Source organism: Ambystoma mexicanum, chromosome 4q (assembly GCF_040938575.1).
Source record: "Ambystoma mexicanum isolate Mex_15411 chromosome 4q, UKY_AmexF1_1, whole genome shotgun sequence".
Taxonomy (NCBI): Eukaryota; Metazoa; Chordata; class Amphibia; order Caudata; family Ambystomatidae; genus Ambystoma; species Ambystoma mexicanum.
Window position 1 is genome coordinate 477,398,057 of NC_090928.1, and position 72,089 is coordinate 477,470,145.

Here is a 72,089-nt window from a genome sequence, read left to right on the forward strand (position 1 = left end):
GCAAACGAAATTTTAGCAGTTCAGGCAAAAGCTGCTGATTTTTACAGGTGGCTGAAATCAGGCCAAATCGCAAATCGCGGTAAAATTCTTGAGTGCGTGAATCGTGATCACGGTGGCACTATATGGAGTAGCAAATCGGTTCCAGGTTCTTTGGAAAGCCTAGATTCTAAGCTTTTAGAGGGAAGTTAAATCAAGTTCCTAGCACAAACGGTTACTGAGTTATGAACGATTTTGTGAAGGTTGTTTTTCAGATTTGAAATTTTAAAAGTTCAAAGCGACAGGTTACAGCTTGCAGCTAGAAAATGACAGGTGACAGTTCTACATAGGTTAAATACATTGAATTATATTATATTAAACTAAGGGATATGTTCTGAGTTTTGCTGAGTACTCACAAGAGATTTTGGACAGGAAGGCGACTTTGTCACGGATCCGGTCACTGCGCACAGCACTTCACAGCGATCTGGTCTCCGGTTCCGAGTACAGCTCTGCTTTCTGGGTCACCGGCACTGCTCCTGGATCTTGGGTTCTGCTGGTCTGGTCTAGCACCGGTCTGCACGGCTCCTGGTCCCGCTTTCTCCGGACACAGCGCTGATCTGCACGGCTCCTGGACACTGCTACCGGTCCCGGCAATGTTCTAGGCAGGGAATTCAAACAGCTCGCCCGGCTGTTGATCGTTGGTTAGGTTTGCTGGATGCTGAGGCCTGCTGAGAAGAGTTCTCAGTCTGTGGGTTTATGCCCTTACTTTGAGTTCTGGATCAAGTTCTTTGGAGTTTTAAAGTCTAAGTGTTGGATCTGGTGCCTTCTGGATGTTGTGTGGTCCGGCAGAGCGCGTTGCAGCAAATGGATTTCAATCTCTCCACCTGGGTTTCAATGTTCCTTTTATATGTTTTGAAAGTGGGTGTGTGCGCAGCATCACTAATCCAGCCCCTCTCTCAATTTATCATTGGTCAAGCTTTCCTTTCTCTCTTGATTGGGGGAAAGAAGTGGAGTGTCAGAGCGATGTCATTATATGGCCTGCAGAAAGGACACTCCCCTGTCAAATTGCACACAAATCTATATTTGATCAAAATACACATTTCTCAAATACATAGTGGCTTGTCATTGCATGTACATATTACCTATCACATGAGGTTGTCTCTGTCCCAAATCTGCTCTTCCTGAGGGCTTGCATTCAAAAATGGCAACTTATTTTCGATTTTAGTCTGTTATGCAACCTTGGTTCTTCATTAAAAGTTATACACATATACACAGGCTGTCCATACCTACTCCAGTAAATTCCCATATCTCTAGCTTAAACACAGAGTATGTGGTGTCAATAAATAGCGGGGTTTTGCCCCAGAACATCACACAAATTGGAGTTTGGGCTTGAATCGAAGGTACATTTTTTAAATTAAGGCTCTCAAAGTTATACATTCCTGTCATTTGATTACAAAGAGTTATCAGTATTTTTATAAACTGTATTTTTAGTGCGATTCAGCTCTCAGAGCATTAGTCTCCTCCTCCTAGAAACTTGGGTGGGTCAGAAACCATGCCTCTGCTGGCAGGCAGGCCTTTGTTGACAGGAAACAGTCATAATCAACATATTCTATTCAAGTGCAAGAGCCTATTGTGTGGTCTCTGGGAGGCTGAGGTCAGCAGACCAGGGGGTCACTTTGCATTTGGTTATTATGATCATGTGATATCCTAGGCTGTGGTGTGAATCTCTTGAGGTGAGAGGGTTTCCCAGGCTTCTGGTCTCTGGGAACAGCAGGTGGCTAATTTTTGATTAAAATGCAGCCTTTGAAGTCAGCTGAGTCAAATTCCTTTGTCAGCAACTGCACTCAGTTCTCCTGTCAGAGTTTAGACCGCTAGCGCCGCCTTGGGGATTTTGTTGGTACTGCATCCATTTTTGGGATCTTTCTTGGATTAATGCATTCCAAACAGGAATGGTTCTTACATGGTAGTAAATAATCCTTGCTTAACATTGTTTTGATGGGGCTCCTTACAGTAAAATGGTTATGTGGAACCCCACAAAAGGGTTGAATCTTTAAAGTGGTCCGATGAGCCACGATTTCAGCAACTTTTTGACATCAGTAACAGTGGTTTTTTTTTAACAAAGATCTTTCTTTACACTGGTGGGTGGCAAGTTAGGTAACCATTTTGGTGTGCGCACAAACTGCGTGGTTCTCCTGGATTCTGGCGCACATGTGGGCTTTTTGGCCATCTTGGATTTTCTAAGCCCACAGCACCAAATGTTGCAGCATGATAGCTCAAACGTGGGTCAGGACACCCAACAAGGCCCCCCCACCCGACTGCACTTTAAATCTGAGTCGATGGGGAGTCGGGTGCAAAGAGTGTTTTGACCCACGTACTGGTATGTCCGCATAATCTTCTCCCAATTCTGCAAATGGCACAGTTCAGCATCTTTTCCTCCGTCCGGTACTGATCGATCGTTTCTCCTCGCCGGTCCTGATGGGAATATTGGGCGGTACCCCGGGCCCCTTGGGTCTCTGCTCCCGGTCTCCGGATCGTCCACCTTGGCCAGTCTCCAGGTTTTCTTTCTCCTAGGACGACAAAGGAAAAGCGGCAATACCTGTTTATGGACATTTCTCCCACACCATTGATACAGTGGGATGGCATATATATTTTAGAACTCAACAGATATGAACATGCACATTTTTTTAAATTAAGCGACAGGAACACATAAACCTGAGAAACACAGAATTTGATAGGCTATATGTAGGATATTTTAGGGTTGGAATTGAATTACTCTGGAGCGGTACCCTCTGGGATTGCAGAGGACTCCTCCAGTTGCTGCAAAGTGTGCCTGGGATGGCAACACTTCAACTGGTTTATGTGGACCCACTTGTCTTCCCCCTCTGCCAAACCGCCTTTGGGGATGCGGATCTTGTAGGCCACAGGGGAGATCTTGTCTATAATTTCAAACGGTCCCTTCCATGTAGGCAAACATTTTCTCTGTTTGGCCTGGTTTCTTTGGAAATTGTATAGATAGACCCTATCACCCACCTTATATTCCTTTCGGGTAGTTTTTAAATCATAGTGGGTGTTCATGCTCTCGGCTGATCTTTCTAGATTCCGCTGAGCATAGGCAAAAGCATGCTGAAGGTGTTTCCTTAAATTCTCCACATACTCATGAGTTGTGGAGGCATTTATCAACGTTTGCTCTTGGGTTCTGTAGAGCAAATGCTGGGGAAGCACCATCTTGCGTCCAGTCATCAACTCAAATGGTGACATTTTGGTTGCAGATGAAGGGGTAGATCTGATGGCCATTAGGACCAGAGGTAATCGGATATCCCAACTTGGCCCAGAATCTGCCACAAACTTTTTTAAGATGCTCACAATGGTTCGGTTATATCTCTCCACTGCTCCACAAGAAGTTGGCCTGTAAGCAAAGTGTAGCTTCCTTTTAACCCCCAGTATCTCCCACATCTTTGTCATCACTTCACTGGTGAAGTGGCTACCTCTGTCTGACTCAATCCTTTAAGGTAGACCAAAACGGGAAAAGATGTGGTTAATCATCAAGGCAGCTGCCGTTTCTGCCTTGCAGTTTGGGGCTGGGAGACATTCCACCCACTTGGTAAACAAGCATGTCACAGTGAACATGTACTTATTCCCCCTAGCGGAGCGAATCACGGGGCCTACAAAGTTGATTTGTAAATCTGACCATGGGAGTGTCATTCCCCTATTTTGGAGAGGCGCCCGGTGTGTGAGGGATGTTGGCTGAAATTGTGCACACACAAGACAACCCTTCAAATATTGGTTGAGGTCCTGGCCCATGTGTGGCCAGTAGGCAACCTCTCTTAAGATCTCAAGTGTTGTATGAAACCCCCTATGACCGGCGGTAGCCGCATCATGGACGTGACTTAACATCAGGCTTCGGAAGGAGGTAGGAACCACCCACTGATCATGGCCAGCTTGGGATTTCCTTACCAACAAACCGTCTTGGATCCGGAACATTTTTGGACATTTCATCAACACTCTAAGGTCCTCTTTCCTGTTGTAATCGGTATCCGTCAGGGGAAAGTTCTCAGGGTCCTCAATGTGTTGGTAAAATTTACCAATTATTGGATCCCCCTTCTGAGCGGTAATCAAATCAGCATCAGTGGTCTCCTTACTCCATTGTGCAATTGAAAGATCATTGTGAGCATTTGTCTGGGACCTAGTGATAGCAGTGACCTGGATTTCCCCCAACAGGGACTCAATCTCAATTAGATCCCCTTGGATGGCCCGGTTTTGGCCAGCTGATCAGCTAAGTCATTTCCAGTTTTGTCTGGTCCCTCTACTTTGGAATGACCCTTGATCTTCTTCCAGTAGATGGTCATCCCATTCGAGGTGACCAGATCATCAATGTTTTGGATTAACTTCCCATGTTTCAGGGGTTTGTTATTAGCGCATAACATGCCTCTGGTTTTCCAGTTGACCAGGTGCTCCACAAACCCGTTCCGTACACAATCAGAATCTGTGATTATGACCGGTTCGTGGAGTTGATGCTGGACAGCAGTGAGGATGGCCTGATGCACAGCCATCAATTCTGCCACCTGACTACTTCGGGGACCAATTTTGTATCCAGCGGAGGGTTCTGGGAACTCCTTCACCCATGCATTCCCTACGCCAGCCACCAGTTCTTTCTCCCCGTCGTTGTCAACATGGTAAGAGCATCCATCCACATAGACAGTGGGCATTCCCTCTCACTTGTCTTCTTCAAAGACTTTGTGTGGGGAATTAAGGTATGCCTCCGTGTTGTCCTTGATTTTTAGACTTTCGTCCTCGAGACAGTTTTCTCTGGCACAATCATGCAAGTCAGCCAGACCTTGCGCGAGGGGACTCTTCTTGTTTTGACCATATGTGACCTCCACAGGAAAGCCTTGCATTGACAGAATCCAGGAAGTAATTCGGGAATTACTCACATTTCCGGCCCGGATTCTGTCACTTTGGAGATATTGCAGAGGCTGGTGTGGAGTCTCCACTATGATGTGTTCCCCATGGATAAACGGGCAGTAATTCTTCAATGCCCACACCATTGCCAGGAGTGCCTTCTCACAATCGTTGAATTTTTCCTCCACAGAGGATAAAGTGTTGCTCGCATAGGAGATTACTTTATTGACCTTGTCATGCTTTTGGTATAATACTGCCGTCAAGCACGTATTAGAGAACCCTGTCTCCAGGAAGAACTCCTTGTTTCTGACAGGGTAAGCTAGGCAGGGCGCTTGTGAGAGGCTTCTTTTGAGTTGTCTTACTGCCTCGGCTTGTTCTGGACCCCATTCTCACTTGACCCCCCTTCAGGAGATGAATCAGGGGTCTGGTGATCTCTGCGTAGCCCTCAATGAACTTTCTGCTGTAATTAGTCAGTCCAAGGAGGCTCCTTAGTTCCCGCAGAGTTGTGGGGTCTTTCAGTTTCTGAAGTGCTTCCACTTTCATTTCCTGGGGACAGAGACCCTGAGGAGTAATCTCATGCCCCAAGAAATTAACACGGGTTCTACACCACTGTGCTTTCTGAAAGGAAAGTTTTGCTCCGGCGGCCCTCAACTGGGACAGAACATAACGGATCTCGGCTATGTGTTCCTCCACAGATGAACTTTTGATGAGGACATCATCTACATAAGCCAGGTTACCCCTTGCACCCAGGTCGGGCATGGCCTTGTGTAGGAAAATGTTGAATTCATTGCCGGAGTTGAGGTATCCGAAGGGAGTCCGGGTCCATGTGTACTGCTGGCCCCCAAAGGTAAAAGCCAGTTTGTATTGGTCCTCCCTACTGACAGGCACGGTCCAGTATCCATTGGTCAGGTCTATTGCTGTGAATACCTGTGACCCCTGAATCTGGGCCAGCCCTTGGTCAATGTAGGGCAGAGGCCATCGGGAAGTATGGACCCGTTTGTTGAGCTCCCTGTGGTCCCCACTGGCCGTTCGGCTTCAATATTCCCAGCACCGGATTATTGAAGGTGCTGTGTATTGGACGAATTATTCCCCGGGACTCAAGGTTCTTAATTATTTCAGTAAGGGACTCCATGGATGCGAGAGGCAAACGATATTGCTACACAAACACTGGAGTCATTCCAGGGTCCGTGGGAATTGTTGTGGTGTGGATGTCGGTGCGACCACAGTCATATGAGTCTACCGCAAAGAGATCTTGGAAATCCAAGAAAACTTGTTTCAACTTTTGCTTTTGTTCCAGAGTCACACAGGCATCAGCTAGGTTGACTCTCTCTTCCACCATCTGCCTGAAGCCTGGAAAGACTTCTGGTTTGGCTATCTCAGCGGCCTCCTCCAGCTGGGTGGAGAAGTCCCTGGTCAGAGTGCTGATTTGGACTGGAGGCCTCAGGTGGGAAAGGCAGCCCTCATGGACCTGGGAAATCACCTCATCCCTCCTGAAGTCACAAGTCACATATTCCTTACCATAGGGGCAAGAAGTGTACACCAGGCAGTTCCCCCCATGCCGGGTGAAAATCCTGTATGGTGTTGTGTTGTCATCACTGTCACCGTCAAAACAGTCCTTGGGGATTGGTCCTAACAGTTCATTTCCTAGATCAATGGAAAAATGTCGGTCATCAACCGCCATTACAATAATGGTGCCTGCGGCTAGAGTAATACTCTTTAAATCGCTGTTATCCACCTCTATTGGAATGGTGTCATGTTCTATGTTGACTAATGGTGTTGGGTTTACCCCTAACCTCTGCTGTTGGAGAGAAGCATTTAGATGAATATAAGCATCAGGGCTTTGCAATTTTTGTCCTCTTTTAACTTTCACTTCCAGGGAGAATTGTCTGGTCCTTTCTGGGATGGTGACTTCCTCTTTGATCTGAATTTCAACTGCATAAGGTAGCAATTGAGCTGACCTAAATGCTTTTTCTGGATCATCAAAGCCCATGGGATTATCCGCTAATCGGGACCAAGCTTTGAAGTTTATTAGGTCCAAACTAATGGCAAAGCGATTGAGAATATCACTGCCTAAGTAAAAGGCGGCAGTGACGTCTCGCACGACCCAACAATTATGGACTATGCTCTTGTTGCCAATGGAGATTTTGAGCATACACCTGCTTGGCAGGAGATGTTTGGAATTAGGTGCTTCCAGGTCCATTTCCCATTTGTCTATCAGTTTGAATGTGGGAATGGCTGGATCTTTTGGGAGTTGGCGGAACATGGCTTCGCTGATGAAGCTCTTACCGTTGTTCACACACACTCGAGCGAGAACAGAGTCCTTCCCATCATTTAACTGGACAGGGATGAACAACTGCTCTCCAATTTGCTGAATATCAGCCAGGCTCTGAGCTGATTTCACATCTTTCTGGACGATAGGAGTGGGAGTTTCTGATTGTGGATTAGTAAAGAATTTCAGGGTGTTTCCTTCCAGTGTGGAATAACACCTTAAACTGGAAGGAAGGTTGATTTTCAGAAATAGAGAGGACCCCCCATCACCAGTCTGTTGTCCTACTGCTATTACTGTCACGTCTGGAGTTTGGTTGTTCCGGAAGTGAAATTCTACTTGGTCAGATTTTTGTTCAACCATGTGGCATGTGCCGTTTAAACTAACATGGTCGACACTCTGTTTTAATTTTATTGGTCGGCTAGTCTGGGTCCAGAGGACCTTGTTTACACAATCTATTAGGGGTGACAACCTTCTCAGGAGGTCATTCCCTAGTAAACAAGGGGTGCCCTCTGGAGTCACTACTATGACCGGGTGTTTCACCTTGTGTCGCCCAATTTTAATGTCCAAGTCTGCAGTCCCCTCAACGGGAATTTCCTTCCCGTCAAAGTTCTGCAGTTGTCCAGGAAGAGAGGTGAGAGGAATTCGGTAATTCTCCCCCCTTCCTGCATTTAGTTCCTCAAAGGCCCTTTTGGACAGAAGTGTAGCTTGGGATCCAGTGTCCACCAGTGCCAAAATTGTACCCTGCCCCTGTACTTGTACCGGGGCATAGTATCTTCCCTCCTTCTCCTCAAGGGGGCACAGATAATGCACATTTTTGGACAACTGGTGGGCTAATTTTCTGGTTTTGGACATGGCGAGAGAAGAGATTTGGGCAGAATTCTGTGGAGAGTCTTGGGAATCTGAAAGACAAAGTTGGCAACTGGAGATCAGAGCCATTGTGGATTCCCCTGGTTCCGGTTCTGGGCCGCCCCCCCCCTTTTTGGAGGCAGTCACCAGGATGGGTTTGAACCAGGGGATTTCGGTGTTGTGGGTTCTGGGATGAGATGATGGGCGGCGGTAGCTCAGTCTCAATATCTCCCCAGTCTGGATTGGAATCCCTTGGGACCCATTTTTCTTTGGGAGGAGTTCCCCCATCTCTGAAGGAGAAGATCCTTTTCCCAGGATCTTCTGAGGATCCCTCTCCCTCAAATTGGAAGACCTGAACCTCCTCCACAAAGTGGGTCTGTTTGGGTCCTTTGTTTCTCCTACCTCCTCTCTGCTCCGTGGGTGGCAGACTTTCAGGGGTAGGAGATTTTGTTTCTGGTTCCTGGTTTTCCAGGGGCTGTTTACAAGTTGGGAAGGAAGCTTCCTCCAAGGCTTTACACCCCCTTCCCCTTGTGCCTCCTCCCTGGGAACTGGTGTGTTATCGGGGTGCTGCCCCGTCATTGTTCTGGAGCACCAGGTCCAGAGTTTGGGGCATTCTGCGGTGGCATGCTCATTTGAGGGTTCTGTTGAGCCCTCAGTATGTGACCCAGATCCCGTGCCATATTTTGGACCTGGCGCTCAAGTTGTGAAACCCGCTCAGGCTGATACGGGGCTCTATTTTCTCCCCTGGGCTGATCCCGGGAAGGGTAGCTATCCCTTCTCTGGTAGTACCCCTGGTTGGGAAGATTTTGGTACACCTCCACCCTTGGCCTCCCCTCTCCCGGATTAGGTTGTCTGGGCTCAGGGAATTGGGGAAAGAAGGATGGATGATTTTGGGGCGGGAAATTGGGTGGATACCTGGGGAACAAGTTCTGCCCAGGATTTGGAGAATTTCTGCCCTCCTGTGGGAAGTTGGGAGGGAAGTTCCCTGGGTTAGGTGTTTGGCTGGACCCCCCCTTGGGCTGGAGGAGTCCACACATAACCCAGGATTGGTCGTTTTCCCTTGTAGTGGGGACTTACATAGTCAGGGGAGCGGGGGACCCCATTTGTGGGACTACCTCCTCGACTCCCTGTCTGTGACTGGCCCGAGGGCCTTCTGGGCTGTGAATTATTTGGTGCAGGCAGGTTTTTAGGCCCCCCATCTCCAAATCTAAAACAGGGGCAACCTTTACCTCTGCCACCTTGGCAGCAGCAGGGGTGCTGTTGGTTTTGGGGTTTTTCGGCGCGTTATTTTTATTTTCGATAGGCTTCTGCACCTCATAGATCCGGGTAGCCTGTTCAATGACCCAGTCTAAAGATCTTTTCTCATGAAAATCTCTCACGAGCTGGGTCATTATGTATTTGGGTAAGGCATGGAAAAAGGTATTGATACATTCTCTGCTATCCGTGCGCACTCTTCTGGTGGTCTGCGCAAAAGCACGTTTTAATTCTTGCACAAACTCTTGTGGGGCCTGATCCTCCCCACATTGCAAATTGTAGGCTGCCTTGCGAGCCTCTTGAGGATTTCTGTGAACAGAAAAATGTTTCAAGATGGCCGCCTTATAGGTGGACCATCTTAAATGATTTTGGTCCTCCAGCCCCGCAAAGAAACTGGAGTATTCTGGGGAGAATGTCCATTTGACGTACTGGATGCAGCTACTGCTGTCCTTCAAATGGAAAGTCTCCATCATTTGCTCATAGAGCTCCAAGTGTTCCCAAACGGAATACTTGGCGTTCTTATGATAAGGCGTGATGACACTCCTTATTGCCTTTATCTGCATCAATGGGTCCTTAAGCAAGGCCCTTTTTGCCTTATTGGCCTTTTTGGTTCGGGTAACCCTGGTCCATTCATCCTCTGACTCAGAGGCACTGCTCCCAGAGGTTCCTGTCTGATCTTCCAGGTTTTCCCGGATTCTGCGAGCCTGGGAATGGCTGGCAGAATGTGGGGACCTGGTCTCCTGTGTCCTGCGCCATTCAGAGGAGTCTTCAGATTCCTCCTTGCTGCCAGGATTTGATGGGTACCCCCCCACTGACCTAACTGGGCAGGAATTCTTTTAGCTGGATAGTAATCTGCCATCCCTGTGGCCCCGTGCTCATGTGCGCGAGGGGACATGGGGGTGGCAGAGTCCAGGGACTGAGAGATATGAAGGCCTCTGGTACTAGGGCTCCTGAGGTTATGCTCAGGAGTCTCCCTCTCCCAGCGAACCTGGTCTCTATCCGCCCCTGCTCCCTGTTGCAATGCAAGAGCCTGCGCTTTCAGTTCCTCAGTTAAGGCCTTACTAGACTCTATCAGTCTCTCCTGCATCGCTACCTGTTGTTGGAGCCTATCATTGTGCTGACAGAGAGCCTCATTTTCTCTCTGTGCCTCCTGATTGGTCCTGGAGTACTGGGCCAGTCTTTGCTGCAGGAGGGTTACCTCCTGAGTCCCTTCCCTACTGGCCTGCTCCTTTCTTGCCAGAGCCTCCTCCACCCTCCTGCTGTGCTCTAACAAGCTCTGGTGTTCTTTTTGGAGGTCACCCAGTCCCTGGAGGGCCAGGTGATTTTCTTCCATTTTCCTTTTTGAATGGCAGACTTCCTGGCCTAAGGTGTCCCTTTCCTGACTAAGAGTCTGCATCTGTGCCGCGAGATCGTCCCTTTGCCTTTGGAAGGCACCAGCTCTCTGGTGCTCCTGATCAAACTCTGCCTGGGTATCCAGGTCTTTCAGAATCAATTTATTGCTTTCTGCCTTTTCCCTATCTAGTTGGCTTTGCAGGGTGACTACCTGCTCAGCACATACCCTATTGAAATCTAATTGTTGCTCCAGCTTTTTCTGGCTCTATAGTAGGGAGTCCAGACCTTCTTGGTACTCCTTTTGCAAGGCCAGAAATCTGGTATCCTGGTCAGCCTTTTCCTGTTGCAGGATGTCCATATCCTCATTTATTTTAATGATATACTGCCTACTATCATTTTCTAACTCCCGGCTCCTCTGCAGCCTCTGCTCAGAAGAGCCCAGCTCAGATTGGACCTTCTCTAACGCCATCTGTCGCTTATTTGCCAGATCTTGGCTTTCAGTACATTTATCCTGCATGTCTCCCATATATAGGTACAGGTATGCCGCTATCCTGGCAATCTTATTGTGTTCATCTTTGGCTTTAGGAGCCATATATAGTTCACTCAGGGCCACATGTAATGGACCCTGATCTCTCCATATGTCTGACCCTGTTTCAGTGACCTGTTACGCGATGGCCTGCAACCAGACCGTTTGGTCCTGGTGAGTCCACTCACCTCTCACAAATAGCTTATGTAAGAGGTGCTACCTCGCTATTTTCATGTCTACCAAGGTCGTCATTCTAGAGATTGATCTCTGTCCTGACTTACAGAAATTAGTATTTTATTTTTGCAAAACAGACCTTTTCCTTAGAGTGTCCCTTTTGAAGAGTGCTTTACAGAGTAAAACAGCGTGGTGATCCGACCGGATGTATGTATCCCGTCAGTTAGCACACTGTATTAAGCTGCACAAGTGATAGATCTAACCCAGACGTCCGGCTCGAGCCCCCAATTTGTAAGAAGATTCAATCCAGCACTACAGCCAAGTCAATGCCTAGCCTGGGATACTGAATGAAAAACCCTTATTGATATATTTTATGTCCAGGTTCATATTCTGGATGACAACCCCTGTATAACACCCCTCTCTTAGAATCCCCCTGACCCCACTGAGCCAAGAAGTAGATCTGTTTTGCAAGTTTAAAAGGTTTATTTGAAAAAACATTAAACAGTATATATATATATATCACACTTTTATAATGAATTAATAATTGAATATCACACTTAATCTGAGCAGTAATCAATAATGGATAGTCTGGCACTAGCACACTTCTTTATAATCAATGATGAGTGGGTATAAGATGGATAAGATAGCAACAATACTTTTATGGTTTCAAATAGATGCAATGTGGAATGAAAATGCAGTACAGAAAATAACTTGATAGGATTTCAGCAAAAGACAATGTAATCACTTTCTTGGACAATTCACCTCCCCCGCCCCCCCCCCTTATGCAATGTAAGGAGATGAAGATGAGAGCACACAGCAGTTTATACAACAGATAGGAGTTTTGAAACACAGGCAAAATGCTTTGAATATGGTGACAATGAAGTGAGAAATATGCTGGAAATGCTTTTAATTCCCTTCAGGAGGTTCAGGGTGAGTGGTATCTAGTTAATATTAGTTCAGGCTCACTCTAGCAATGATTCAGGGATGGTTCTTAGGAGGCAAACGAAATTTTAGCAGTTCAGGCAAAAGCTGCTGATTAAGGTAAGGAGTAGCAAGTCGGTTCCAGGTTCTTTGGAAAGCCTAGATTCTAACTTCTAAGGGAAAATAAATCAAGTTCCTAGCACAAACGGTTACGGAGTTATGAACGATTTTGTGAAGGTTGTTTTTCGGATTTGAAATTTTAAAAGTTCAAAGCGACAGGTTACAGCTTGCAGCTAGAAAATGACAGGTGACAGTTCTACTTAGGTTAAATACATTGAATTATATTACATTAAACTAAGGGATATGTTCTGAGTTTTGCTGAGTACTCACAAGAGATTTTGGACAGGAAGGCGACTTTGTCACGGATCCGGTCACTGCGCACAGCACTTCACAGCGATCTGGTCTCCGGTTCTGAGTACAGCTCTGCTTTCTGGGTCACCGGCACTGCTCCTGGATCTTGGGTTCTGCTGGTCTGGTCTAGCACCGGTCTGCACGGCTCCTGGTCCCGCTTTCTCCGGACACAGCGCTGATCTGCACGGCTCCTGGACACTGCTACCGGTCCCGGAAATGTTCTAGGCATGGAATTCAAACAGCGCGCCCGGCTGTTGATAGTTGGTTAGGTTTGCTGGATGCTGAAGCCTGCTGAGAAGAGTTCTCAGTCTGTGGGTTTAGGCCCTTACTTTGAGTTCTGTATCAAGTTCTTTTGCGTTTTAAAGTCTAAGTGTTGGATCTGGTGCCTTCTGGATGTTGTGTGGTCTGGCAGAGCATGTTGCAGCAAATGGATTTCAATCTCTCCACCAGGGTTTCAATGTTCCTTTTATATGTTTTGAAAGTGGGTGTGTGCGCAGCATCACTAATCCAGCCCCTCTCTCAATTTATCATTGGTCAAGCTTTCCTTTCTCTCTTGATTGGGGGAAAGAAGTGGAGTGTCAGAGCGATGTCATTATATGGCCTGCAGAAAGGACACTCCCCTGTCAAATTGCACACAAATCTATATTTGATCAAAATACACATTTCTCAAATACATAGTGGTTTGTCATTGCATGTACATATTACCTATCACATGAGGTAGTCTCTGTCCCAAATCTGCTCTTCCTGAGGGCTTGCATTCAAAAATGGCAACTTATTTTCGATTTTAGTCTGTTATGCAACCTTGGTTCTTCATTAAAAGTTATACACATATACACAGGCTGTCCATACCTACTCCAGTAAATTCCCATATCTCTAGCTTAAACACAGAGTATGTGGTGTCAATAAATAGCAGGGTTTTGCCCCAGAACATCACACAAATTGGAGTTTGGGCTTGAATCGAAGGTACATTTTTTAAATTAAGGCTCTCAAAGTTATACATTCCTGTCATTTGATTACAAAGAGTTATCAGTATTTTTATAAACTGTATTTTTACTGCAATTCAGCTCTCAGAGCGTTAGTCTCCTCCTCCTAGAAACTTGGGTGGGTCAGAAACCATGCCTCTGCTGGCAGGCAGGCCTTTGTTGACAGGAAACAGTCAAAATGAACATATTCTATTCAAGTGCAAGAGCCTATTGTGTGGTCTCTGGGAGGCTGAGGTCAGCAGACCAGGGGGTCACTTTGCATTTGGTTATTATGACCATGTGATATCCTGGGCTGTGGTGTGAATCTCTTGAGGTGAGAGGGTTTCTCAGGCTTCTGGCCTCTGGGAACAGCAGGTGGCTAATTTTTGATTGAAATGCAGCCTTTGAAGTCAGCTGAGTCAAATTCCTTTGTCAGCAACTGCACTCAGTTCTCCTGTCAGAGTTTAGACCGCTAGCACCGCCTTGGGGATTTTGTTGGCACTGCATCCATTTTTGGGCTCTTTCTTGGATTAATGCATTCCAAACAGGAATGGTTCTTACATGGTAGTAAATAATCCTTGCTTAACATTGTTTTGATGGGGCTCCTTACAGTAAAATGGTTATGTGGAACCCCACAAAAGGGTCGAATCTTTAAAGTGGTCCGATGAGCCACGATTTCAGCAACTTTTTGACATCAGTAACAGTGGATTTTTTTTTTAACAAAGATCTTTCTTTACACTGGTGGGTGGCAAGTTAGGTAACCATTTTGGTGTGCGCACAAACTGCGTGGTTCTCCTGGATTCTGGCGCACATGTGGGCTTTTTGGCCATCTTGGATTTTCTAAGCCCACAGCACCAAATGTTGCAGCATGATAGCTCAAACGTGGGTCAGGACACCCAACATCCTCCACCGTGGATCTGCAACAGTGTTCTTGCGACCACTGGAGATCTTCTCCTGTCACTGGCTTGGGGGTTGGTCCATGCGCTGAAGCCCGCCAGGTTCTCCATACTAGATTAAGCACAGGGTTCCTCCTAGTAGTGCCAGTAGCAGTCCGTTACCAACTGGCTTCCCCTGTCTGTCAGTGTTTAATAACAATCATAAGTGGGTTTCGTTCAGCTTGCTTGACGGCCGGTAGGCCTGCTTTTGTAGGCCCTGATGGAGGACGGGGCAACATGTCCTCACACATTGGCGGCCATCGTGGAATATTGGATGAGTTTTTAAATACAGTTCCATCAAACACCAAGACAGTGAGTGCCCACTTTCCATAGCGGCTACTGTGTAGTTGTAACGCTTACCTGGACTCCTCTGGAACGTAATGCCTTCTCAGCCTGTGAACCTGTACTTGGGCACTTTTCGGATTCCTTTTCTGTACAAATGATAACAACAACAATAGAATGGCTATTGCATCTAATTACTGAGAAGGTAATGCCTTAATATATATCATTTGGTATTCTTCCCCTCTCACCTGTGTTTATTATGTGTGGAGCTCTCCATCCTGGTTCCTAAAGAGGTGCATTGAAAATGGAATACAATGGAGTCTTGGAATGCTGAGGATTCAATAGTTGTTTGCCTTGAAAATGTCTATATCTTTCCAGGAAATGTCTTTGAGTAAAGTATCTTGGGAGAAAACACTGTATTCTTCATATCATGTAATTATTCCTACGTTGGAGAGATCACTCTTTCTAATAATTAACTTTTCTTTTGCAGGTTCTCAGAATTCGGAAAGGTTTATGGCTGCGGATGGTTATGTAAGCTGAGGAAAAGCTAAACAACGTAAATTCAACTATATGGAATAACTGCAGTCATCAGGAAAAGTGCAGAAATGACTGTGCTGATAGAAGCTTGCAGTACTTCAGGTACTAAGCTTATTCAACTTTCTTTTGTATTTTTCTATTCAGTTTGTTAGTTAATTAAATGCCTCTGCAGATTTTCGTAAAGCTGAGGAAAATCCTTTCGGAATGGTGCGGAGACGGCGGAAGAAACTTCTGACTGAAGATACTGCGGCTTCGGACTAAAACTGCTGTCGGATGATGCTGAGGCTGTGAAAGAAATGTCTGACTGAGATGCTGCGGCTTCGGATGAAAACTGCTGTTGGATGATGCTGCGGCACTGCGGCTTCGGACAAAAACTGCTGTTGGATAATGCTGCGGCTGTGAGAAAAACTTCTTACTGAGATGCTGCAGCTTCGGATGAAAACTGCTGTCGGATGATGCGGCTGTGAGAAAAACATCTGACTGAGATGCTGCGGCTTCGTACGAAAACTGCGTCGGATGATGCTGCGGCTGTGAGAGACACTTCTGACAGGAGCTGCTGCGGTAATAAACAAACACTGCTAACTGTGATACTGCTTCGAAGAAAACTACAGTTCAGTAAGTTTTTCTATGAGCTATGAAATTCTGTTGTCTTTTTTCTATAAAGCTAATATCTTGTATTTCTCTCCTTTGACAGGTTCTGTGATGAGAAAGCAAGGGTAGCGTTACCCGCCTGTCAGCGGAGAAGACGCGAAGCGAGCGCTTCAGCTGAGGAAGGCTTAAGTGTATCCCTCTGCAATATCAATGGAACGCGCTGTCAGATCTGAATGGATCTTGCGGCAGCCATGTTAGGAGTATAAGGGCAATGTTAACTCTATGAAAGTCTATGGAAACTGATGCTGGGAGTGGTGCAAATGCCATGTATGCCAGGCTAACACCCACTTTTGACCCACTGACTGAGGTAATATTTTAGATTTTTTCAATATTGAAATAAAATCCAAAATGCCCAAATCTCACAAAGCCAAAAAACACCCTGTTTTTAGAGGAGCTGGTTCTGCTTCACAGAGATAAAAGAGCCCTTGAACATACTGTAAAGACTGGAGGGGGGTTTCTGTACTCCTGCCCTCTATATGGCAGAGTAGAAGCACAGAGCACCCCAGCCAAGGTACCCTATTGTTAGTATCAATGGCTGAGCAACCAAGGCTTAAGCAGGCTGGTTCTTAAGTACAGTGTAGTCCCCAATCCCCCACAAAGGAATGTCCACACACTATGTTATGTGATAACACAGTTCTTTATATAAATAAGGTTCAGAATATATACGCAATCAATAAGATACTTTGTGCTTTGGCAATACTAATATGATAAATATGTTCAATGTCTATGTGGTACCACAGTTAACTCTTGACACCTTTAACATGCACCAACTGCTGACAGTTTCAATGACATACAAGTCCAATAGCAATGTGAATCAACATCAGACATAGGAAGGAAGACAAGTTAGGTTAAACAATGACAGAAAAGTTTGACCCACTACCATGAAACAGTTCTGTGTGAGGATCCCCCATCTGGGCAACCGGTAAATAAACTGTATCCACAAGCCGAGTCCATATATGTTTAAAATAGTCTAGTTTCCTGCTAAAATGTTCTACATCCCCCTATGTTCCTGGTTTAGCCAAGTTTCTTTGACGGTTCATTGACGGATCCCTCGTGGGTGAACTCCCTTTAAAGCAAGAGCCACAGGGTGTTGAGTTTCCTCAAAGAAAATGTGAACAATGTCATCGAGAGAGCAGCTTCGACCTTCACGGTGCTAGTCGACAATCGGTCGTGGACGTCTTTTGAAGATGAGGCGTACAGTGCACCTTGATGACAAGAGTTTGTTGCCACAAAGTAGATCGATGAAAAACATAGGCCTAGCCGCGGGCGTCGGGTGTTGGCGTTGGCGTCGACGGTTGGGACTCGACCACGGCTGGCTTTCGGATCTTCATTGGTCTGTGTCTTTGTGGACTTTGGATGGCCGGAAACCCACTGGCGGATTCTCCTTGGCTCATCGACGACCTCGGCTTTCTCCAGTGGGACAAAACGGTCGACGGTGATGGCAAGGGAGTCCTTTGGTTTCAAACCCTGGTCAACGACGATGGACTTCAATGTCCGGGTGCTTCACTTCAGGATTCCTCAGCGGTCCCGTCTCCGGTCGACAGTCTTTCGGAACTGGCTTCCAGGGTGCATTGGTGAACAACTTTTGCGTGATGTTCCCTCGTAGCTCGGGAAGAGGTCTCCTAGCCAGGTGCTCTCTTGGATCAGTCGTTGACAGACTTTCAGATCTATTAAAAAAAATACCCTTGACCCCCTCAACCCTGCTAACTACCGCCCTATAACCACTGTCCCTTTCCTTTTCAAAATACTAGACCACCTAGCTTATACCCAAGTCCAGCAATTTTTGGAGACCAATCAGCTGCTTGGCAAAAGGCAATCTGGGTTCCGCCCCAAGCATAGCACGGAAACAGCCCTACTGGACTTAAAAAGCCAAATGGACGGCATCTGGACTATGGCAACTAGTGATCCTGCTCTTATTAGATCTCTCAGCGGCCTTCCGACCTGGTCGATCATCAGATCCTATGCCAACACCTCTTCCAACACTTCCATTTCCTCCAGGAAGCCACCTGTGAAACAGGCATGATATCAAGAGAGACACAGACTCAAATGTTATAGTTTCAAAAACTTTATTTACTGTAATGCTGGGGTTGGTGTAATACCTAACTGGCCCAAACTCTAAAGGGATGGTTCCTGCAACTGATGTTTATAAGGGCTGTCTGTCTGTGTTTAAACCAATGCATGCCTCACTCTCTGATAAAATGTGGTAGGAGGTCTCTTTAAAGAAAGAAATAGTGATTCAAAAGGAAATATATACCAAGGCTGGTTTCATGCGGTCTTCTCACCAGGTGTGGCTTGGCCAGTATCATTAAAGTTCAGCACAATCAAAAATAAGTTGTTCATTAGTTCTTCTCCACAAAGTTCTTACACTCTGTTCCAACAATTCCTAATGTCTTTAGTTCTTGGGGATTCCCTTCTCCAAGCTTCAATCCTTCAAAGTTTCAAACAAATCAAAAATATAACACTGTTTCTTTCAGGCTTCCCTACCCCAAGCTTACGCCTCCTTGTTTCACCAAATAAGAATTCACCTTTGTTCGGACTCTTAGGGTTCACTTCCCCAAGCTCAGGCCCCTTCAGTTCCAAACACAACTTGTCAAGATGTGCCCTTCTTTTATTTACAGTTCCTTTCACACACAACCTTTTCATGAGGTCATATCATAGACTTTCGAAAACGCTAGGTTCTTGGCTCCCCCTAAGCGCGACCATTCTGATCTTTGGCCCTTCTCTGTATTTCCTGTACTAGCTTTTCTTCTGTCCTCTCCTCCTACAAGCGGTTCCCGCACCCCTTTGTTATCTTCAACTTTTCTCTAAACACTTGCACCGTCTTTGTCTTTCTCTTCTCTCACCTTGCTGTGCCCCCAGCATCTTCCTTTGGGTTCACCTTCTCTTCACTGTGCCTCTTACACATTCAGTTCTTTGCTTTCTTCCACCCTTGTACCAGTCTTTTTCCTTTCCGTGCCTCATGCACACTTGTTTCGCTCTCCAATGCTCACTTGCACTTTTCCTTCACTTTCGGGTCACAAACACCCTTCTTGTTTACTTTCAAGCCTTTGTGCTTCTTTCTGCTCTCATTACCGCTTTGGTGCCCACTGGCACATTTCCTTTACTTTTGGGTCACTCGCAGCTTTCTTATCTACTTTCGAGTGGTTTCCTTCCTTTCCGCTCTCTCAGCACCTTTCTTTCGTCCATTCACTAGCCACACGCTCCCGAGTTTCTCTCGCTTTCAGGCTTCAAACTCACTGGGTAAAGTTGCGATGGTGATCTGTCCTCTCTAGGCATATGGGATCGAGGTCAGGATCTCACCATCTGCCCCTCACACCCCCTTGGGACCATCACACGTCCAAGGGAACAATCACTTCTGCACACGCCACCAGCAGGACACGGGCTGCCTCAACCCGGCTCCATAGCCATGCTGCAGACCCTCACAAGCACCAGGCCAGTATATTGGCACAACGCTGTCCTTTGGATCCTCCAGGCTGTTCTCTCTTCAGCTCCCTGCTCCTTGGCTTCTGGGCTTCTTTGCAGATACACAGCTCGCTCTCCTGATTGTCTAAAACCACACCTTTTATACTTAAAACAAGAGTCAATCAGAGTCAGGTATGAGTAGCCAGTGTGAAATTCCTGACCCTATTCTTTCTCTCTTATTGTCCCGTGGGTATACTGCACCTCACCTGGGGAACCCCCATGAATATAAACCTGGACTCCCTCCCTTGTCCATTCCCAGTATTGGGATCCAAAAGCGATAGCCCTCCCCCAGCCACCTGAATAGAGGGTTCTCTGGGTTTACATGTGTGAATACCCTTAGGTTTCTCACACACCCTATGGATCAACTCATTCCTTAGAGGTCGTACTACACAAGTCTTCTACCCTATATAGCACCTATACTAAATGCTTTTTTGATCTCCTTGATGCCAGAGAGATCATCTCCACTAATTTTGCTGATGATACACAAATCCTTCTCCCCCTCTCGGGTGACCATATTTCAGACCGTTTAGCTATCAATGAGGTCTACAACACCATCCAGAACCGGATGGCCATGTACAAATGGTCTCATCCCTTCGTATTGATGTGACGCCCATCTTGATTCTGAATAATATCAAAACACTAGGACTGCACCTTGGAGCTGACCTCTCTATGTTTAGACATATTAATGCCCTAACCTCGTCCACGGCCTACAGAGCGAGACTTATCACACTTAGCAGACAGTTCCTCACCTCCAGCAACTGTCTCACTCTTGCTTGTGCACTAATCCTATCCAAACGGGACTACTGCAACATTCTGCTGATGGGTGCCTCTACTGCAAATCAAACTAAATTACAACTGCTTCTAACAAGCCAGCGGCAGCGCACTCTTGGGGGGTTGCACACTATGACAAAAGGCACAGGCAGAAAGCAGAGCTTCATGAATATGTTTACGAAGCGACGCCAAGGTGGCACCATCAGTTCTATTAAGTTCTATTAAGTCCTGAATGGAGAAAACAGACCTTTGCATTACAGAAGCAGAAACAAAGGTGGGGACAGCAGAAGCCAAGATAGTGGCATTGAGAGTGGATGTCACCTCACTTTCTAAGCACGTACTGGCCGTCGCCAAGAGAAATTATGATTTGGAATTCCGCTGGAGACATAATAATCTGCAGATCATAGGAGTTCCCAAGGAAAATCTCAAATGCTCCATGGAGGACTTTGTGGAACAAACCCTTATGATCCTGCTAGAGGAACCTAAGTAATCTTCCAAGTTTGCAATCGAACAGGCCCACCATTATTCGGCTCTAACCCCAAACCAGGTGCGCCACCCCGCCCCATAATAGCCCATCTGCTCAACTACAGGGACAGAGACGCTATACTACCTGCCGCAAGGACCAAGGGCAAACTGATGCTGGGGGCCAACAAAATCCATATATATCAAGATTTCTTGGTGGCAGTACAACACAAGAGAAAAGCCTTCATAGCAGTGAAGCGAAGGCTCTGTGAACAGGGCCTGAAATATGCTATGATATGCCCAGCAAAACTGCAGATCGAATACAGGGACAAAGTATGCTTTTTTACCCTACCAGAGGAGGCTATGAAATTTCTAGATGAGCGCTCGAATGGTTGACTTGAATTAGTAACCCCCCTGGGGCAGTGAGGTGAGCTCAGCGGCTGGTGCACGATGTACCTCTGGTGACATGGCATATGGTCGAGTTGAATATGGTAGTTGTTATCAGGAGTGTTATGCACCGGCATTATGTTTGGTCTGACTGTTACTAATACATGTTTAGGATCATTGGTTTTTTCCAATTTTGCATCCCAATTTGTTTTCTGGATATCCTATGTTAAGGTTGTGGTGAAGCATGGGCTGTTGCCTGTGTACAGCCCCCTCATGCGAAGTTGCAAGTTCTGCTGGGGTAGAGGAGATGGGAAAGGCATTCATCGGATTGGGAGAGGGATGGGGAGGTGGGTGGGGTTTGGGGGTTTAAAATACAAAATGTGCTTGACGTGACTGCTCTATATATGCTTGCACAAAGTGACCTGGTAGTATGCACACTGGAATGATCCTTGCTGGTCCTGTTCAGATACGTGTTATGTGTCGTTGACCAAAGGGATGGGGGCGAATGAGATTAGGTGCATAAGCTGGAATGTGCGAGGATTGGGGAACCCAGTTAAAATGAGGAAACTGCAATTGTATGTGGAGCGACACAAAGCTCAATTATTGTTCAAGCAGGAAACAGATGTGACAAGTGCAGGTTGCTATAGATCCGCCGAAAGCTGGGGTGCACATAGTTTCTTTACAGTGTATTTGACACAGAGTCGAGGGGTGTTGTCTTTAATCCATAAATTGGTACAATATGTGCACAAAAAAGTGCATGTGGACCCCCTTGCGTGATATGTGTTACTTTACGGGATACTGGTTGCCAAGGAGGTGGTGTTAATGAATGTTTATTGCCCAAATGTTGACGACCCAGAGTTTAACGCTGACATAGTCAGCCTGTTGACGCAGTACCCCCTGGTGCCTGTCCTATGGGGGGGAGATTTTAATACACTTTTAGATACAGACCTCGACAGGTGCGGGTGCAAGCCGGGGCTACTTACGAGGACTGCCCAGGTAGTGCGGAGTGGCCTGGCAGAGTTGAAAGTTGTGGATGCATGGAGGCTGCTCAACCCAGTTTTGCGTACATACACCCTTTATTCATCGGTACACGACTCCCTCTATCACATAAATTCGTGGCTGATGTCCGAATCCCTGTTGGGGGCCATTTGTGAGGCCGACATATTGCCTAGAACCTATTCCGACCATTCCCCAATTACGCTGATGCAAAAATTGGCTGACGCCCCGGGGCCTAGTGGAGATTTAAGCCCCAAGCAGTACTAGATTCGCTTTTTAGAGCGGACCTGGAGAGCCACATCACATTGTATTTTGAGGAGAATACTGACTCAGTTGCCACCTGTGCTATAATGTTGGAAACGTTTAAAGCATACATCCGTGGTATTGCTATGGCCACAGAATTGGGGATTCTAAAAATGATACAACGTGATATTAGAGACAATGAAGCTGCATTGCACTGGTTGGAACAATTGTATGCAACCTCGTCCCAGCCTGCTGTACTGGGTGATATTAAATTTGAATTGGACAACTTCAGGGCACACGCCGATAGGGAATTGAAATTCTTCAAGACCCCCAGGGCAGCGCAGAGATATGGAGAGAGGGAACGCCCGGGCAGGCTTCTGGCCAGGGTGGTATGACAGGCGGGGTACAGTCACCACATTCCATACGTGCAGGGCGAATTTGGCAAATTGGTGCACAGCGTGCCCAGGGTGAATCAGGTATTCCACACTTCCTATACCAAACTACATGCAAGAGATGATGTTCGCCCCTCCTCTGCCATAGAGTAATTTCTACATGGGCTCCACCTATCGGAACTATCAAATGAGGCTAGGGAATCAGAAACTTTCTGGCTATAGATGCTCTCTGTACCGGGAAGGTGCCGGGCAAGATGGCCTGTCAACAGAGTTTTGCAAGCAGTTTAAGCAATATCTAGTCACTGAGGGGAACTCCCTCCCACGTTGAGAGTGGCAGTGATAATGGTGTTATTGAAGCCCAATAAGCCAGCCGAGCAGTGCTGGTCCTACAGGCCCCTTTCAAGGTCATAACCACCTGACTAGTGCCTTACATGAGATATATAATTCATCCTGATCAATCAGGCTGTATACCCAGGCCATCCACAGTGCTTAATCTGCAGTGCCTATTTAATATCCTTGCTCAGAGAGAACCCTAATGTGCATGCAGTAGCGGCGGAACTTGATATTCAAAAGGCCTTTGATTCAGTGTTATGGAGGTTCATGTGGGCAGTACTTCGTAAGTGCAATTTCAGACTGAGATTTCTATCATGGGTTCAATTACCATATACGTCCCCAATGGACAGATATAGAACAAATGGGATACTCTCACGCCCCATTGCTATTGCTAGAGGATCTCGGCAGGGGGCCTGCTGTCACCCCGCTATAGTGATTGAGCCATTGGCAGACTTGATCCACCAAAGACATATTCATAGAGGGACTAGAATATCAAGGGAAGCTGAGATTATATCATTCTATGCTGATGATGAAATCATTTATGTGGTCAATCCCCAAACTCCTTGGGCCCCGATTATGAGTTTTGTACTGTACTTTGGGAGAAGATCAGGACTCTACGATAATTGCACTAAATCTGAACACTTTCAAATTGACAGACGCAACAGCGGAACCGCAGGGACTGCTGGGGTTTGCTTGGTCACCTACGGAAATGAAGTATTTAGGAGTGGTGGTGGCCAGGTGTTCCACTGTACTGATGGACCGTAATTATGACGCATATATGTCCCAGCTTAATGACAAATTGCGAGGCTGGGCAAGACTGCCTCTGACCATGGCAGGAAAAGTGGCACTACTTAAAATTATCATCCTCCCAAAACTCTTTTATTATTTTTTAAACATACCAATGTGTCCAGGGGGAAGGTTTTTCAAGGAGATAAGAGTGGGGATTGATGTTTTTATGTGGCATGCAGGGGCTGTCCGTCTCAAGTGGGACACTTTATCCAGACCATACTCACAGGGCGGCCTTCCTTGCGGCCCCAGATTTTGAAAAGTACTGGATGGCAGCACAGGCGCAATACACAGCTTATTGGTTTACAGAAAGCACTCTTTACCCACACATTAGAACGGCATGCAGTAGGGACTTGTGATATTTGCTCGAATGTGTTAACTCCACAGTTTGAAGACTCATACGTGTGTGATCCTGCTAGTGTGACTGTGGTTGCATGGAATAAAATATGGAATTTGCTAGGGGTCCCGTGACCATTTCATGGTGACTTTCCAATATGGAACTGTGTTCCGTCGCTGCCTAGGGTGAAAAAGACTGTAGTGCGACAGTGGGCCCAGGATGGTTTTGGGTGCCTGAAAGATGTATATGTGATGGGAAACTTCATTACTCCCCAAGATATGCCTGGTCTCTTGCAGAGACAATCCTCACGCTGGCTGCAGTATGGGGCACTTTGTTGGGCAGTCAGACAAGCATGGGAGGGATTTCTAGTATTACTGCCAGATGAACCAGTGTTAGACTTCATTATGAAAGCGAGTGATACCCATGGTCGGGTGTCTGGGTTGTATGATCTGTTGCAGAACCGCATGAATGGACCCTTGGGCAAGAGATCTTAATTTAGATATTACTGATGAAATCTGGGAGGATATGTGTCTACAGTCTCCTAGGGTGTCTCTTAACTCTAGATTCCGCCTAATACAATTTAAGGTGCTTCACAGGTATCGCGTCACTCCTGTCAGGCTACATTTTTTCTCCCAAGTGAATTCCTTACCCTGATCTTGTTGTCACTCGAGTGACGCAGGCTATCTCCACATGTTGTGGGACACCCGGGACTGCAGGATTTCTGGAATTCTGTATGTGATGTTGTCAGATATTTTTATTTGTAGAATTGAGGCAACCCCACTGCAATGTTTATTTCACAGATTTGACGTGTTGCAACTAGGTTTTCACAGATTGGCCAGCCTGCGCATGCTGCTGGCGATTCGTTGTATACTGCTAACGGGGTTAAAAGCTACCAGTCCATCAGTTGCACAATGCATGCATGCTGTGACGTTGGTTTCAGATCAAGAAGAGCAATGGTCTTTACTACAGCCGGCGAATTGTAAACCGCTTAATATCTGGCTCCCCTTTCGATCTTTTTTGCTGCAAACACAAGTGGACCAGTCGAATACAGAAACCCCGACAAATTAACAATGGATCCTCCCCAAGGGTATCGGAGAATTACGTAAGACACTGATCTGGATATTGACTGAGTTTCATTGTGCTGTCGATCCATATCTGCCTCAAAATGTGACCAGTGTGTTGTATTGTTGTACTGAGTGATGCTGCCAAGACTACTTTGCATTATGCATTTAATAAATAAAGGTTTTTCTAGATCAGTTTTATAATTGCATGCTTGTGTGCCCATTTAAATGAATGAAAATATTTTGTTCTTCAAAATAAAAGTGTGTACCCTAAACCCCATCTGTATACAAAGCAACCAAATTGACCCTACCACACATTCCTGTATGTATTTCCAAGCTAGAAACGAATAGTCTCCAACAGGTTAATGAAGAATAATTATATGCTATGTGCACCTAATCTTTTTCTCTGAAGCCAAAACTTGGTGATGGTGTCAGAGAAAATTAAGTAAATTGTTTTATTGAAAAGTCTATTCTAGAAATAGTCATTTTTTCTGGTTAGATCGACAAGAAGTGACAATTAGAACGTTTAAATTGGAGGAGATTGCATATTTTGCACCATATAGTTACTCAGATTTGCTTAAATAAGAATGGATATGTGTGTACATTGTGAAGGTGAACATAAGTGAGGTAATGGCATGCAGGTAGCTGTTCTTTTGTGTAGGCAAGCTGTCTATCGTATTTATGTATTCTGGGTGATTTCTATAGCATTTACAGTTCGGGGACCACCTTTAATGTTTGATGGTATTCTTTTAAATAAAACTGAATATTCAGAGTAACAACAACCCTTTTCTTGTCCTAAATTGCCAAGTGGGGTTCCCTTGTTGAGTTGTGCAATATCAGGGGAGTTTATTTGTAAAAAGAATCAGATGTCCTACATTGAGATATGTTCTATAGATTAAAGTCACGACACCTCTCTTTGGCTATGCTCTCTTCTTCTCTGATATGTTGACCTGATGCAGTTGTATATATATATATCAATCACATTCTTATACTCACAAATCCCTGGGTGAAACGTGGCTCTTGTCAAATGTGTTCTATGTACACTATGGGAGCATAAATTACAATTGAAGCCAAGACAAGAGTTTGAACAAATATTTAAAAGGATATCTTGGATATATTCTGTCTCCAACTGGCCTCGTTCCGGAACCAAGACGCATTTAAACTAACTTGGATTAGGTGCACCCACTTCCGTTAATGAAGCTTTCTGTTACTTGAATTCCTTTAGGAAGTTCATCAAGAACAATTCAGTCAGATGTCACATAACTCCTCTTGTGAGGAAAGGAGAGATATTTTAATATCATGTCATGGACAGCAAAGTCTTTAACAATCTGAGACCAGCAATAACCAGTGTTCGCGATCTAAAAAATGATACTATCACAAACCTATAATTTGCCCTGAAACAGATAGGGCAGTGGTGGCTCCATTGCTATCAGTATGAGAATAGGAGACTGGTTTACAACCTATATTGCAAAATGTGTGCCTTGCTCCAGTATTGTTGATCTTGCTTTCTCCTTGCACCCACTAGTTCCCGTGCAAATGATTTAGGATCACAGATTCCTGATCCCTGTGCTGTCCAGTTGCTCACGTATTCTTGGTTCTAGTTTCATAGATGTGGTATTACCTGGGCTGCTTGTCAGTCCAGGTCCTTCTGGAGAGTGTCCTTCTCTGTTAGCCCTAGATGTTTCTTTCTTTGGGTTCCAACTGAACTTCATCACTCTGCTGGAGAAAATAGGGAGGACTAAGAAAATGCTAAGGTTTTCTTTTTCTGTCAGAAATTAGAGTGGGAATAGCTGGAAGGGATCACACTACATAGATATAATGTCTTCTACATGGGAACTCTCATTTGTTGCATGGCAGTTAGTGAACTCTCATTTGTAGCATGGCGCTCATTGGCTGGGTCGAGGCCTACACTCTTTCTAAAAGTACCATCCAGGTTCCATGTGACAGCTGATCCTCAGGGGTGCTACAATGCTACAAGTTACCCTGGGTAAACCTTCAGGCCATTTATGATAAAGGTCTGCATGATATAACATAGCAGACCTGATAGATGATATGGAACTCTTTTGTATAGTGTAAGTGGGCTAATCAGCTCTTGCGAAGGGTCTTATGATGAAAAACATCTTAGAAGATACCATCTTGTGCAGCCAGCATCAAGCAGATCTGGACCGACGGCCTGGTGTAATTCTTAATCCTAAATAGCCCCAAACAGTGGTGTCCGTAGCCTGGACCAGGGAATCTTCAAATGGGAGCAGGGGCCCTTACTCACAAAGTTATTCACCAACTGGTGGCCAGCTTTTAAATAGTACAGCATAGTTACAATGTCCGAACTTAAGCAAAAGTTCTTTGAAAGGAGTGAAGGAAGGGGGGCATTTACTGTGATCCAGAAAATACACACCCTTGTTCTTCCAGTCAGCAGACAGTCAGCTCAAGTCAGTAGTTGTAGCAAAGGAGACAGAAGGAAACTCTGAGTAGCATAGTAGCCCTGGTCCACGCATAAATATTATACTTCTTTTTATATTGTCCATATTTACATTGTGAATGTTGACAATGTGCATCGTTCAGAGGCCCCTCAATGCACAGTGCACGTTTTAAAAAAAAACATAATCACAAATAAAAATGGCAGTAGCACTCACCTCTCAGAGAAGACAAAAAAACGAAAATATGGCAAGGGTGGGCTTGGAGAGAGGACCCTTCATGCTTATGTTCAGCCAAGTTTCGCTTCCACTCATTTCAAATGCAGCCAACACATACCGGAGATAATGCCCTCTAAATTGCATTGGCACATGGAAACATCAATCTAAAATCCCTCTTTTCCTAGTCTAGTTCTGAGGTTTTTTTGTAGATATTCACAGTAGTGACTAGCCCCTTACAATCACGTGATTTAAATATACAGGTTACTGCATATTGGTCTAATAATGACCATCACATTATTTGCCACCTACTATTATCCAAACAAATAACTCATCTTTGAATTCCCTGTGTACGAATGGATCTTGACGGAAAGCTTTTCCTAATTTTCTTTTTTTGCCCTCCTTTTGATGCTAAACACAGAATGATTTTCGATACCTTTCTTTTGAATTGCATATGACAGAATGAATGCAGAACGTCAATAAAGATTTGAATTGAAATTGACAAGCCTTTAGAGCATTTTAAATGCACCTTTCAACAGTAAACTGTTGCCAGAATATTACTGTGCGCTTTCAAATGGTGCATATGTTTTATGAAGAAGAAGGCGAGGCGCCATTTGCAGGCGGAGAGGGTATATTACTCGCTCTTTTTGTATCGCATAAGTATAAGGCAGGGGACGGGATATGGAACCCAAGTCGGTATCTATTCTCAATTTCAGATGAAAGCCATTTTGTGCTCGTTAAAGTGTGCTTATCCGCAACACTCTCATTATATCATTACAGCAACTTAGTTGAGTGGATCATCAATTTGAACGTCTATGAAATAATATCTTACTCAAACATATTGGGGAGGCTTTTTAAAGAAATCCCTTCTGGGTCACCTTGTAGATCAGAGAATCTGCACTGTTATATTGACGTGTGAAGTGTAATCTTGCATTTCATTTTTTAGGCTTCACAATATTTTCATTACAGAATGAGGCTAACATTCCTACAGCAATTCATGAACATTTTCTTTTTCTGTTAAATAGTGAAACCACAATTGTACCTACTCTTGAGATTAGTATTATAGTTTATCTTCCTTGCTTTCTCCTACTCCGTTTGTCACCCCTCACCTCTTACACTGTGAAATGTCAAGTGTGGGAGAGATCACTAGTTGTAGGGCTATACCATCAGTGTTGGCATTTTGCTGCAAAGAGCTAACACGCATCCAATACCTTTTGAGAGCCGATCTGCCTCTCTGTTGTTTTCAAATGCTGAGTCCCTTGCCCTCAGTCAACCTTAAGGAAGCTATTGCTCTGAAACGCAAGCCCATTGTCTACTGCATCAAACCCTAATGCAACTGCACTTACTGTGCCTGAGCAACATTGCCAGGAACCACGCAGCAATCCCACTGGGAAATGGCATGTTCAATTCAGCGCTGTCATGTTGAGCGCCCCGCTGCCCTAAATGACACTAGTGTTAGGATATGCTATAATGTGCAGTGGCAGAGCGAGTTAGGAACTGACAATGTGACATGCTGGTGTGTATGTGTGCCTATCGGCCACTCTCTCGCTCTCTCTCTCTCTATAGATAATACAAATACATCATTATGTATATATTTAAGGAAAAACTTTAGTTGCAGGGACGTTAATGCAACGAAACCCCTGAATTTCAGCTAAAGCTACCTTAACTTTGCGCCCCCGTTGCGCAGCCTATGACCACAATGAGGTCATCACAGATGACGTCACTGATTACATCACTAATGACATCATCTGTGATCTACACACAAGTCAATGTATCAAAACATTGGATACAATTTAAAGATTACTTTTACTTTGTATGGTATGTGTTTTATTTCAATTTTGACATGTTAATCACATAAGACAAACAGAAAGAAATATACATCTATGTACATGTTTTCAAGCAAATGCTGAATTTTAAAACTTCATTTCTTTTATATACATATTTAAATGTAGAGTTATAAACACTTTTGTTTTTCAATGCCCGTGTATGGAAATCTTAAAATACATCTTAATACACAGTTGTTCCTTGTTTTAAAGCATTTATCATTTAGAAAATGATATGTGTACACATTTTTCTTACAATAAATCAAATGAGTATTTTTTTTTTTTTAAACGTAGTAAACAATAATTAGGGTTCTATTTCTTTCTACTAAATACAGATTATATTATAGAGAACATTTCTTAGATATATTTGGCACAAACAGGCACATTCTAAGCAGTGTCGTTTTTATAATTCAGATATCCTCTTTTACCAAAGTACTACAAGGGAAAGCTTCGTAAGTAGTGATTTAATGTATCTGTAGCTATTGAATGTTTTAAATATTAAACAATGTACTCATTCTTATGAACTATTCTAAAATGCTAATATCACACATGTAGAAACGTAAGGGTGGTCTAAACATGGGAAAATACCTAGAGTGATCTTAGTTCTGATGTCATTAGTTAAATAATCATTGATGTCATATATGATATTAGCGATGTCACAAGTAACGTCATCAGTGATGCCATCGGTGACATCATCAGTGACATCATAGATTATGTCATTAGTGATGTCATCATTGTGGTCATAGGCTGCACAACAGGGGACGTGAAGTTAAGGTGTCTTTAGCTGAATTTCAGGGGGCTTGTTGCATTAAGTTCTCACCTTAACATCCTTGCAACTAAAGATTTGTCCTTGCATTTCAAAGGGTGTGTTATAATGTATTGTTCACCTTAATGTCCCTGCAACTAAAGTTCTTTCCTTGAATTCCAAGGATTTTGTTATTCCATAGATATTTCCCACACATGGCCAGTGGCCACAGCCTACAGTCATGCCCATTGTATATTTTAAAACACTACCAGACCACTAGCCATTGCCTTTGGCTGGGCCCACTGTCCATTTTAAAACACTACGAGACCTCTAGACATGGCCTTAGGCCATGCCCGGTGGGCACAGCCTTTCTATATTTTAAAACACTTGCAACCCATCGCTCAAAGACATTCATCAATCCCAAACTGATTTTGACCTGTTTTGACAGTGGTATTGTTATGCATAAAAGATTGCAGGCTTTAAGAACTCACAATGTTTTTAGGCATTGTGCAGTTAGATTAAATTATTTGCCAAGGATTACACACTTTGGTTAAGCAGGATGTTATACGTCCCTTGTTTTATGGCCGGTCTCTCTTCATGACTGTTGTGATACATTGCATGACCCCAACTAACCGCATTTAAGCAGCATGGAAAAGGAAAAGATACAAACGGCTGCAAAAATAACATATGTCGAGGTACTTTTGCCCCATAGCGAAAATTAAAAGCTAGCACCCATGAGTATGTGCATAGTAAGCGAAAATATATCTTAAAGTGATATATACAAATACAGATCAATTCACCTTCCCCTTAGCAGAAAGTGCGCAAGACAAAATGGCATTGGACTTTTAATAAAAGTAATGAACACCAGAAAAATAATCTGAGAGAGGAAATGTTCCAATATCTATGCTGGCAAAGCATAAAATGTGCTCACCTTTTAAATCCAGCAATCTGTCGTGAAAAATTCTCTGGAAAACAAATTGTTATGTTACCAATATCAAAATGACTCTGCACCCCAGTATACAACTGTCAAGCAATGAGTTATCCACCAACCTGGTCCTCGGACACAGCTCGAACATATGAGTAATTAACCTAGCAACCTCTCTCAGCGCCCGAATGATCGGGAGCGGAGTGAAGCCGCCAGCGACACCCTCGACGGGCAGAAAACCCAGCATAGCTAGAGTGCTCTGGGCGGAGATGTCAGGAGTCAGATGCAGCGGTTGATTTCTCATTCTGGTAATCCAGCAGAACTGTGCTGTAATGAAATGCGAGGGGTAAGTGCGATTCCAGGAACTCTTTCCGGAACAGTAAATGAGTCGTGAGGCTTTACCCTGAAGTTAGATGTCCGTGGTAGACTGGCACCTATAAAAGGGGCCAAAGCAAACAAAGAGTGGTAAAAGGAACAAAAAATGCCCAACCTGCCAATCCCTCAACGAAGGTTAGAACACCTTAGTAAGCACAATAATGTGTCAGGGTGCAGACAATACCTGGAGCAGGGGCTATGTGGTGGTGGTGAAAACTGAATGGCTAGAACTCACATCCATATATTTTAGATATATAAAATCCTAAAAAAGGGGGGAATCCCATAGGTTTAGCATGGCTAAGAAACTCTCCCTCTCAGGGTAATTCTGACGAGGAGTATATGGAAACTATGATGTTATCTACATATTCATTCTATCGATTATGTACCAGAGTGCAGCGCTTGCAATAATGAAGAAAACGCTTACCGACTGGTTAAGTTGTCTTTTCACGTGGTGTAGATACATGCAGGTGTCGCTAATGAGTGTTAGATTACTATTTGAAATGACGTCTGTCAAGTTGCCGCGGGGACGGCTGTGGCGTCGCCTAGGAAACGGTGATCAAAAAACACAAGTGGCTGGAGCAAGTCATCATCAGACAGGGTATGAAAACAAAGTAGTTAAATAGCTACCATGAAAAATACTGACAAAGGGTCATGTAGTTTGTATCTCTAGTTATAGAGTCACAAAGCTTAGGCTTGCTGTCTGCACAAGTCGCTAAGTGCTGGCTCTGCTCCAAGCTGGCTCAGAAGAATATGGAGACTATGGGTAGATGACTTCACGAAAGTGAGGGTATCTGATTCTGTATGCCAGACTGGCCACTTCAAAGGGCGGTCTAGAAAAAGAGAGGTTGATAAAGCACCTCAGAGTTACTCATGGTCTCCCAGTGAACTAATTAAGGGACAATGTGCTAATAAATACAGTAGAGGCAAAATACCTGAAAGCTTGAGCTAACGTTATGCTAACCATCACACGTGGACAGCGGGCGAGACCTGGAAATGGCTGCAATTCGCCGAATCAAAGGTACAAGGATTAAAGTCAATCCAATGCAACACAGTTCTGAAAAGAAGAAAGCGGAAAAACAGAGATTTAAGCACCTGCACATATTCCAATAAATGTGGCTGACATGATTCAGGCCAATTGTCTCTGTAAGCAACGGGGAGAGTCTGGATAGACCAGCAGGGGCGAAGCCCAAACGAGAGACAGTTTACCTAAATCAGAGGGAAGCAAAGAAGTGCTTCTAGCTGCGGGCTGCGGCGAGTGCATAGCTTGTCAGTCACATGGCAGAAAAGCCCGAGTTTATACTGTGTGCGTTACTAAACACGCGAGGGGATTGGTTAATGGTGACTACTCGTGTCGGAATGCCCCCATCCACGTCTCTGTTAATGGGCGAGGGAAAAAAAGAGGTATTTCCAAAGTGGAAGCCCAACCAGTCTCCGTAGATGGAAGTAAAGTAGTACCAAGCCCAAGCTAATGAAGAGGGAATCCAAGTTAGATCAACAGAAAGAGAGAGTCCTCCCTTAAAAAGCATATATCCTAAATATCCAGTCCATACACACGTTGGAGAACCAAGGCAATTTCTGATTGCAGGACTTAGGGTATCCAGTCGATTTTCTCATTAAGTCCTGTTTCTGAACTTTTTGTCAAGAAAATTAGTCTTTGTTCTTTATGAAGAAGAGAAGTTTTGTCTTGATTACAGTCCATGCTCGGAATGATTTTATATAATACTGTCAATTTGAGATCCTTCGGGCTACGTCTTTTTTCCATCCAGTGATCAACTAGCGGGGCATTGCTTGTGTGGTTTTTAACACAGCTCTTGTGTTCCCCAATTCTGATCGTAATTTTCCTATCCGTTTTCCCTATATAGAGAACATTGCACAGACACCATATGGCATAGTCAACCATCGAAGAGTTGCAATTCGTATGTGCCTTCTGTTGCCAGGGTGAATGTAGAACCAAGTCCACCTCTGTACTCTTAAAAGTTAGATGGCAGTAGACACAATTTCTGCATGGGAAATGGCCTCTAACTGGGGTATGTCCCCATTGCTCAGGCAGAGTCGGTTGTTTGCGAGGTTTGAAACAGATATTGTTTCTAGTTAGTTGTTCTTTTAAATTCTTGCTCCGTTTGAAAGCAATCACAGGTTTCAGGACGGGGTTGTCACCTTTTTCTAGCAGTTTCCAATTTTTCAGGATGATTTTATTTTATTTTTTTAAACTTTGGTTTTATTGGCATTTTCTTAATTTTACAAACCGGGCTGAGTAACCGATAAGGCACACAAAGCGATTGACTGTCCCGTTCAACCCTTAACGCCCCCCCTTCCCTCTGCCCCCTCCCCAACAATACCCCCCCGCAATCCTGATATAACTTCAAACGTGAGAGACAATGAACGGCCTTGTCCTCTCCTGTACTCAGGAGACGATGTGGTAGGTGACCATTTTTGCCGGCTGAGGTCGACGTTGCCGTTCCCCCGGTCGTGGGCATTCAAAGCGAGCCCAGCTGGACTCCGGGGCCTCCTCCCACCCCTCGGTGCGGGCCAGTGTCTCAAGTCAGTGGACGTCCCATCCCCAAGATTGTTGCACCCCATACCAATTAGCCATGAAAGGCCCTGAGTCATTGTTCACCATAGCTGTGGGTTTGTCCATCAAGAACATATTCTTTACTTTCTTCAGCCATTCCTCCTTGGAGGGGGGTTCCGGGCTCTTCCACTTCTGTGCCAGGGCCCCCTTCCCCGCCCGCAGCATTGTTTCCATCATCCTTGGATATCTATATATTTACATGTCTTCCGGGGGTACGCCCAACAACATCGACAAAGGGTCCCTGGCGGAGAGGCTCATCCGACACCTCCGCAATCCAGGCCCGTACTCTTACCCAGAAGACCTGAACTTTCGGACAAAGCCACCACATGTGCTTCCTGGATCCCCTCTGGCCACATCCCCTCGGGCACATCGGAGTAACACCTAGGAACATTTTAGACAGTTTCACTGGGTCCCTATGCCACCCCTGCAATATCTTGAAGTTATGCTCCATATCTGCGGTGAACATGTTCCCATGGAAAGCGATTTTGAAAATTCTTGACCAGGTGTCTTCTGAAATGACCTCCCCCACCAAATCGTCCCAGAATGAGCAGAAGCACCTTCTCCCGGGCAGGTTGAAAGTGTTCAAGATTTTATATATGTTCGACACTGCGCCCTTTCTCAAGGTCGCTGTATCTAAGAACTTTTCAAAGGGAGTCAGCTGCCTCCTCAAATTTTGGCCCCATGATTGGTCACACAGTATGCCCTTGAGACAGAGGTATTCAGAAATGGTTAGGAACCCATGGCCGAGTGCCTCCCTCAGCTCCTCATATGAGAGGAACTCTCCCTCCCTGAACATCTGCCCCGCCCATTCCATCCCCAAGTCAGACCAGATCTGGGAATTTCGAAACCCCCTCCTGCCCAGGTCTAGGGGGAGCCCCCAAAGGGAGGACATCGGGGACGGCCTTGAAGTAAGGTAGGCTGTCTGTGGACCCTCCTTCCAAATTTCCCAAAGAACTCCCAGGGTCGGGTGACCTCTTAACTTCCCTGGGATGGATTTGCGTGGGGCCCACAGGAGGTCCCTGACCTTCAGGGGGTGGGCATCCATGTCCTCTAAGTAAGACCAATATGTCCCCATCCCTTCTTTCATGTGTTCCAAGAGGACCCTCAACTGTGCAGCCCGAAAGTACAGGCGGAAATCAGGAAGCCCAACCCCCCCCCTCCTCCCTCAGCAATGTCAGGGTTGCTCTCCCGGTCCTCGGGGTTTTCCCCTGCCATATGAATTCTTGGACTGCATTTTGTAGGACCCTGAAGGTCTGCTCTGGGATGGTGGTGGGGAGCACTGTGAACAGGTACAGAAGCCTCGGTAAGACATTCATCTTGACCGCTGTCATCCGGCCATACCAGGACAGGATCATCTTGTCCCATCTCCTCAAATCTGACCTGATCCCTGCAATTATAGGGTCATAGTTGGTGGAGGCTAGTTTAGATAGATCCCTAGTTAGCAGGACTCGCAGGTATCGGATGCAGGTCTTTCCCACTGTGATTCCCTCGAACCTGTCCAGAGGGTCCAGCTCGGGGTCTCGCACTTTCATTGGGAGCAGGACTGATTTGGTCGTGTTGATTCTCAGTCCGGAGAAGCGGCCAAATGTGGACACCAGGGACAAAAAGGGGGGGAGCGAGGCGGCCGGGTCCACCACATAGGCAAGGATGTCGTCCGCAAACAGGGATAGCTTAAATTCCACATCGCCTCTGCTAATCCCCCTGATTCCCGCATGGCTCTGATCGCTATAGCTAACGGTTCTATTGTGAGGACGTATATCAAAGGGGAGAGGGGACAACCCTGCCTGGTCCCGCGTGAAAGTGCGAAGGACTCGGACAACCTCCCGTTCACCTGGACCCTCGCTGTGGGGCCTCTATAGAGTGCCGATACCCAGCTCCTAATGTGCGACCCGAAGCCCATTTTCTGGAGAAGGAGTTCCATGTATCTCCACTCCACCCTGTCGAAAGCTTTTTCGGAATCTAGGGAGAGGACACATGCGTCCAGGTCAGATTCCTGCGCGAAGTGGAACAGATCTATTGTTTTACGGATATTGTCCGATCCCTGTCTCCCTTCTATGAAGCCCACCTGATCCCCATGAACCAACCTCTGCATTATCCCCTCCATCCTCCTCCTCACCACCTTGGCCAAGATCTTGACACCCGTGTTCAATAATGATATTGGGCGGTATGAGGAGCACTCTGCGGGATCTTTACCCTCCTTGGGCAGTACTGCTATAATGGCTCCCATCATGGAGTCGGGGAGAATACCTCCTTCGAGGACAGAATTGAAGACCCTCTCCAGATGCGGGGCCAAGCTGGAGCGGAACCTCTTGTAAAAGTACACTGTAAAGCCATCCTCCCCCGGGGAGGTTCCCACCTTCATCCCGCTAATCACTTTGTCTATCTCCTCCTCGGTGACCGGACCCTCTAACCCCTCCGACATCTCTTTTGTTAAGGCCGGGACTTGAATAGATTCCAGGAAGCCCTCTATCTGGGCATCGCCCTTGTCATATTCTGAAGTATATAGTCTCTCATAGTAGTGGCGGAAAGCCTCCCCTATGTGGGGAGAATCATAGCCTATCGTCCCCTGGGCGTCCTTCACCGTCTTGACCATTCTGCTACGTTGGACTTCCCTCAGTTTCCAGGCTAGGATACTATCTGCCTTAGCCCCTTTGTCGTAATATTTTTGTTTCACCATCTGGAGGCTCCTCTCTGTTTTGTGCAGGAGGAGGTCTTTTAGTTGGAGTCTATAGTCCTCCAGGGCAGTGATCTGGTCACGCTCGAGCGGCCGTTCCGGAGGGCCACCAGGCTGGAGCTGGGCTATCTTATCCCTTAGGGTCTTTTCCCAGGCCTCCCTTTCCCTTTTCTTCTGGGCTCCTATTTTGATGAGAACGCCTCGTAGGGTCGCCTTGAAGGCGTCCCACAGTGTGTGTATGCCGACTTCCCCATTATCATTCAAATCAAAGAACTCTGTTATGGCATCTAGCACTTCCTGTGTAATGACCTCGTCTTTGAGAAGGGAGTCATTGCATTTCCAGCGGCCTCTGCGTTCCGCGTGCCAGCCCTCAGCTATAGTGATGCGGGCCATGTCATGGTCCGTCCAAGGGATCGAGTCAACACTGTAGCCTGAGACGTGTGGGCGAAGCGTCTCGTCCACCAGAATATAATCGATTCTGGAGAATGAGGTGTGAATGGCCGAGAAGTACGTGAACGAGGGGACGTCAGACCTGGGGGACGGAATCGTGTCGACCAGGCCCAGCTCGGTGTTGACCCTCCGGAAGCTGCGTGCCGTGGTCTTGTCCGCAGGTCTAACGTTTGGATGGCCAAGTCGCTTCCTATCTAAGGACGGATCTAGGACCATGTTAAAATCTCCCCCTACCACTATTTTACCATGAACAAAGAGTTTAAGCCTGTCCCTTACTTCCTCCCAGAACTGGGCTTGGCCTTCATTTGGACCATATACAACTGCAAGGGTTAAGGGGGCCCCCTGTAGTGAGCCCCTTACCATTAGGTAGCGGCCCTCGGGGTCCTTCAGGGTTGCTTCCTGCTCAAAGCCTACGCTCCTTGCTAGCAAAATAGCCACTCCCCTCTTCTTAGACCTGTGTGATGCGCAAAAAATCTCGCTGATTCCTCCCCCCCTCATCTTGGGTTCCTTCCCCCGGGCCCAATGAGTCTCCTGCAAGAAAAACAGGTCTAGCTTAGCTCTTCTAAACTCCCTGCAAACCAGGGATCTCTTTGTGGGGGTATTCAGAGCTCGCACATTCAAGGTGCCCACCCCCAGGGCCGGCAAGCCATCAGCCATTATCTATGCAACTCTCCCGGCTGGCCACCCACATCATGTCAAAAATCCTGTCTCGCTTCATTTGTCTTGCTTCTAGATTGCTTGGATTCTCCTCCCTCCCCAGGGGCCCTAAAACTGACCCCAAACATCCCCTCCTCCCCCCTCCCTGAAGGAACTACCCCTGCCAACTTGAAAGAACCCCCCAGTCCCCTACCCGACGTCCAGCCAGTAAGTTCTGCCATCGCTGGCATGTGGCCGAACCACCAGCCTGACCTCCCCTGGCCAGGCCCAAAGTACAATGCTCATCTCCTTGAGCTCCCCTCCCCCCCGGCCTCTTCCCGTCAGTTGCCCACTGTATACTTGCTGTTCCAGGGGACAGAGTCATCACTAGGACCTCACAAACTTCCATGCCTGTCCCGCAACTTGTCGGGGCTCTCCCGCCGTCAGCCCTCTGAGTCCATTTGCTCTCCTTCCTGGGCGGGAGGCGGAGTGTTCAGTTTTTTTTATTTTCGTGAGGCTGTCTTCCTTCTCCTAGTTCCCGACTCACCTGGACCATCCCTGGCCAGTGCTTCCGGGCCGATCGGGCTTCTTCGGGGGGTTGGGTCCACCATGTAGTCGCATATGGCTCCTCTAATGTCCTCTTCTGTGACCAACGTAGTGCGTTGGCCCATGTATTCGAAGGACAGGGAGAAAGGATACCCCCACCTGTAGCGCACCCCCTTCTCCTTGAGTAGCTGCGTCAGGGGACGGCACATTCTGCGCTTCGCCAAGGTGTAAGCGGAGAGGTCCTGAAAAATAGTGATCTGGGCATTGTTGTAAGTGATCACCCCTGCCTTCCTCGCTTCTTCCAAAACCTTGGTCTTTTCCGTATGGTAGTGGAATCGGGTTAGGACAGATCGGGGGTTCCCCGCCCTACCCCCTGCTCTGTGCACCCTGTCGAATGTGGGTTCCGTGGTCATCTCCTCCGCGAAAAGAAGGGTAATAATGTCTTTCACAACTCGAGTTAGGTCTCTCTCTGTCTCCCCCTCCGTTTCCGGAATCCCAAAAAATCTTAAGTTATCCTCCTTTCCCTGTTTTCAAAGTCGTCGAACTGTCTGGCCTTCTCCTCATCCCTTTTCTCCAAGGCCGAGAGCCTCATGTCAAATTGGACTTCCTGTGCCGTTGACGAGGACTGGTTGGTTTCTACCCATAGGAGCCTCTCCTCCACTTTGTCCACCCTCTGGTCCATTTTTTCGAACTTCTGGGCGATGTCTGATCGCATTTCCCTAATTTCCTGAAGGATGGAGGCAAAGCCCCTCTCCATCCCCGTCGAGGATTACGTCATGTTTCCCGGGTGGGTCGGGTCACTGGAGCCCGTGTAGCTGTTGTTGCGATCCCCCATCTCCTTGTACCTAAACGCTTGTAGAGCCCCCTCTGTGCCCCCCTCGGGGTCCGCCACAGGCCAAGAGCTTCCTCGTCTTGGTGCGGTCCCGTGGGGAGGGGGGGGGAGGCTGCCGACGTCGTGTTCCAACCTCTGTTTGCTGTCAGAGTTCTCCACCCGGGGGGGAGTCAGGCGGGCACACGCCCCGGGGATGTTACCGGGGGCCACCACCTGATTAAGCGGGAGCGGGCTAAAGCTGGCTTGTTATCTGTGCCTCCGGGCTCACTGGGTTCCTCGTTGGGTGGGTGGGTGCAATCCCTTCTCCCCAATGTGTTTGCGCTGGGCTCGGCTGCAAGGCCGGGGCCCTAGTGGGCCTGTGTTGCTGGGGGTGGGGTGTGCCGCAACTGCACCCGGGCAGTGCGTGCTGCGGGGGTGGCCACAGCGGCTGCCGTTCCCAGGTGTGCTCCCCTTTCCTGCGGCTGTTTCCTGGGGGTGTAGGGGAGCGACGTCGCTGTTTCCAGGCCCTGGGTGCTGGGCTCGGGCCGCTGATAAGTTCCTCCCGGCCCGGTGCGGCCGGGGAGAGGCCCAGACCCCGGGGGCGGGGAGCAAGAACTGGGGGCCCGGCTCCCCTCTCGGGGGGTATTGCTCGGGGTGGGCCCGGCGGGGAGAACTGGTGGCGGCGGGAGGGGCTGTTCCCGCCCGTCAGGTGCTTCGCCTTTTCAGCCACTTCCCTATCGCGACCGGGGGGGTCTGGCAGGGGAGGGCGCGGGCCTCTTCTTAGTGGCGTCCCCCGGGGTCTGTCCGGGGAGGGCCTGACCAGTGAGCCGCCTCGCTGCCGTGGCCCCCCTACCTCCTCCGTCTGGCGTTGACGGCCGAATCCATTCGTCGGCCGCGTCTGGGTCGGCGTGGCGCTGCAATCCGGCAGGCAGCCCGTGCGCAGGCCTCTCCCCGTCCTCAGTCGCTCGGGCCGCGGCTCCGATGCGGCCTGAACTCCGGTTCCCGGGGGGCGGCGAGATCCGCTCCTTCGTGCCAGCGTCTCTCGGGGGGGGGTCACCGATCGATGACCACTCTGCTATTCCGCCTGGAGGGTCCGGGGGGGCCCAATCCCACTAAAAGGCCCAGTCCTGGCGGGAGCTTGACACTAGGCAGCCATTGCCTCTGCGCCCCCTGGTGGTCCTCGGAAATTATTTCAGGATGATTTTTTTTATGGCATTGGAGGTCTGACTATATGTATTGACAAACACCAGAGGTTGTGGAGTATCAGTCTGCCAAGATCGATCTTTATATTCCAAAAGAGATTCACAATGGTTATTTTTTACTCGTTTGAGTGCCTTGCTGGTGATGCTGTATGGATATCCCCTGTCTGTTATGCGTTCTTCCATTGCCTTAGCTTCTTTAATGAAGTCAGTTTTATTGGTGCTATTGCGTTTTAGTCTCAAATTGTCCCAGTGGGAGATTATCTCTTCAGTGTTTTGGATGGAAGCTGTTATAATGTAATAACAAGTTCCTGTCTGTAGGTTTGTGAAAAGGTCTGACGAACAGTGTTTTAGAGTTAGCTTCGACTAAGATACTAATGCCCAGAAAGTTCAAAGTGCTGCAGCTATAGCTTGAGGTGAACTTGAGAAAGCTATCCTGGATTATAATCCATTGCAGAAAGTCAAGTAGCTCAGTAGTCGAGCCGTGCCAGATGACAAAAATGTTGTTGATGTATCTTTTCCAGCTACAGATCAGGTTAAAGAACGGGTTAGTGGTATTCATTATCTTGCTCTGTTCCAAAAATTTCATATACAGATTTGCAATACTTGGTGCTAGTGTAGCACCCATTGCGGTGCCCTGGATCTGTTGGAAAAATTCTCCATTGAAATGAAATAACTCTCTGTCAGGCTCATCTCCACACACCACAGTATAAAGGAGATAGGAGTAGTTCCAACGGTATGATCTGATAACAGTTTCTCTTCTAGCATTTCAATCGAGGACATTTGTGGAATGCTGGTATATAGAGCAACCACATCGAGCCCTACCAGGATTTCTGTGGTTGGATCAAAAGCCATATGTTCAACTTCCTTTATAACTTGCCTGGTGTTTTGCAAGTAGGAGGCCATCTCCTTAACAAGAGGTTGAAGGAAAGCATCCGCAAAGCATGAAAGGGGTTCCAGTATCGAATTGACCCCTGATACTATTGGTCTCCCAGGTGGATCCTCTTGTGTATTTTGGGTAAGGTATAAAATTGGGATATGCAAGGTTTATCATTGAGTAAAAACTCTGATTCCTTCTCAGAGATCCACCTTCTCTGCTTTGCTTTCTCGACCTTGAGACCAATGATTTGCTGTAGTCTCTTAGTGGGGTCCTCTGTCAGTTGTCGATAACAGGTCAGATCTAGCAGTTGTCTATAGCATTCCCTTGTGTATTTGTCCCTGTCTTGAATTACAATGGCACCTCCTTAATCGGCTTTCCGAATAATGATAGATTCATTTCCTAACAAATTCTTGATGGCAGCATTTTCTTTAGCGCTAGTGTTAGAATAGGAAAGTTTACCTTTGCTTTGTTCTTCAAGTAATCGTAGATCATGTAGGACATTACGTTGGAAAGTTTTAGTTTCAGCACTATGTGCCTGTGAGGGTACACAGAAACTAGATTTCTTCCGTACTCCAGTGTCTGATTTCTCTGGCTCATAGCCAGAATCTTCAAAGTATTGAAAGAGATGGATCTTTCACATAAAGTTGAAAAATTCTTGTTGGAATGTGAAGGGATCACGTCTATTAGTTGGGACAAAACCCATGCCTTTTTCCAGTATTTGTAGTTCATCATTGGTAGGCGAACAGGAGGATATGTTCACCACAATGCTTGCATGCTTCTGGTTATTCTCGGTTCCAGATCCCAGTCTCCTGGGCTCCTCTCTTAAAAAGGAGGGGGAGGAGGTGGAGGAGGCTGCGTGTTCTTTCCTCTGTTGGACTGATTTCCATGGTTGGTGTTGTTCCTCCCTTGCTCTTGGTCGGTGATTATATTGTCCATGGTTGGTTGGTGGGTCACCATTGGAGCTACCATTACTAGAGTTGAAGGAGGTGTTTCTGAAATTAACCTTTTTCTGTCCCCCTATTGGCGTGCTATCTGGCTGTCTTTGTTGGTAGTAGTTCTCCAGGGTATATGGGAAGGCTTTTTCATGGGTGAAGTTAGTTAGATCTTTATTCATACGTCGCATTCGATCCCTAAGCATATCTTCCTTGAAGTTAGTCATTTCTAAAATCAAAGAGTGTAGTTTCTTTTTGTAAAGGTCGAGTGGAACCACCTTCTGTGTTTCTTGTTTTAGGGTTTTTAAGTCGACCAGAATTTTCTGTGTCATTTCCTTTACCGTGTCAATAATTAGAATGACCCAGTCTCTTCCGCATTTATTCGAGACATAGCTCCATTGGAGAATAACATTTCTGTTATCCAGAAATAGTTGCGGTTCATTTCGAAGGACAAGTCCCTGGGGCAGGGTGCCCTTCCTTAGATATTCCAACATTATTGATCCATGAAGTTCTGTCCTAATCATTCGTTTTTTTGAGTTGACTCAATTCATCCCAATTCGTAATGTTAGTCGTGGCTTCAGCAGAGCCTCCCAACCCTGAAGATTTTTCCAATAATTCTTTTACGTAATTTTCATCATAACTGTGGCACCTTTCTAATGCCATCTTGGAGTAAGCAAATATTCAACTAGTGTGATTTATCTGTGCGCTTGAGCCAACTCTGTGTGAGTAAGCTAAACAATGATCACACTCAACCTGCTGCCGTAGTGCCAAGAAGTATACCTCACAGTCCAGCGACTGTACAAGGAACCAAAGCAAACAAAGAGAGGGAAAAGGGACAAAAAATTCCCAACCTGACAATCCCTCAACGAAAATTAGAACACCTTAGTAAGCGCAATAATGTGTCAGGGGCAGACAATACCTGGAGCAGGGGCTATGTGCCTGAACAATGACCTAAAGGAGCAGAGTCCAGAGTCCAGAGCCTCAAACAAACCAAACATCCAAAAATCAAAAAGTACAAAATCTTATTGAATAATATGAATGAAGTACATAGAAAAAGGGGGTCGGAGGAAGGAGCTTCAGAATGTAGATCGGACCTATATGCAGACAGAAAAATCAGATAAGAGGAAAGGTATAGAGGAGAGGAGAGGAGAGGAGAGCTGGAGCGTAGCAGCAGATTTAACCTACCAGAAAAGGATAACCATTGGGCGTAACAGAAAAAATGTGGGTCTGTTGCCGGTGGTATTGCTTGAGGCTTGATGGGTAATGTAGTTCGGGCAAAGGCAATCACTCTTTGGCGCTGGAGGGAAAGTGACCATGAGAAACGGGAATAAAGGAGAATAGGAAAAGTATTTTGTCACGGACATGGGGGTTACATATGTTCTGGGTGAGGTGACAATCCCAGGGTATTCCGATTCCGATTTTGGAAGCAAAGGAGGAGAGAGTTGGATTCGGATGAGGAGACGTGACTGCCAGAAAGAAATGAAAGAAGAAACAGATGACAAGGAAAGTGAGAATCACTAAACAGATTATAGGCTTAGTAAACCTACTAGTTAGTGCGAGACTCACGGAGCGTAGCAACTTTAGGAGTAGCAACACAAAGTTGCTCCGGACAAGGCTTCTGATATGCAGGATCAGAGTGAAGGGGAGGAGCACCTCCTGCCACATCCTCCTGGGGGAACTGCACTGCTGAGCTGTAGATCGGACACCATCCTGAGAGGAGCCAAATGCAAACCCATAATGTGGTGCCAGCGATGCCAGAGCGACCATCTACAGGGCCTAGACATAACACAAATTTCCAATACGAAACAAGTGCTGTGGTTTTGTGGGTAAGTGTCTGCACTGGGATCATGACAACCTATATAAAATCATGTTAGCCAAATACTTGAGCAAGCTTGCCAATTGCAAAAAAACCCAAGGGGTTGCGTCCGGCTCTCTGAAAAAAGTTACATTGTTCACCCATATGTGTCCTTTACTTGTGCCCTGAAAAGCAGTCACAATCAGGTGCAAATAACTGCACCAGTGCCCAGGATTGCAAACTATCTTGCCACGTTGTGGGCAGATACTCATGACTTACTTGTCCTCTCATAATTTCCCATCCTCACCACCATGTCTGGCTTTCAACAATACTGTGCTTTATAAAGATAACTTGAAAAGTACACATACCATAATGTCAATATATAAATCCTTAAAGAAGTATGTTTAGCAAAACGTGTACAATGGTGGCATTATCCCCCATCTTGACTGGGAAACTACAAATACCAGAATGCAATTCAGCAAAGGGTCACAAAAATGGTCTCTGAGTGCAATACTAGCACGGTTTAAAAAATAAATGTGGCTGCCGTGTGTTTTCTTAGTGTGGTATGAGATGTTTACAACTTAGAAAACACCCAGCATCTGGGACTGTGGACTGTCTCTCATCCATGTAGTAACCGAGAACAGACATGCTTAGCCTCAAAGCAAGGAAGGTGCCAGGCCCCCTTAGACCACGTTGCTCTAAGTGGTCTTGTAACTTGGGCTCATTTATTAGGCAACATGGCCTGAGGGGGCTGCCCCATTCCTCGCTGCATGAATGTGAGACCTGGAGGCATATTAGGTCACTGGCCATGGCCTATGGTACAGAAAAGCTTTGTGTTGCAAACTCAGTCCCTAGACCCCCTCCAACTGCCAAATTTCACTTGGTGTCCTCTTACCCCTCCCCCCCACCTCTAGACTGATGGCATTTGCATGTTGTTTTACCTGCAACTGGCTTTTTTTCAAGCGTTTCATTTTCGGATATCCTCAGCTATAGCCACGGCTATCTCTCACATTGAGCAAAAACAAAGATGGTGGCTGTTTCATTTCTAAAAACACCTGTTTTGGCAATTTACCAGTTTTGGCACCCCCCTTTCCATCAGATATTTTTCAAATGAATGCCCGGAAAAACCCCAAACCACGAAAAGGCCTCAAGTCAACGCTTTGTGCACAAGTTGTTTTGAACCTGGTCCAAATCCATCCCGTGATTTTGTCCATATGGTCCGGCAAAAATGTACATTTCTTTCTATGGGAAAATGAATGGAAAGCAGGACTCAACTTCTTTTTTTCCTTTTCTTAATAACCTTTTTTATTTTCTAATGAATCTTCACCAAACTTTGCTGTCTGGGGAGGGGGTTTGGGTGCAGCAGGGGGGTAGGGGAGGAAAACCTAATGGACTGCAGAATTTCATCCAGATCAGTCACACGAGAAAAAAGTTATTAACAATTATTTCTTTTTGAGATTCCTATGGGAGTCTGATTGACTTTAGCTATAGGGCGCCGACCGCCATCCTATAATTACATATATATGTATATACATATAGTATGGAGCCACTGTCGGGACTTTATAGTTATGGTTACATGACACTTTACATAGGCAATTGAGAAAAAGGTTTCTGCTTTTGTTCAAATCCAGTCAAATCAATTGAACGTCCAAATTGTCAAATTCTCATGGATGTGAACACTCATGCCAACCATTTGATGCTCAAAACAATTGCATCAAAAATGATTTTTTTGCATTACGATTTCCATGAAAAAAACACGAATTTTGGGTGCAAGTCTTCACAGTGTCTTCTCCAATTTTCAAGATTTTTTGCACACGATTAGCTTTTACCCAAAACTGATGCATGCTGAAATATTTTCGAAAGGTGCATCAGCCAAACATCAGATACTGTATTCACTTTACACCACACAAACACACATCACCATGTCACACCATCACAGCATGCACACACTTAAGCACATTGAACCATAACCATGGGAACATACCACAAAATCTAAAAAAAAAAAATCAAATCTGTACCCTCCCAAAGGCACACTATCACAGCACGCTAACACAAGGTAGACAATCTGTGGAAACAAACAGCTGGAAAACGTAGCGCACACCAAAGATACAGACCTAAAGAAGCAATGTCCACTCACACAATAGCATACCACGTTCTCATGAACAGTTAAACCTCATTTCACAAATCAACCACAGAATAATAGTCAACCCAGCTTGTTTGTTTTTTATAAATCCCATTTAAACATACCTATGTAGAAAGACAAAAACAACCATATATTTAAATATGGTATGCTATTAAACAGCACATGACTACAGTAACACTACAGTAACATACATCCAAGAGATATCTTAAGGATGCCTATACACTGTAAAATGCAAAATAACAAGCATATGTAGAATATATTAATATATAAAAACACATGCACACAGCATTCTTGCAACACACCCCACTGGCGCTAATGTCAGTATGTTTTTATGTTCAGAAAACACATGGAAACACAAAAATAAACGAAAAAACGTGTTGTTTACTCCCTATAAAAAGCTCAAATCTACAAACGTCGGGAACACCAATGCTAAGGTAGAAACATAATATGCTTGTGTATGTATGTGTCGGGTTTTAAAAAGCACAAACCTATCTGAGCAGTAACATACTGCTGTTCAAGAAGGGGCTACATGCTACAGTGATGGGGTACAATACTTCGGATGCAGCTAGAAGGTCACACTATTGAGTAAGGGTGCACTTGGAAGACCATGGAAGATGGGGGTTCAGAAGACAGGGGGTTACAGGTAGTGGGTACAGGTACTGGAGAGAAAGACATACCCATTCTTTATTCATTTGGTGGTGGATCCTTTGCTGTGCTTATACTGAAGATATATTCCTGTGACTGTCACACACTCTGGCATTTCTAACTGCACTGTTTACTCCCCGAGACTGCTTACGTGATTGCCTCGCTCCTTGGCCTTCTTCTGCTATTAGAAAGGAAATTAAATGTGTTGTCCTCAATACCCCACCTCCAAGACGCCTAGCCAGCAACTCATGAAGCAACTCTTCCCACATTTTCACCCCTTGTTTCTATGCTAATCCCCTAAATCAGTGGTCAAGTCCTAAAAATTAAAGTGGGGGGATTCATCAGCAAACACAATGGGATGTGACGTCAACAGGAATTAGCATATCAAGGTGAAATATGCACATTTCATTAAATTTGCTATGCATAACCACCCAAATTGAATAGGACAAATGGCATTTGCCTTTCATAAACTCAACACACACACAAAACCAAGAGAGTATATTTTCTTCTAATAGTGTTTTTGAAGACATTAAAATGTGTGCATGTTTTAAACTCCAAGAACAAATACAAATGTTTTTCCTGGGACTTGCAGTACTGAAATGGGACATTTCCCCTTTAGTTGTTTATTATTGATCAGGTGAAGTGTCTTGCCTACAGACCGGACGACTGCAGTTTGATCCCCGAGGTCTGCTTTAATTAATACATTCCAAGAGGGCTTCCAAGGTTTCTCTTTTAGCTGGGGGGACTGAGTCCACCTTCTGAATAAAGTGGGGGGACTTTGTCCCCCGCATGGACCCTCGACGGGAGCCCTGCCCGCAATGACAACAAAGGGGATACACCATTAAGCAGCATCTTCCCTGTGTACCTGCCATTTTCTATGCCAGTGTCTACCAGCTTCATAAGGCACCTGTCAATGTGGTTTTTTTCGGAGTTTCACGCCAGGTTGCAACATTTCTTTTTAAAGTCACTATCATTTTTCTGTATGCTTAAGTAGGATATAACTAGTAAATAAGACCCACCCAATAATTAAGCACTTACAGTATTGGGGATACTCTGCACCTACAAATAGGTTTCGTATTGAAGTAAAATGGTTAAGACAAGATTGGGCAAAAGTGAGGAGAGGGTAAATACGAACATTTCAGGGAGATCTGGCCAAGGACTCTTGACGTTCCCCAATGGGAATCACAAGATAGGAATCTATGACATCAGAACAGGCCTCAGCAGTTGTGTTTTTGTATAACAAATACAGCTGAATTCAATTGAAAACACAGCTGGTATTGTCACTCCAGACAGACCTTCCACCATGAGAAAAAACTACTAGATCAGTAAAGGCCATAATATCATTAGAACGGGTGTCATATTTGCATTCATATGCAACAAATGCAGCAGAATATAACTTAAAACACAAGTAGACCTTTTTGTCCAGTCACAAAATTAAGTCCTAAACAATACAAAGGTCACAGGTGTAGCAGGACGTGACACGCATCATAACTCTTTGCACACATTTCATACATTTGCAAATATAACTTGACATAATGCAATACCAGAGAGCACACTTTGATGGAGCAAACCATTGTGAAGTTACATGTGCCTCTGTGTGTGCCCCCATCTCTCTCTCCTTAGTGTGCAGGGGGCAGCTTGGGGCTGTAGCTTGCGCATGGGCCATGTCTAGAGGGGCCTTCTTTAGGGCAAAGAATTGCATTTGTCAACCAGAGGTCTAGTACCTGGTATTTTACCTCTTGAATCTGCACTTGTGGTTTTTGAAATGTATGAAACACAGATGGTCTAAGTTAATAGGCCCTCAATGTATGAAGGGATGGCTGCAGAAGAGATACATTTTATAAGATGTGGGTTTGCCCGCTGGAGTTACAAGTCAAGCAAGAGCTTAAATAAACACATATATAGTGTCATTCATGCAAAAAATAAGTGTCTCACAAACAAAACATACGTAGCTGGAAAAATAAGTTAATTCTGCCACGGGCCAAAGGACCCCTTTGCACTTTCCATGGTTCCCAAACTTACATTGTGTTGATGGGTTGCCTTAGTGGCGACATTGCATCTGCTAGCCTTCTTGTTTTCCGTGAGATGGGAGGAGGCACGATGGACACAGACAAGTTATTAATGTGTATATGCTGTCACACTGCAAATGAAATCTTAGCCCGCAACACAGCGCAACTTCACAATGCTCTCTTTAAATACTAGCTAGCTCTCATTCACTCTATATTTTAAGTTCATCTTGTGAAGCAGTGGTGTAGTGTGAGTTAAGGTTTCTACTTTGATGTACTTTGCATTAAGGAAATATTTCATTTGGACTGCTGTTTACTTCCTAAATTCTCAACAGATATCGCAACAAAACCCATGATATTCAGCAGGTGTGCGAAGAGACTACAATCTTAACTCTGAATCGCCCCACAGATGTCACCCCTGGAGTTATTTTTTATCTCATTGTTTATGCCGTCTGTGATCTCATGTATGTGCTATGGGCAGAGCAACAGTGGAGAATTTGCCAAATTTCACAGGTTCTCATCTAAGGTTTTTTTCCTGATATTCAGGGTTTTTTTGTTATGCTATATCTTATCCAGGACCCATTACCCATGACCAGTCAAGTTGTTCAAAAATATAATAGGCTTACATAAACATTACCAGAGGTTTCAGGTTCTTGAGCAAAATATTTTAAAGAACTTTAGTGCAAAGGTTTGGACAGTAAAATTGTTCACAAATGGAGCACTGATTTTCAGGTGTACTTTGGGGTTCTGCCGGGGACTTTCTGTGATCTTTAGTGGCAAATGGTGCATTCCTAATCACACAAGTTCAGTAATACTGGTCCACAGTCATTGATTACTGTATTGTGGATAGTTTGTTTTTCAGGAATGTTATGACATTTTGCATTTTTGTTTGAACAATGGGTGAACATTATCCTCTTGAGTTCATTTTTCAATGGCCAGGGTAGGCACCATGAACAAGATGTCCAACAGCCAGAGGGGCAGGTTGGCAATGCCTAAACTCGATAAGAAGGCATTGGATCACAAGAAATTAAGGTATTCTTTTAAAACTGTTAAACAGATCAGAGGCCACAAAGGAAAGTGTCAGTTTGAGTCTTTGGTTGAAACTATCTAGACAGTGCTATTGGGAAACATCATCCCCAAGTTCAGAAGGTCCACGTTATAGAAAGGGATGCTCCATGGTTCGATGCACAATGCAGAATCTTGAAAATAAAATTGAACCACTACTGGTAAGATTTATAGTTTCAAAATAGCATATACAAATTGACAAAAGCAAAAATGTATTGAGTAACAATGGGAGCTTTTTCAAAGGAGACCACATTTTTTTTAATGTAAATTGTGTTTCAACAAACACATTTTGTCAACAGTTGAACATGTTTCCCCGCATCCGACCCCATCTCCACCCACATGCCCTCCCTCTCCCTTTCCATCTTAGAAATCTCAAGATGTCCTGCATTTGATACCTCTTGGGGGGGGTATTGATCCTACAAATCACTGCCTGAAAATAACATTCTATTTGTGGGTATGCTCAAACCATGTGCCAGAGGTCTGTGGACTCCCCATTGCATCTTGGACAAGTGTGTGGGACTTTTGCATTCATGTGTAGCTTCTGTGGTGTTATGTAAACTCGGTGTATGATATTAAATTGGATCAATTTAAAGTGTGCATTTTGTGAAACCTTCAAGATGTTGTAACATATTTTGGACCATTCTTTCTCTTCCAGTGATGTTCCCAACTCCCGTTTGCACTTTTCTTTGACTTTCAGGAGAGGTAACGCTGCATAAAACGTTGTGACTGTGTGTCACTCTGTTCCCATTGTTCATGCATATATCGCTTAAGATTCTTGCGATTTGAGGATACCCTCTCAGTGTTATGTAGGTGTCATGGGTATCAGGCAGGTAGTTGGGGCAAGCTGGGTGGAGGCTTGGCAAGCCTGGCACAGACACACAAAGAACCCATAACAAATCCCTCCTTTCATTCCTTCCTAGTGTTTGTAGTAACTTCCTGGTTACCACTTCCTGTTGCCAAACAAGAAGTGCATGATAACTCATGAGCTCTCTAGTGTTTGGGTGTGGCTGGCTATACAACCCTGTAAGTGATTTCAACCCGGCACTTCACCAAAGTCAATGTCTAGCGTGTGATGCACAGCTGAACCCCTTAATTATTTATTTCTGTCTATAAGTTCTTTTATGTGTGAACGATGTACCACTTATATCACTCCCCTCTCTTTTAACTCCCCCGGTCACACTGAACCAGGAAGCAGGCTGGTTTGCAAAGTTAAAAATATTTATTTATGGATTGCACAGTATATATGATATGATATTATAGCTTATTTATATAGCGCCTATACACAATGTGTTTCAAAGCACTTCAAGGCAAGGGAGGGAACAAGGGAAAATGCAATGACATTCTTACAGGCCATGAACAGTAAGGATGTGAAATTAACTATTGTACTCGGCCTAACAACATTTCAGATAGTGCAAGAGCTAAGACATAGATAAGGAAGGGAGGGGGAGAGTGGGAAGGAAATGGAAAAAGACAGGCGACTACCGTACTAGGCCTGACAACATTTCTGATAGAGCCGGAGAAAAACAAGAGGTGAGGGAGAGGGGTGCAGAAAGGTAGGGGAGGAACAAAACAAGCAAGTATCATACTAGGCCTGACGAAATTTCAGATAGTGCTGGACAGGGGGGTGGGGAGGAAAAAACCAGCAAGGGGAGGAGGGAGGAGACAGACGAGGCTGCTATCATACTAGGTCCAGGGACAATTCTGATAGAGTAATTGCATAGAAGAAAGTAAGGGGAGGAGATAGGAAAAGGGAGAAGGGAAAGGAGGAGAGAACAGAGAGTTAGCAGTCAAAAGAGTGGATAAGCAAGAGGGGAGAGTGAATACAAATGCAGAAGTCAGTAGTAACACATGATGTTGCAAGCCAGGATACAAGATGAAGATGGGAACAGCATGATTCAGGGCCACCATGAGTAAAAGATGCAAAGGAAGTCCAGCATGAGAGTTGAGAAAGGGTGACACACCGTGAATGAATGAAGTCCATAAAAGTTAAATCCAGCATTGGCCACAAGATGGTGATGGTGAAACCAGAATTTATCAGGACAGACTCCTGCAGAAGTAGGCTTGAGGGGGATCAGGGGTGGGCAGGATAGAAGAATCAAGCAAAACAGGCAACACCTGTGTGCAAGAATGGTGGGGCACAAGGGAACATCACAGGGGGACAAGAGGGGGTGGGGATGGCATGTGGGGACAGAGGGAGTAACACATGTTGGTGCATGCTTACCTGCTGTCTGAGCAGGGGGTCGGGCCCTGGCTCCTCCTGGTCTGAACAGGTCCAAACAGGAATTGCCCTTTTCTTCATCTGCCCTTCGCTTAGGACGCCCGGGCGAGAGACACCCTTGATCTAATAGTTAAGAGTCGGAAAAGAGGCCAGAGGGCCCCTTAAGTAGGGGAAAATAGTGGTAAGCAGGAAGGCACCAGGTGGGCATGGCCTGCTAAGTGGTGAAAAAGAGCAGCAGGCAGGAAGGAACCAGGTGGGTGGGGCTTTGGCCAGGTGACCTATATCCACTTGCACCTGCTCCCCATCTGCAGAGGAAAAGAGGCTGGAGGGCTCCTTAAGTAGGGGAAAAGAGCAGCGAGCAGGAAGGCACCAGGTGGGCGGGGCTTGGTAAGTGGTGAAAAAGAGCAAAAGGCAGGAAGGCACCAGGTGGGCGGTGCTTAAGCCAGGTGACCTAGATCCACTTGCACCTGCTCCCCATCTGCAAAGGAATAGAGGCTGAAGGGCACCTTAAGTAGGGAAAAAGAGCATCAAGCAGGAAGGCACCAGGTGGGCGGGGCTTGCTAAGTGGTGAAAAAGAGCATCAGGTAGGAAGGCACCAGGTGGGCGGGGCTTAGGCCAGGTGACCTAGATCCACTTGCACCTGCTCCCATCACCAAAGGAAAAGAGGCTGAAGGGCTCCTTAAGTATGGAAAAATAGTGGCAAACAGGAAGGCACCAGGTGAGCGGGGCTTGCTAAGTGGTGAAAAAGAGAAGCAGGCAGGAAGGCACCAGGTGGGCGGGGCTTAGGCCAGGTGACCTAGATCCACTTGCACCTGTTCCCCATCTGCAAAGGAAAAGAGACCGGAGGGCTCCTTAAGTAGGGAAAAAGAGCGGCAAGTAGGAAGGCACCAGGTGGGCGGGGCTTGCTAAGTGGTGAAAAAGAGCAGCAGGCAGGAAGGCACCAGATGGGTGGTGCTTAGGCCAGATGACCTAGATCCACTTGCACCTGCTCCCCATCTGCAAAGGAAAAGAGGCTGGAGGGCTCCTTAAGTAGGGAAAAAGAGCGGCAAGCAGGAAGGCACCTGGTGGCTGGGGTTTGCTAAGTGGTGAAAAAGAGCGGCAGGCAGGAAGCCACCAGGTGGGCGGGGCTTAGGCCAGGTGACCTAGATCCACTTGCACCTGCTCCCCATCTGCCCAATATCACACTATTTTTAATGGTTATACAATAATCACCAATGGGGTGATGTCACGCTAAACAATCTCTTTAATCACAAGAAGCAATGATGGGAAAAGTAATGCAGCACAGAAATAATCCTTTTGTGTGTTTTCAATCAAATGGCAATGTGGTTAATATTTCCCCCTGCACACCCCTCAATCCCCCCAATATGCAATATGAAGAGATAGAAAGAGAGAGAACAGGTTTCAGGAATGCAGAATTTAAGCCAAAGTATCAGTCCCAATTTACCCCAGCAAACACAGAGAGAGAAACAGGAATGATTGCAAAATTTGTCAAAAATGGTTTTAAAGTTGACTTGAATGAAATGATGAACACACTAAAAATGGTCTAAATCACTAAATTTGTTGAAATACTAATGGGAGCCACTTTGTATGGGTTCAGACAAACACTAGCAATGACTTGAGAGTGAGAAGCAAGTGGAAATCTTAATTTTGAGGTCGGGTGCAATGTACAGCTTTTTCACACGTTATAGATTTCAGCCAAATGAAAAATTTGCAGCAAACATTTCCGCGCGCAGTAAATGCGATTACGGAAAAAACAATAAATTCTGTTTCTAGCATAATCGGTGAAGAAGTTATGGAGGTTTTTGTGGAGGCCGTTTTTTTCAGAAAGAGGCAAAATTGCAAAACAAGAATGCGCTTTTAAAACTACAAACAAGGTTTCTTTACGCTAGGGGTAGGCTATGAAGATGCAAACTACACGACAGGATACTCATTATATATTTTTGGACAGAACCGTCAGGAATTCAGGTCAGTCAAGATTTCTGGACAGGAATTCTGCTGGGCACACTGGACTGGACAGCAAGGCGCTCTGGTCTGCAATCAGCAAGGCGCTCTGGACACCACACGGTGGGACTGGACTGGATCTGCTCTGGTTCTGGTTCACAGCTATCTGGTCATGGCACAGCTTTACTGGGTTGGATCTTTGGATTCTGGCAATAATTCTTAGCAGGAAAGCAGCTACAGCACAGCCAGGCTGTTCTTTGGTTCCCCTTAGAGGTCAGGAGTAAATTCTGGTTTCTGGATTTTTAAAGGCCAAGCTGAGAATGGTTCAGCTTTGGAAATGGGCCTTTCTGCTTTCAAAGTTTCTGGAGTCTGGAATATGGATTTCTCTTGCAAAGTGCTCCACCAGCAATCGGTTGGTGGGTGAATGTGTTTGTGAGCCCTCAGCTGTCTCTATTTATGCATTTACTAAAGGGGTGGGTATGCTGAATTATCCTAAGCGTACCCCCTAGGTATTCTATTGGCTAGGGTGTTTCCTCTCCCTTGATTGGAGAAGAAAACAGAGTGTCATCATGACAATGTGGTTTATGATGCAGGAAAAACCTCCCCTTTTTTTTGCACATGAAATCTACTTTTTCATATAATACATGTTTACAACTTTATAAACTTGCTAGCAATAGCATATCTAGATCACATATTTTGTGGAGCAAGTATTCATCCAAGCCCCGTCTCTGTAGGATCTTGGGTCTGGATTTGACACATTTTCACACTTTTTGTCCAGGATACAATATCTATTTTGTCCAAGTGCGCGTTGCATATGGGCATAAGTGTGTGAAGTTTCATATTTCTGACATCAATGCATTTGCTATAAAACCACAATTTCTACAGTTATGTCCCAGAACATAGCACAGAGTTCTGGCACTTCTTAAAATGTGCACCCAAAATTTAGATTTAGAAGTTGGGGTTTCTATATTTTTAACAATTGTCCACAATAAATTATCAGTCTTATTAGAAATCTGATTTTTGTCCATTTGTGAATCAACAAAACTGTCTATCTCTGCCTCCAAAAGTTTCTTGCAGCTCAAGAGCAATCCCCGCCTTCTTCCTCTCGCAGAGAGCACTGTTGACACCTTAATCTGCATATCCTTTCAGCCCAGGAAGGTCTCTCCCAGGAGAAGCAGCCCAAATCTCCTCCCGTCTTCATCAACACCTGAATGTGATTTCCTGGCCTTTTGGTGGGAAGCAGAAGGGAGGTGTCTTTCCCAGTGGGGCCAGTTTCTTTGTAGTTTTGGCTGAATCAGGTTTACTTTAAAAGTAAATTTGTTACATTTTTCTTTGTTGAAAATAAACTTACAATTTTAAAACAAACATCTAGAACACTGATTCTAGGCTCTAAATCATGGAGTTTAAATAGTGACAACCTAGTTTGCTCTTGATAACAAGTCACTTAGATTTGAGACATTAGATCTTAATGGTACAACTTTTACAGTTTAAAATAGGCTTTTGAAACAGTCACAGGTGGCTGCTGGTACTGCGCCCAGATTTTGACAGCTTTCCCAGGCAGGCAAACTGGCTGTGGATGTTTTTGTGACCAATTCAACTTTCCTGGATATTGCAAATGCCCAATAATTCCTTGTATTCCAGAGCATGGGACACCCAACAAGAAGATTGGATGTTTGCGGGTGTTTAGGACCAGCATTATGTATTTTTTTAAGCAACCAAGAAAAGATTTAAAAGCAGATTTTGGATTTATTTCAGCAAGCACTGCTTTTCATCTGTGCTCCATTTTTACATGTTGGACAGCCCAATGACATGTTTCAGAGTGCAGTCCCCATTCCACCACTGGCAACATGCATGGTAGATTTGGCAGCCATCTTTTTGTGCTTGGTGGAGCGCAATTTCCTTAGGTTTTGGCGCGCATGGGATTTTCGGGGGCCATTTTACTGATTCTTGTGCCACCAGCACACAGTGATGCCACAGGGCAAAGCCTAGTGGGTCAAAACATCCCACACCCAAGATTCTTCCAGTGCTTCATGTTGCTTACTGTGAGCTGCATCAGGATCTGCTTACCTGCTCCGGATCATCCTGCTTCTGCTCACCTGCTCCGGATCATCCTACTTCTGCTTACCCGCACCGGATCATTCAGCTTCAGCTTACCTGGTTCTTACTCCACTCCGCATCTATCTCCAGTCAAGAGGGGACTTCTACACTGGCATCTGTAAGAACAAAGAAGAACAGCGTTAAAACGCAGACATCAGATACTCACCGAATCTTCCCGCAACGCTGGGATCCAGGTTAGTTGCACGAGCGCACAAACCCCTGTAAGAAAGAAGAGACATTATTCATTGCGCTCGCTCCAATAACGTGGACATTTATTTCACTACGCTCTCTCTCTCTACGTGGTGCAAAACCACCAAGTCTCCAGTAGCGCTGAACCCAGACTCGAGGTGCTAATACCACATAATTTCTCCTGCAAGGTAAAGGGAGAGACATTAGCAGGTGCACTCGAATTGAAGGCGCTGCGCAAACCTACCAGCAGCTAGCTTCTACACGCAGCGTGACTCACCCACAAAAATACCATCAAACAGAGACAATACGGACAATTTTGGACACTTAACATTCTCCGCGCAATGTTCACTTGTGGGAAGGACTTTCTAGCCAGTGAAGAAACTGGCGCCTTGAACTCTCGGCCTCGCTGTGAATGCAGAAAACAGGGTTTGGTATCTGAAATCAACCTACAGACATTGGCACCAATCACATGAGTGAATCGCACCCCTGCAAATGCAGGATGGAGTGCACACCCTACTAAAGATCAAGGTAAGCCCATAGGGGGACATCACAGCACACAGTAAAGAGAAGGGAACGGCCCAGGGGAATCGGGTGAATTCAGGTCTGAGTGTGGGTGAAACAGGGGAAGTGAAGACTCGGGTCAAGGGAGGCTTGTCCATCATTCCTGCAGAGACACAGGTGAGTGTGACAGAAAACAAAGCCTTCCTCAATACCTCTGCCCGAGCGATGAAAACTTCTGAGGTAGACCAGCTTTCCCTATTGTTAGGTGAACTACGGGCCGAGGTGCATGCAGCCCGCTCAGAGAAAAATGCCTTAAGGCATGAACTGGTAATCAACAGGGACAAAACAGACAATTTGGCAAGACAGCTCCTATAGACCCAAGCTGGTCTAGCACCCCTGCCAGGTGGAGTTCCACAGGGGCAGCCTACCATGGCACCTGTAGCCACACCCGTTCACGTATTTCTTCCAGGCAACATCCCTTAAGCACCCCCGGAACGCTTCTCTGGGGATCCCAAGAAATTTGGAGCATTCATGAATCAATGCCGGCTACATTTTATATGCAAACCAGACACCTTTCTCCTATTTAGTATGGTACGCGGCAGACTGGTCTGTACCGTTAGTGCTTAGAGACGACCCTTTACTGAGAAATTACCCAGGTTGTCAGCGTGACCTGGAAAAACTATTTGCCCATCGGACTCGAGGTCAGGCCCTGGATGATGAGCTACTCTCTCTGTGACAGGGTGGTCAGGATCTTATCTCTTATGTCGCCATATTCAATCGCTTAATAGCCGATTCATGTTGGCCAGAGGAGAAACGAATAACGTTATTTTATTGAGGACTGAGAGGAGAATTAAAAGATGTCTTGGCGAAAGTAGTTAATCCTTACGAAGATTGCAGTGAATACATCGACCTAACTATGCAACTAGACCACCGGTTACAGGATCGCAAGGCCAACCGAACCAGATCAGAGCATAGACCAGTGCATGTCCGACCAAAGGAAGCGTCCCATTGACAGGCCTCAGAAATATACTCAGAGCCCATGCAATTGGGTGTTCTCAGGGGACCACTCACCAAGGCGGAGAGAGAACGGAGGTGTCAGGAAAACTTTGCTTATATTGCGGCCAATCTGGTCACTTCCTCTGGAACTGCACGATTAAACCCCCACGGAAGACAATGGGGGTACTAGATAACACAGGGGAAGACACAGGTGCGGTAGCAGACAACTCCAATGCCCGGCAGATGTAGAGGTCGGTCTGTTGAGCCAGGAACGGAGCACTCAGAACATAATACCCCAAAGACCTTGGGATTAGCATTCCGCCACAGAAAGCGTGACAGCTGTGGATGGCACACAACTCCTTTCGGGACCAGTAACACAGTGTACTTCCACCATCACCTTAATCCAGAGGTCTTCAAACTGTGGGGCGCGCACCCCCAGGGGGGCGCGGCCGCCTCCTAGGGGGCGCGCCAGAGCCCAGCATGAAATGTAAAAAAAAAAAAAAAAACATTTTTTTTTTGTTTTGTTTTTTTTTTTTAGATTGGAGGAAATGGGAGGGGGCAGCTCACATGGTCAGACTGGACCATAAAACGGTCTTAGGCACCAATGAAAACATGGGCAGCAGTTGCAAATGGATATTCAGTCCTTTAGTCACAGACTGTTTGAATAGTACCCAAGGGGTTGTTTTTTATTCAAATGTAAACAAATTGTGATATTTAAAGAATATTTATTCAACAACAATGGTCAAAACTACTAGCTGCATAGTGAAGCAACTCCTCAAACTAGCCCATATTGGCCAAAAAAGTGGCCCATTTTGATTGGCCTACACTAGCATTTTGCATTTTTGGTACAGTCATCGCCCTATTGCCCTATGGGCCAGCCCAAGCCGGCCGACTCATCCATAATGGGTTAGGGGGCGTCCACCCACTGGCCACCTCACCCATTATGGAGGAGCCGAGGAGCCAGCCCAGTGAAACACTGAGCACTCCCTCAGCTGCTTTTTCCAGCTGAGGGAGTGCTCCCTGGCTGGCTGAACTGTCAAAGGCAAACACTGTTTGCCTTTGACAGTTCATTTCCCCAGCTGCACATGATCACTGAGCCATGCAACGTTGGGGGTGTTTTGCTTCGGCAGCCTTGCATAGCTCATTGGAAATGCTGGCTGGGGCACTGCATGTATGTATGTGCGAGGGGGTGCTCCTGCGTCTCCTCGCACATACGGGCAGAGCAACCTGGAGCGGGGCATTTTAGCAACCATGCGCAGGCCCCTGCAGAAGGTAAGTTCATGGCGATTTATTTTTTATTTAAATGTGTATGGATGTGTGTATGCTTGTGTTATGGGACTCTGGTTGGAGCAGGATGGGCGGCAGCACTGGGAAAGTGGTGGGAGTATGGTGGGGGAGAGCCCGGGGTCTGTATTGGGAGTAGGGTGTGGTAACGGCACGCAAAAGTTCATAGCGATTTCTACATACTGTCCATCCGGCACTTTTAGAGGGGCCCGGCCTGCCGAAACCTGGCTCAGGGGGGGCCCGAGCCAAAAAAGTTTGAAGACCACTGCCTTAATCTGTCAAGATGGTCACAGAGAAAGTATTAGATTCAACCTTATCGCTGCACCCCAATTGCAGCTGGTTCTTGGGATACCGTAGCCAGAGACGCACAATCCAAAAATAGATTGGTGAGCTTGAACCTTACTCTTTTTCACTGAATGCACCTCTTGTTACAACATCAAAGGGATCAAAGGAAGCCCATTGTTAGCTTCACAGTGAAAGATAGCAGGTTTAGGCTTGGTGGGCACTTTACCAGAGGAATACCAGGAGGTCCAGGATGTGTTCGCGAAGGAGCAAGCTAATACACTACACCACATCGAGTTCACGACTGCCAGATCAACCTGCAATCAGGGGCACAAGTACCCTGCAGCCGCATTTATGCATTAACCGAGGAAGAAAACACTCATCTACGGACCTACTTGGATCAATACCTGGCCAATGGCTTCATTAGACCATCTAAGTAACCAGCTGCCTCCCCACTCTTCTTCATACCAAAGAAAGAGGGGGACTTAATAATGTGTATTGATTACCGGGCCCTAAATCAAGTCACCATAAAAAATAAGTACCTCTGATACCAGTACTCATAGACCAGGTGAGACAAGCAAAGATTTTCACCAAGCTAGACTTACGCGGCGCATATCACCTGGTACGCATGAAGAAAGGGGACGAGTGGAAGACTGCGCTCCGTACCCGCTATGGCTTATATGAATACCAGGTCATGCCCTTTGGGCTTTGCAATGCCCAGCTGCATTCCAGCATTTTATGAATGATATGTTAGGGGAACCCCTCGATGTCTGCGCAGTCGTCTACATCGATGACATTCTGATCTACTCCACCACTCCCCAACAGCACGTAACCCATGTACGAGCTGTACTATGCAAACTGTGTGAAAACCAACTGTACGCAAAGCTAGAAAAATGCTCCTTCCACATCACCGAGGTGGAGTTTCTGGGATATGTAATGACACCGCAGGGGATCAAGATGGACAATAGAAAAGTGGAGGTAATCCTCACTTGTTCCTCACCCACGCCTGTAAAGGGAGTACAGAGTTTCCTAGGGTTTACAAACTTTTATCGACGCTTTATACCAGGATTCTCACATATTGTACATCCAATAACGTCCATGCTGCGCAAATACCGAAAGTTCGAATGGACACCAACGGCGGAAGAAGCTTTCTGAGCCCTCAAGGAAAAATTCACCTCAGCCCCAATTCTGAAACACCCACAGCCCGATTCAGTGTACATTGTGGAAACTGACACTTCAAGCATTGTCATGGGGGCCGTATTGTCTCAACAAAATCCTGAAACCGGATGCCTTCATCACATTGCCTTTTGGTCAAGGAAATTTTCCCCAGCAGAATTAAACTATGCAATTTGTGAGAAAAAACTCCTAGCAATCAAAAGCGCACTGTGTGAATTGCAACATTACTTACTAGGAGCAAAACACACCATCACAATAATAACAGATCATCGAACTTGCAATACTTATGCTCAGCAAAAGCTCAGTCTTTTAGGCAGCTCCGTTGGGCCCTATCCATAATGGAATATGACTTTGTAATCACCTACTGCCCCGGAGTTGAGAACGGGAAAGCGGATGCGTTATCCCACATTGGCACAGGAGAGGAAGTCTTCAATGCCCCTAACCTGGTGGAGATCATACCCAGCCATAAAATTCTCGGCCTCTGCATCGGCCCATCTCCGTTAAATATTCTGCAGGAAACAATTAAAGAAAATATGTCTGAAGAAGACCTACTGGCTTGGGACACAAAGGGAGATCAGTTCACCATTCAAGACAAACTACCATACTACCAAAAACACCTCTACGTTCCAACTAAGGATCTGCAACAAGCAATCATATCAGACTACAATGACTCGCTGTTAGGAGCCCATCCGGGTATAGCCAAAACCATGAAGAAAGTAAGCAAATCTTACTGTTGGCCAACTTAGCGAGAAGATATTGCCACCTACATAGGCACCTGTGAGGTGTGTGCACAATACAAAACATCCAAGCAAAAACCAGCCGGCCTCCTTCAGCCAATCACCATTCCGCCAGCGCCCTGGCACACAGTATCAATGGACTTCGTCACTGATCTACCTCCTAATTCACGTTATAATACCATCCTCGTAGTAGTGGACCTCTTCTCCAAAATGGCCCATTTATAGCTCTAAAACGTATTCCCTCAGCTCAGACCGTTGCGCAGGTTTTTCTAGACCGAATCGTCAAGTTACATGGATTCCCTACCATATTCGTTTCAGACAGAGGCAGCCAATTTGTATCTCGTTTTTTGGAAAACATGTTGTGCCCTGGCAAGAGTAGAAATCCGTCTGACTTCTAGTCACCACCCTCAAACGTACGGCCAAACTGAGCGCACGAACCAGACCATGGAACAGTATTTGTGCTGTCTATTACACCAAACAAGCCAAAGTTGGACAGAAATCCTATGGATGGCAGAGTATGCCTACAACAAGTCAACACATTCATCATCCCAAGCAACACCCTTCTGTACTATATATGGTCGAAACCCCAGAACGTCGGTCTACGATCTGCCAGAAAAGATTGAAATGTCTGCAGTAAAGAATCTACGTGCTAGCATCATGAACACAGCCAGATAAGCTAGCAGGAACCTACAGCAAGCCAAAGAAACACAGAAAAGAAATGCTGATCGCCATCAATGAAAAGCCCCAGATTATCAAGTAGGAGACTCGGTCTGGCTGGCAACTAGACACATTGCTTTAAAGGGTCCCAAGAAATGTCAGTCTAGATACATCGGTCCGTATACAATAGAAAAAGTAATTAATCCAGCAGCCATGAGACTGGTGTTACCTCAACATATGCGTATACATCCCGTATTTCACGTGTCTCTATTAAAACCAGCACACCCAGGAACCCGGACTTCCACACCTCCCACACCCATACAAGTGGGTGAAGAAGCACCAGAATATGAAGTAAAGAACATATTAGATTCCAAACAAGTATGAAAGACCCTGTATTATTTGATTGACTGTAAGGGGTATGGACCCCAGGAAAGATCATGGGAACCCAGCACGCACGTGCATGCCCCCCGATTGGTGAGGAAATTCCATCGGGAACATCCTGAGAAACCAAAGCCCTCATACACACCATTGGGACGGGTCTTGAGGGGGAAGACTGTCATGGGTATCAGGCAGGTAGTTGGGGCAAGCTGGGTGGAGGCTTGGCAGGCCTGGCATAGGCACACAAAGAACCCATAACAAATCCCTCCTTTCATTCCTTCCTAGTGTTTGTATTAACTTCCTGGTTACCACTTCCTGTTGCCAAACAGGAAGTGCATGATAACTCATGAGCTCTCTAGTGTTTGGGGGTGGCTAGCTATATAAGCCACACCCAAGATTCTCCCAGTGCTTCGTGTTGCTTACTGTGAGCTGTATCAGCAACACCCTTGCCATCCTCTGGATCAGCCAGCATCTGCTTACCTGCTCCAGATTATCCTGTTTCTGCTTACCTCCTCCAGATCATCCTGCTTCTGTTCACCTTCTCCAGATCATCCTACTTCTGCTTACCCACTCTGGATCATTCAGCTTCAGTTTACCTGGTTCTTACTCCACGCTGCAGCTATCTCCAGTTAAGAGGGGACTTCTACACCGTCACCTGTAAGAACAAAGAAGAACAGTAACGCTGCGCATACTCACCGAAACTTCCTGCGATGCTGGAATCCAGGTTAGTTGCACGAGCGCACAAACCGTGTAAGAAAGAAGAGACATTATTCATTGCGCTCACTCCAATAACGTGGACACTTATTTCACTGCGCTCTCTCTCTCTCTATGTGGTGCAAACCACCAAGTCTCCAGTAGCGCTGAACCCGGACTCGAGGCGCTAATACCACATAATTTCTCCTGCAAGGGAAAGGGAGAGACATTAGCAGGCGCGCTAGAATTTAAGGCACTGCGCGAGCCTACCAGCAGCTAGCTTCTACACGCAGCACTCCTCACCCACAAAAATACCGGCAAACAAAGACAATACGGCCAATTTTGGACACTCAACACTCTCCTCGCAAAGTTCACTTGTGGGAAGGACTGTCTAGCCAGTGAAGAAACCGGTGCCTTGAACTCTCGGGCTCGCTGTGAAGGCATAAAACAGCATTTGGCATCTGAACTCAGCCTACAGACATTGGCACCAATCACATGAGTGAATTGCGCCCCTGAAAATGCAGGATGGAGTGCACACCCTACTGAAGATCAAGGTAAGCCCATAGGGGGACATCACAGAACACAGTAAAGAGAAGGGAACGGCCCAGGGGAATCGGGTGAATTCAGGCCTGAGTGTACACCTTATATTTGACAGGTATTCCTCCGGGTGAAACAGGGGAAGTGAAGACTCAGGGTCAAGGGAGGCTCGTCCATCGCTCCTGCAGAGACACAGGGTGACAGTCAGGTCTATATCCGTCCCCAATTTCAATTTAATGCACATCCGCCTCAATACCTAATGAACCACTGGCATGATGCACATTGCCTGGAATCTCCCACTGTTCCCCCATATTTTTTCCAACCCTCTGTAACACTGCAGTCGCTTACCCAGTAACATTCTGTCTTTTCCATCTATCTGAGTGTCCCACTTGGCTGCCTGTTGCAGCTGAGAGGCTAGGTAATATAAATAAAAGTCAGGGAGGGAAAGTCCCCCATCCAAGTGTTTCCTTTGAATTGTGCTTAGAGATACCCTGCTCCTTCGCCTGGCCCATACAAACTCTGAGTTTGTACTATCCAACTAAATTGTTTTATGTTTAATGCAGTTGTCGAGACAGGCATTATGCCATCTCCTTGGACAAGTACTCCTTGGACCACCAGACTACCATGGTTATAGGCGAATTTCCTTACTGGACATTGCCAGTAAGATATTCACCAAATGTTTGTTGCTCAGACTGGAGGAGTGGACTCAAAGTAACAATATCTTGAAGCCCTCCCAAATGGGTTTCTGGGGTGGGCTTAGCACAGTAGACCTCTGCTTCACTCTGAGAACCATCATGGAGAAAACATTTGACTTGCTTGATAGAAACATAGTGTGGCATAATTTACATTTTATTGGTGTCCCTAATGTTTTATTTAATCTTATCCATCTGTGATACGCAGACATCTTAGCGTCTGTCCGATATGCACAATTGGGGAATTATACATTGCTTTCTCCACCAATAAAGGTGAAAAGTACAGATTTCAGTTGTCCCCAATTTATTCCGTTCAGATGTTGATTCTAGTACTTCTCTTAGGAAAGTTAATCCACCCTCTCTGAAGGGTACATTTTAGAGCATGCTTCTTTATGCCGGAGACACAGTTATTTTGGATTTAACTCTGGCAGGTCTCCAATAGTGCCTGCTAAACACAAATTACTATTTTGGGAAATTTGGTTTGAAATCAAATATGATCAAAACAAAAATTATAGTGTTCGGGAAAAGGATGAGACCTTGTAGCTAGTTTTTAAATGAATGTAGAGATGCAGAGGCAGTCTCATTTTTGTTTAAGCATACTCATACCATTCAGCGGTGCCTAGGTCAATCATTTTCAGAACACAGCTAAAAGGGCATTATTAAGGAGGGCTTTTAAGATTTTTTTTCATGTTTGGGGCATTCTGTTTGGACAATTGCCTGGAGGTATATAATGCAAAGGTCTGTTCCATTATTTGTATGTCAGTGAAATCTAGGGTGGTTCAAACTGTCATGTCCTACAGGGGTTGCCAAATAAATTCTTGTGCCAGATAGCAGGTCTCCCTACAGATACACCTGGTAGTGCCTTATGAGCTGAACTGGGGGCGTTCAGATTGAAGGTGTCAGGCCAGTTAAGATTTTTTACTTATTTTTTAAAAGAACATTTGGGATTTTCGGCTGATCATAAAATGAATTTCAGTGCAAGTGCAGCCTCTCCATGTAAAGAAACATAATTGTGGTATGGGGGATTGTAAGGCACTGTCCATTTGGATAGGGAGTGGGATTTACCTACAATTGGCACATTAAGTCAACTCATAAAAGCTCTTAAAGCAAGAGCTTGTCCGATGGGGAGAGAGGCAGATGTCAAAAATATACATAGGCTTCCCCCTTTAGCTTTATATACAGACTTACGGACATATATAAGAGGGCAAGGAGAAATCTGTGAAATAGGAGCCCACAATGCAGGAGGCTGATGCTAATGGTACATTTAAATGTACCCACCCCTCAATGCATTAATGTGTGTAGGAGTAAGCACAAAGTGTGCCTGAAAAGTAGGAGTCGATGAAGATGTGGTTCTTTTTTTGTTAATTTGTCGTAATTTATCTGTGTTGCGCAAGCGTGGACATACATGGGACCTATGTTTTATATAATTAATTCTAATAATCAGGGTTTTATATATAGCTTCTTTGAATATGTTAAAGCTGCTTTTTTATTTAGTGCTTGTTCTATGAGATTTATGTGAAATATGATACATTTTTAAATGTTGCTAACTTCATAGAGAAATGCGATTAAATACATATTGATGGAGTAATACTAGTCATTAAATGTAAGGCTTTAAAGATTACTTCAATGGGGCTTTGGAGGTTACCTAATAAGAATGATTTTGCCTTGTAATGGCAAGTAGTGCATTTTAAAGGTCCTCTGGTCTGTTACACTGGTGAAAAAGTGGTTAGGAATAAAAATACTTTTCTGAAGGATTTGGAGTCTCTTTCCTCTGTCAAAAAGGTATTTTGCACAAGACTTACTGGCAAACATTGTTCAACACTTTGAGAATTTGATGACCACTCCATAGAGGGTTGTGGTGATGTTAACTAAGTATTTGGATTACAATTAGCCAAATTGATCATAAAAAATCGATCAAATGGTATATTTGATTTGAGTGATTTCGGTCAGTACCATTTGATCGATTTTTCAAAATATGGAACACGGAGAGCAAGGGTTGCAGGGGTGTTCCCCGCTCACCTTGTTTGGTATTTTTGGATTTAAGGGGTGCAGCGGTGTCCCCCGCTTCCTCACTATTGGAGGCAAGCAATGGAGAAAAAAAAGAAAGAAAAAGGAAAAAGGCACCCTGCGGTGTTGGATCCGACCCGTGTTTGAGTGACGGAACTGAGGCCACAGGTTATAGGAGAGGCGTCTGATGTTGAAAAGGTAAGTAGAGGTGGTTTGTGGATATACTGGTGATTTGTGGGGACATGGATTTGGTGTGTTTGGCTACAGTAAAAACATATTTGCAGAGAAAATGAGTATGGTTAATTCCGCCGCGGACAATTCTACCACGGTCAAACAACCCAAATCCTTTGGATTCATTAATTGGTTTGTTAATTTAAATATATTAACCGTAACTTAATTGGATTTGAACATAGGGCAAATTAATTATCAGAATGTGGTAGGCATTTACCTTATCTGCCCATTAACCAGGTGCCAGATGGGCAGAGTCTGAAACGATGAAGATTGTTTTACAATAGAATTATAGGTGACACTAACATTAATATTTCTGATAAATATAATGCATGGTGGCATCAAACACAAACTTCGCTTGTACAAAAAGCAGTGCATGCAAATTATTTAATAAAGGAAAGTTGGATATGCATGCTAATTATTTGTCCATTATGCTCCTACTAGCTATACAAAGGAACAGAGAATGACAATTTTATCCAGGACACACCTTGTTCAATTATTTTACTCATTCATTTGTCATCTGGGTAAAGTGACTGAAGAGGACATGGTTTTAACAATGACACTGCTATAATAAGTAAGGACATCTATTGAAAAATAATTTGCATGGTGGCAGCAAACACATATCTTGCATGTACAAAAACAAGCCAGCTGGAACTAAAGCAGGCTTACTGGCCAACATTCTTGCACAGTCCAGGACTCTGTCCAAGGTTATATTGCAACTGAGGTCTCATCCCTTTAGCACCTCCTTCTAGGCCTCAACACCATAGCCCAGAGCAACTGGCGAGCAACAATATAGGGTGCCACGAGCAGCATGTTTCTCCTGTTACACGTTGGGGATCACTGGCCTACGGCAAATAGCCCCCTCACTAGGGTATTACCAGGTTTCATTGGTCATGATCTTCAGCCGTTGCCATGGCCAATGTCGATGTTGCACCTATTAGTTCAGATGGATTTCTAGAATATGGCCTGGTGGACAGATTTTAGGACACCACCATAGTTATAGTGAACAGCGGAACTCTGAGAGGTTAGCCAAAACCCCATCAAGGTAGCAATGGAAAACAGTCAAGGCTATTCTCAGGAGAATGTGAGTGGAGTCAGTGGTCCACAATGAATCCACACAGTGAAGCACATAAAAATTCTGTTTAGACAGGTAAGTACAAAAATAGTATATTTCCCCCTCGCCCACAACACACACTAGAAAATGAAATAAGCAGGTGATGATATCGCACAGCACACTATAATAAACATATATACAGTCACCATAGTTTCTAATATAATATGATGATAAATGGGAATAATAATAATTATAATCAAAACTCTCAAAAATATATTGGGTCAAATTTGATTGATTGCTCTGTCCCACACCACTGAGCAGGATCGCTTTATTAACAACCATTGACCACAGCCTTACTTGCTACATTCTAAGATCTGACACTTACCAATTAGCGTTTTACCGTTATGGTAAACTTTATTGATCCAGTTTCTGCAGAAAGATAATAAATATGATGGCCCGTCACCAAAAGGAACACACTGTTCATTAGATGTTGTTAATTTCTGTTGCAAGTCCCTGTGGCTCATACATCAATACAATTACCAAAAAACAGTAACAAACTAGGTAATTATCTACATATTGCTTCATGATTACGGCTATATAGTTATCTCCTGAATTCCCCATGAAGTGAAGTTGTCATCAACCAAAACGTTAGAGCCGCACGTTAGATAAACACAGCGATCGTTGGAGGGCAGCCTGTGGAAGGAAATTTGACTCAATATATTTTTGGGAGATTTGATTACAATTATTATTATTCCCATTTAGTAACATCTGGGAACAGAAGAGCACTTAAGCTACAATACTTACTATATCACCTAAATGGGCAGAAGTCATGTGACACACCACTCAAACTGTAATACAACCCATTCCTATACATGACCATTAACATCTAATTGTGTTTTCTTTATTGCCTTTGTCTCTCTCTCTATATATATGTATGTCCTATGTCCTTGTCTTTTGATGAATTGTAACTGCTTTGATTGCATATTATATTGATGCATCCCCAATTTTAATAATGTCTTATTATATTGATGTACCTTGAAACACTACAATTGGACTTTGTATTCACCATCTGCTTTGTGTTTGGCTTGTGCCGTTTACCTTTTTGTCTAGGCACTACTGTGACTCGTTTATTTAACACATGTGACGTAACAATTCACCCTTAGAAGGAGAGCAATGGCTCGAAACACGTGTTAGGCTGATCATCATTTGAATAAATCACATGCAATTAAGCATGGAATACATTGACATTGGCGCAGTGTGACTGTATCTGTCTATATGCAAAGCACAGAATAGTTATTTTAAAAGACATAAGATGTTCTGTTTGTATGCTGTCGAAGTTTATTTAGTTAGAGTCCCAAGAACATCAGTTTGGATCCCTCCCATTTTAGCTAAAATAATTGTTGTGGACATCACAGAGTGTCGTGGGTTGCAGAGGCATCGAAAACCGTGATTTGCGGTAACTCATCTTGTACGCTGATGCTCCTTAAAATCTATTAAGGTCAATCATAAGAGAATGGGGAGGGGGAAAAGAAGTGCCAACGCCATGCAGCATACATTTTATAATAAATAATGTGGGAGATATCTTATCACTCTAGGCCTGGGATGCTTTGTGCATTCATACTCTCTGAACTAAAGGCTACATGTCAAAGAAAATTACAACAGGGATTATAGACACCCTTGCCAAGAGACTCTGATGATTTGAATAGAGTCAGAAACCATGTTATTGAATCTAATCTGATCCTTGTATGTTGGCATGCACAATTAGCTGCAATATGCTTCATAAATGAACAGTCAAAATAACATTATGTTGGAAATTGTTGGAAAAACGTCCAGTCCACTCAGTCGAATGCAGTCTTTACATCAATTGGGAGGACTGCAAACTGTATGTTAGTATACTGGGTGATTTCAAAAGTATTATTTATTTGTCTAATATTATTGTCTACCTGCCTGCAATAATTCCAATTTGTTTCAGATCTATTAAACCTGGAAGTATCAGGTCTAAATGATTGGTCAAGACTTTTGAATTTATTTGGGTGAAATAATTAAGGACTGCAATTGTGAGAAAGGAAGTGTAGTGATAGTCTTTTTATCCATTTATAAACGGAGAGGAAGTGAAGAGGTCCCTATTGTTGTGATCACTGAGGAAGTATTTTCATTTTTGTTGAAAAAGTTGTACTAATTGGGGTACAAAGATTGAGTAACATTTCTTATAAAATAAGGAAGTAAGCCTACTGGGGCAACATTTTTTCTTTAGCATAATGATTTCATTACATTGGAAATGTCTTCACTAGTTATGTGTGCAATACCTGCCCACCTCGTCATAACTGTTTCACCGTGTTTGGTCAATTGTCATGTTGCTGCATTTATTGTGGCATTTTATTTGAGGCAGGGTAAGAAAACATATATTATTGATTCTTTGAGTGGTAGGGTGCCGTGAGGAAGGCGTGGAAGGGTGTGGGAGGAGGTTATGGGACTTTCTCCACAGATAGAATGCAGCATAAAAGGTGGTGAAATGGCCACTGTGATGAAGTGTCCAGATTCATGTTTTCTTCAAGAGATTCAAAATGTTCCTGCTGAACTTGCGGGAGAACTACTCCCTGAATATTCACCCCTTGGTCTTCTTGGAGAAGAGAACGTTCAGCAAAAAGTGAAGATAAGAAGTTAGTTAACATCTCGTAATGTTTGCTTTCTCCCTTTTGGAGTGATCCTTGCTCTTTCCTGGGGTATCTTCAATAAGCTAATAATCAATTCACATTATTTTAATGGGTATGATACAACTGTTTGGTTTTAAGGGAAGAGTAGGATGCGCGGGGAGAATCTAACATTGTCAGGTCAGCTCTTGATGCCTGACGTTGTCTATCTATTTCAAGGAACTCAATGTAATTATTGCATGTTTCAAGATCTACTATTTTATGTATCAGGGCTTCATGTAAAATGGTCTTGGCCATTCTCTTTGTAGTGTCAATGTTAATTGCCTTTCTGCTTTTTGAAGGTTGGAAGACTTCCCAGGAAGTTGGAATTGAAACCTGACCATTATTCTTGACCCGAAAATTCTTATTAAGTTGGTCCATTAGTGGTTGTGATGAGGCCTGCAGCAAAGCATTTCAGTGCCATTGTTTGACTTTACCTCCTATTAAAGCACCAAGTGATAAAGTGATAATAATAAGAGCGTGATCGATACTGATTGCACTGCAACATTGCCTGCAACAACTTGGTCTGCTAGAAGATGGGAAACTAGAAGGTTGTCTAGCCATGAGTAGCTCCTGTGGACCAATGAGAAGTAAGTTAGTCCTTCACTTATGGGTGGTTCTGACAGCAAGTATCTACTATATATAAATTGTACGCGGTTCCTGTTGAAACTGGGGTTTGGGAGCTTGGGATGAATATGTTCTGAATGAAGTGATCAAGTGATGTGCTGAGAACCGCATTAAATTCACCTCCAATTATTAGTTTGCCTTCCTATAAAGACACCACTATGTAAATTGGGGCCCATAAAGTGAGATCAATTAATAGGTTTTGTCTGCCAACCTTTTCCTGGAAGCGATCATTCACCTCTAGAATCTCGCTCAAATGTTTGCCACCACCGATACATCTTTAGAAAACAAGAAAGCAACTCCCTATTTTCTTCCCAGCTGACGGTAAAATTGTTTAGAGTGGAGCCAAAGGTGATCAGAGCAATGGGAATGAGTTTACTGAACTAGTGCTATATCCACCGTATCATGATGGATGAGTTGTAAGATGGATAGCCAATACAGAATTTTATGATAGATATATTTCCAGATAAATTTGTAAGGATGGAGGAGCTCAGTATCCAAGGAATAGTAAAGTCTTGGTTAGTTTCTTTCTTGAAGAACAGATCACAACATGCCAATTGGGAACATTAAATCACAACCATATGCTGTGGGTTGTGATGTTCCACAGGGTTCTGCCTTATCCCCACTTCTTTTGAACCCAAATCTGTTCCCTTAAATGTATCTAATTAGTAGTTATGGATTGACTGTTTATAATTTTGCAGGCGATACCCAAATCGTTTTAGACCTAGATTTAACAAACAGTACATGGTCTGACAATGCAAAAGAATGCCTCTCGCAATCAAAACGTGGACGGACGCAAATTCGTTGAAAATCAACCCAGAAAAACAGAAATTCTAATATTTAACCTCCATCCACTACAGTGGATTTCCTCCTTCAGTCCTAATAGTTTCAGACAGTGTCCTGAACCTAAGCAAGATGTCAAAAATGTAGGGATACCTTTTGAGAAAGAACTAACACTAAATAAGCAAACAGGAACAGTCACTAAAAAAGCTACTTTTCAATCAGGAAAAAACAGTCATCTACTTCCATACCTAAGTATTACACATTAGAT